Source organism: Pelodiscus sinensis, chromosome 6 (genome assembly GCF_049634645.1).
Source record: "Pelodiscus sinensis isolate JC-2024 chromosome 6, ASM4963464v1, whole genome shotgun sequence".
NCBI lineage: Eukaryota > Metazoa > Chordata > Testudines > Trionychidae > Pelodiscus > Pelodiscus sinensis.
In genome coordinates this window covers 74,770,971-74,843,059 of record NC_134716.1, presented here as the reverse complement: position 1 = coordinate 74,843,059, position 72,089 = coordinate 74,770,971, and positions in this window count along the sequence as shown.

Below are 72,089 nucleotides of genomic sequence, written 5' to 3'. Positions count from 1 at the left end.
TTCTTGTGCAAAAAGGTGTGTGTGGTCGCTCAACAGGGGTTTCTTGCTCAAAAAGAGCCTATCAAAAAAGCACAGGTGCTCTGATGGCCATTCTGTTAATGGCCATCAGAGCTTTCTTGTGCTAGAGCGTCCATGCAGTGTGGATGCTCTCTTGCACAAAAGCGCATCGCTTTTGCGTTATGCTTTTGCAGTGTGGACGCATGTTTGCACAAGAAGTTATTGAGGAAGATCTCTTCCACAAAAAGCTTCTTGCGGAAAAAGCCTGTAGTGTAGGTGTACCCTGTACACTTAGAAACCACTATCAAGAAGAGAAGGTTGTGATGGTTCAGTCATGTCAGGAAAACAGTAGCCCACCTCTCCAAGCATATTGTGTACAGCAAGGTTTGGGGTAGTACTAGAAAATGGTATCCCCCTTAGTGGCAGTGTAGCCAGACACAAAACCCCATCTTGTTTTCCCACGAGCCCCATCTTGTTTCCCCCCCCCCCCCCCCCAGAGAACAAGAGAAAGGCAGTCAGCCTTTGATGCCCTGGGAACACAGGTTTGCTGCCTGTCCCTGACTCTACCATAAACAGAAACCAGACAGTAAATGGGCTAGCTGACGACCCGGGGCCTCCCGTCGCCCTGATGGCTAGTACCAGTAATTGACACGCCTGCACTGTCCCAGGAGAGGAATCTTCGCCCATCACATACCAGAGGTGCCCATTGTCTGCATTTTCCCAGGTGTAAATTATGCTTTGCACCCTTCGTGGGAAACTTGGCATTCAAAGCCATTTTTCCTAATTGGCCACTTGAGCCCAGGAAGAAGCCTAAATGACCCAAGGGGTATAAAAGAGGTTCAGCAGCCCACCCTATTTGAGCTCCAATCATCTATACCTGCTGGCAGGTATTGATTGTCTCCCGAAGTCTGTGGGACGCCCAACCTCGCCCTACTTCTTCCCGAGGGATTGAGAGAAAGACGCTGGCCACGCCAAGTCTGGAACGCAGGGGTGAGAATATATACCTGCTATGTGTCTATTTTGCATGCATTTAATAAGAGCTCAGAGAACCAAAGGGTTTCATGGTACCTGTAAGTGACTTATTAGTGTAATTTCTGTCCTGTCCTTTGTAGTGTCTGTGTTATCTGTAACACAGTAGTAGCATTTAACAACTAAGTTTACCCTGTAACAATAAATAGTAACTGTTTAAGCTTTAACCTGACTCCTTCAGTTGCTGTAACAGAACCAAGCACAATTTAAAAGAACTTCAGCCGGTCATAAGGGACTCACTGCCCTGACCGTCGGCTGACAGGCAGTACCAAGATGCATGCAAAAATTATATGAAATCATTCTACATCAATGTAGAAAATAAGGAGGAGCATGCAAAATCTCAGCCAATTTGGAGGAAATATTTGGCACTAGGAGCAGCACAAGTGAAGCAGCTTTGATCCAGGAGATGGAAGCCTGCTGTGATCTTGGACTCCAATTCACACAAAACATAGATCCATGAAATTTGTAACTATTTGTGTTGCTCTTGAATTGGTATGGTCAGCCATAAGTGGATCACACCAGGCACCTAGTTTGACATGTGTATACCATGATCCTATTTGGACAGATGGTTGTACTCTTTGTATCCATCATCACTGGCAATCAAACAATAAATATTCATGTGTAAATAGTTAACAGATGCAACAAAAAGGGATTTAAAACTCCATCAACACACAGATAAAATTTTCTCTTTCAGATTCATCATCTTTGGGCTACCTGTATGGTACAAAAAAAAGTCATAATCTGGCCACAGCTGTTTTATTGAGAAAGGAGTTTTCTGATGGATGAAAATTGACAAAACCAGCTCCTAGGACATCTATGACTCTTCACTCCAGCAAACAGAGTATGTTGGGGGTGGGAAGTGGGAAAATCTCAGCTGGTGTATGGATGTTAGGGATTACAGCTGGTTGTCACAATTTAGAAGAGCCACAAAGCTGTCCTAACTTGCATTTCGGCTAGGGCAGTTTCACCCTGACAATCAAGGCACTCTAACCAGATTCGTGATAGAGATGTAGCCGTGTTAGTCTTGTCTAGCTGAAACAAAAAACAGGACTATGTAGCACTTTAAAGACTAACAAGATTGTTTATTAGGTGATGGCTTTCGTGGGCCAGACCCACTTCCTCAGATCAAATTGTGGAAGAAAATAGGCATGACCATATATACCAAATTAAGATAGCTTCCTCAATTATCACCTCTAATATCATTAGCTCACAGACATTTACCTCCCCTCCCCCCCACCCCCCCATCATCCTCCCTCTGTTCTGAAATTTGATTTGTCCTTTTTATATGGCTGTGTCTAGACTGGCCAGTTTTTCCAGAAAATCAGCCACTTTTCCGGAAAAACTTACCAGCTGTCTACACTGGCCACTTGAATTTCCGCAAAAGCACTGATGATCTCATGTAAGATTATCAGTGTTCTTGCGGAAATACTATGCTGCTCCCATTTGGGCAAAAGTCCTTTTGCGCAAAACTTTTGTGCAAAAGGGCCAGTGTAGACAGCCCAGATTTGTTTTACGCAAAAAAGCCCCGATCGCGAAAATGGAGATCGGGGCTTTTTTGCGGAAAAGCGCGTCTAGATTGGCATGGATGCTTTTCCGCAAAAAGTGCTTTTGCAGAAAAGAGTCCATGCCAATCTAGACGCTCTGTTCTGAAAATGCTTTTAACAGAAAACTTTTCCGTTAAAAGCATTTCCAGAAAATCATGCCAGTCTAGACATGGCCTATGTGTTCACTTTTTTTGATTGTATCCCTTTGGTATATATGGTCATGCCTATTTTCTTCCACAATTTGATCTGAGGAAGTGGGTCTGGCCCACGAAAGCCATCACCTAATAAACAATCTTGTTAGTCTTTAAAGTGCTACATAGTCCTGTTTTTTGTTTCAGATTTCTAATATCCTCCTTCAGCTGGATTTCCACATAGGCAAACATCTGGCCCTAGATCCATGCAGATCCTCAGCTCCCTAACGTGAAGGAAGACTTGCTTCTACCTCAGAAATTTTTATAAAGGGCCAGCTGCAACCCTTATTTGAAGGATTTTTTTTCTGCAGAAGGGATATTATCTACAAATATCCTTGTCACAGTTCATACCAACTGCACCTATATTACCTAATCATGATTCAGCAAGCACCCTGGCCAGGTGCTAGGCTCTGGTGGCTGTCAGCTCTAGTGGAAACACACCTCTCACTCTCTTCTGACTGGAATACTTCCAGGTGGCACAGTCCCCTATTTCGACAAGAGACTCAGCCTAAACTGTCTCTTGCTTTCTCTCAAGAAACAAATAACAGAGTAATTGCTCATTCATATATGATAGCACACAGCACTTCCTATGCAAGCCTATTTTATACATAAGGTAAAAACACTGCAGAGAAAACATAATAAAACAATAAAAGAATGCTACATGCATGCTAATAAGATTATCAGACATCATCCCAACATTAACATGAACTCTGGTAGGAGCAGTCATGCAAAACCCCACCCAAGGTGTTCCTTGTAGTTTCAAGATCGTCACAGCTTCAGTTCAAAACAAGCATTCTCATGACATGCTTAGTCCGCCCTTTATACAGCTCATGAGTCTTTGATTTGGAGTTTCCAGGAACAGGTAATCGTTTCTCTCCCCAGGGTGTAGTTTCAAAAAAATGGATTTGAAGTTGATCATTTGCATTTCCCTCTCCTCCAAAACTTAGAGAGGTAGTTGTGTTATTCTGTAACTTTAAAAAAATGAGTAGCCTGTAGCATCTAAGAGACTAATAAAAATATATATAGTATCATGAGCTTTTATGGGCACAACCCACTTCCTCAGATGAGCAGAATCCATTTTACTCACATTATCCTAAAAAGTCCTTAGTCAATCCCCTAGAAGTTACATATAATTGTACAGTGAAACATACACAAGTGAATTTTTTATTACAATGGGTTTCAAAGGTATCAAGCCTAATTCAATAAGGGTTTAACATAATTCAGTAAAATGTATCTTAGTTCCATAAAGTTTGTCAAAGATACTGCAGAATGTTGTCAGTCTGTCACAACAGTAGCCTCCATTTTTGTTAATGCTTTTGTAAAAAGCAAAAACAAAAAACCACACACACAATAACATTTCTGCTGCAGAAAAATAGACATCAACTAATCAAATGGGAACTGGAAATTAAAGGGAAAAAAAGTAAATGGAAGAGAGAGATGGGAAATGGTGGAACACAGGGGAACCCTATTGCTTCAGCGGCTGTCTCAGATTAGAAAAGTCAGAGAAAAAGAAAAGGGGAGGTAAAGAAAAAAATATATTCCTGGAGAGCTTCCTGGCATTCCAGGCCCCCATGTGAGAGATACTGTATCTTAAAAGGGCTACATCAGAGGGTTTTTTTAGACACACCACATGGAAAGTGATATTTGTATGTATCTAATGAAAAACTGTTTGAATTTGGTTCTCAGAAAAAGGAATAATTAATAGCACTAAACATTTGCATGAACTGCACAAGATCAGGCTTTCCCACTATACAGCAATATATGATGGCCCCACTCCTGCAGGCTCATGCTCTATGAATGGTACTAAGTCACATGAGTAGTTCTATTAAGTTCTTAGGGACTACTTGTGTGAGAAGGCGCTAGTGGTTTGCAGGACTAAACCCCGGAGTACCAATACACCTTTCCCTGAAAAAGCAACACCTCCATTATTCCACACCTAAGTCAGAAATTCAGTAGTACCAAGTCACATGGTGGTTTTTGATGTAGCAAGTGTTAGCAAGGGACAGCACATCCCCTGTAGGGGGATATTTTATTTTGGCAAGGGGAGTAGACATGAACTAATAAGACTTTTCCATCTCAATCATCCATGTTTCTACAAGGAGACAGAGACCAACAAACTTACCTATTTATGGTGTAAACTAAAACATGAACTCAGCTGTGAAACAGACTGTGCAAATAAATGGGTTTTTTTTTCTATCCTGAATCTGTCTGTTAAAGATTAATTCCTTTATTCCTACAGCATTAGAGTTACTATTCATCCTGATTTGTTCACAGAGCTATTGAATAAAAGAAACAGCCGATTTGAGTTGTAACAGGCTAATGAATATTCAGTCTATTTACCAATATCGTTGTCCATGCAGGACCAATGCTTTGTATGGTTTTGATAGATTTCCTAGAAAAAATATAGTAAAATGCAGCCACTAACAGAGAAGGTAAATGTTTATTATAAGAAGCTAACATGAGAATGTTTAGAAACCTCAGTTTGTGCTTCAGTGATCCCCAATAAGCACCAGAAATAGTTGGGTATTTACAGCTCACTGGTTCCTTTTACAGTCATAGCATGCTCAGGACTATAAAACCAAGCAGGATTTTTGTGATGACTTACACCATCATTCACTGTATGTAAAGGTGGAAAACTGAACCCATAATGAAGCAAAACCTTATATTTATTCTTCCCTTTGTGATCTCCAGACAGGGGGTGTGTCTAGACTACATGCCTCCTTCAACGGAGGCATGTAGATTAGCCAGATCGGAAGAGGGAAATGAAGCCGCGATTAAAATAATCGCGGCTTCATTTAAATTTAAATGGCTGCCCCGATCTGCCGATCAGCTGTTTGTCGGCAGATCGGGGGAGTCTGGACGCGATGCCCCGACAAAGAAGCCTTTCTTCATCGACACAGGTAAGCCTCGTGAAACCAGGTTTACCTGTGTCGATGAAGAAAGGCTTCTTTGTCGGGGCATCGCGTCCAGACTCCCCCGATCTGCCGACAAACAGCTGATCGGCAGATCGGGGCAGCCATTTAAATTTAAATGAAGCCGCGATTATTTTAATCGCGGCTTCATTTCCCTCTTCCGATCTGGCTAATCTACATGCCTCCGTCGAAGGAGGCATGTAGTCTAGACACACCCAGGATTACAACCACGTGCTCTATACTGAGCACTCTTTGAAGGAAGCTACAGCAGGAGTAAAATGCAGCTGGATGCTAGTTTGGCAACATTAGCCACATGCTCCACCCATTCTTTAACAACTGTGCTGGCTTCTTACTTGCTTCTGTGTGCAATACAAGCTGATAATGCTAATCAATGACATTCTTAGGTAGTTTGAGCTATGGAGAGGCTATGACCCGAGTCTCAGATCAGTTTTACACCAGTGTAGTATTAATATGTTCAGCTGAGTTACTTGTGATTAACACTGGTTTAAAGAAGAGAAGCAGGCCTTTATCCTCCTCCAAAGTTGAACGTTGGGGGACTGGAAGCAGAGAGCCATCCCTGAGAGACTCTTGGCTCAGGTATTTACTTCTCTCATTAATTTAGCCTATCCAGATGCAGATGATTTTCAGAATGATCTGTCATTTCTTGATAGAGGTGTCTGTCAGGAAGAAATATAACTTAATTTATGGGGTGGGAGTATAATTTTTACTGGTCAATGAATTATGTGTATTGTTTATAATCATTTTCATAGGGGCCTAAGATTTATGGCTAGGTGCATTTAAAAAGCAGATCCAAAGATAAATTGTAAACTGTGACTGAGCACAATAATTGTATTTTTTGCTTAGCTATGTGACCTAAATATAATTTAATCTATGGTTTAAAACATTTTCTGAATCAGAAAATGGGCCATCTCACAAACAAGCCTTCAAAAAAAATAAGCATAAATCTTAGGTGATGGTGGTTCTTAGCAGGCCAAATTTAGTTATTCAGTGTATAATTAACATAAAAGGCTTCAATCTGCTATAGATAAATATCTGTTAGATGGAACCTGCAACAGCTATTTACTCTCCTTACAGAATGAATTCTAGTCTAGCTTTCCAAGTGAGATTATAGTTCTGCAAGTGGCTAGTACTTTACTGAGAAGGAATATATTGCCACAAGTACAAGTAGTGAGAATATCATGTCAACTTCCCGTTTTTCAATCTGTTACTTATGCTCATTCGAATAATCTGCTTCATGTATGTAAGCTTCATAAAACCAAACCTAAGATAAATAATTAGGAAAAACACATAATGCAGCTAGATACATCATTAAGAAATGGTGAAAGGTACAAACTACATTTGTTGTAGTAGCTCTAAACCTTTTAAAGACCAGATCCAAACCCTTAGGCTATATCTATACTGACAGCTTCTTGCACAAGAACTCTTTTGCAGAAGAGTTCTTGTGCAAAAAAGTCTTCCACAAGAGCGTGTCTATACTGGCATGTGCTTTTGCACAAGATATGTGTTTTTGTGCAAGAGCATCTATGGCAGTGTGGACACTCTCTTGAGCAAGAAAGCTCTGATGGCCATTTTAACCATAGGGGCTTCTTGCACAAAAAATTCATGTAGCCTGTCTACATTGCCCTCTTGTGGAAGAGCTCTTGTGCAAAAGGGTTTATTCCTCGTGGGGAGAGGAATAACTCTTCCAGAAGGAGCCCTGTTTTACAACGCTGTACTGTAAATTTACTTGCGCAAGAACACACGTGCAGTGTAGACACCTGGCAAGTTTTTGTGCAAGAACAATTGTTCTTGTGCAAGAAGCCGCCAGTGTAGACTTAGCCTTAGTGTATGTCTACACTGCAGTAAAACACGCATGGTGGTTTCATGTCAGCTAACCAGCTCACAGGCCTCAGGCTGCAAGGGCTATAAAATTGGAGTGTAAATGTTCAGGCTCAAGCGAGAGCCTGGGATTGGGACTCCACAAGGCAGAAGGGTCCCACAGTCTGGGCTCTAGCCTGAACTTAAAAGTCTGCACTGCATTCCTGTAGCACTTCAGTCTGACCCTCACAAACCTGAGTCAGCCAGCATAGGGCAGCTGTGGATGTTCTATTTCTGTGTATACATAACCTTAGAATCTTTCCATTGATTTCAATGAGCTTCAGACCCTATAAGCTGTCTTGTAATGATATCTACTATTAATTAGATTATATTAAGATTAGTGAATAACCCTGGCTTACAACAATAGGCTTTACTGATCTGAGTTAATGATGCAAAAATCAAGCCTGACATGATCTTCAGCTCTCTGGGGTAGTATCCTGTACCATAAAATAAAGGCAATTAAAACTAAATTAAATTTGTCAAACTAAAGGAACCATGTAGATTTTTATGCCTTTTCATTTTTTTCCTACCATGTTTGATTATTTACCTATTAATTTACAAAATTTGGGAATTCACAGCACATCCCTTCATAGAAAGGTCCAGAACAAATCTTGCTACTGAATGACCAGACAGTGATGTGGCAGTCATGTGCGTTGCTCTTAACAAGGTGCCCCAGTGTTATGAGTCCTAGGGTATGTCTACACTACCCCGCTAGTTCGAACTAGGGGGGTAATGTAGGCATACCGCACTTGCAAATGAAGGTGTACCGGTAGTTCGGAATAGGAATCCTAGTCCAAACTACCTAGTTCGAGCCCCGTGTAGCCACGCTGCACGGGGTTCGAACCAGTGGGGTTTTAAAAATGGCGGCTCCCCGCTTATGCAAATGAAGCCCGGGAAATTCAAATCCCGGGCTTCATTTGCAAGTGCGGTATGCCTACATTACCCTCCTAGTTCGAACTAGCGGGGTAGTGTAGACATACCCCTAGTGTGTAGACTGCCCTTATACACATGCATGTACATAGTTGACATAAACAGTAAAGATCTTGTTGTTCTGAAATCATGCAATTTTATTTAGGAAACACAGGGAAACAAGGACAGAAAAGGAGTTCAGGGTGTGAGCCCTGATGTGGGGGGGGGCAGCATGCACAAAGGCAAGTGGCTTATTACAGTCCCCCGTGTAGCAGTAAGAGCTGAGGAAATGACAGCCTTCCATTCCAGGAGACATTCCTGGGAGATGAGTGAAAAGCTGTCCTTGACTTCTCTTCTTCCCCTGTCTCCCTCACATTCTAGGGTGCCTGGACAAGGAGTCTATGGAACGTGATGAGAAGGCCAGATGGTTCAGCATAAGGCCCTGGTACACCTGCCTGAATTCCTTTATTTTCATGCAGCATTACTGGGCATCCCTGGCATATTATTTTTTTTCACCATGGCCTGTGTGATCTTGGTATAGATATCTGTGCTTCTTTTTCTGCTTTGCAGTTCTGACTACACAGATTCCCCTCCCCACACAGCAATCAGATCCAGGATCTCCTGCATACTCCATCATGCGGGAACTTATTTATGACTCTAGGCATTCAAGGTCAAGTGTACTGCTGAACTTGCTCCTGTGGTTGCCACAATGGCCAAACAGAAAATGAAATTCAAAATTTCTCTGTGGCTTTTCCTGTATGCCTGGGAGAGCAGTAGAGTTGAAAATGCTGGCCAGAGCGGTCACATTGGGGCACTGTGGGACACCTTCTGGAGTCCAAGAATATTGACTTTAACAGCACTGTGTCTGCACTAACCCAACGTTGACCATGCAAGGTCAAATTTAGCATTATTCTCTCATCAAGAGGGAGTACAGAAATCCACTTTAACTGCCCTTAAAATTAGTAGAACAGGCTTGGTAGTATAGACCCATTTTTTATAAAAATGACCTAATATGGCTAACTTCAACCTAACCTCCTAGAGTAGACCAGGCCTAACATACATTAGTGGCAAAGGGCAGGTAATCAACCCTACACCAGCAGAAGACTGGCATAATGGAACTACACTCTGCCACCCCCCTTCTCCCAGTACTCTCCATACATTAGGGACATGGAAGGTGAGAAGACACAGGGCTATGGTGTGGCATTCTTTAGCCTGCAGAGAGTTCTACACTAGCCCAGATTATACCCATAATCAGATTCTACAAAATGAAGCTAATCAAGTTCAGTATTGTAAGGAAGGCTTCATACCTTATACAATTGCTCCACTAATTTAATGGCCAGATGAATCAAACAAATATAGAAGCTAGTGAAGAGATTTGTGTGGAGAAGTGAGAGAGCTAGTATAATTCTGCCAAGCTTCATCTGCCAAAACCATTAGGAGGCTTCTCTGTATCTAATATTAGAGATAGATAGAACTGAACCTCTAGCTACTGTCTCCAGAAACACACTCAATGGGAGCAAATCTATCAGACACACTCAGTGGGAACCAATCTATCCCCATGTGACATGACATGACAGTATATGTGACATCTTAAGCTATCACCACACTTTTCTGGTGGGTTATTAGTGATGATGCAAAAGATCAGATCCTGCCAACAGTCGTGTGTTTCAGAAGCAGTGTTGTATAGGCACATCCTAAAATACCTGATTGTGATTCTAAAAGAGTTGCATTACTGTTACCAAAGATGAATATAAGATAATGGCTTATTAAATAATTTGGTGTTTTTATAAGAGAAAAATAATTCTAAATTAAAACTGATGCAAATGACTGCAAGGAGAGAATGAGCTGAAAATACAAATCTTATTTCTTCCTTGTAATTCCCTCTCCCTACTCTCTTAAAAAAACCACACAAGTTTCTTGGCTTTTGGAGACATCTCCATACACCTCTATCTGCTTCCACCTCTCACCTCCTCCCCCTCCAATCTGGCTTCCCCGCCTCCCTTAGCAGGTTTTTTAGCTTTAATTCAATAGTTGAAAAGCGATATCAAAAGTTTATAATCCTTTTAAAACAACTTTTATTGCAAATAAGAATAAGAGCAAAGATGAAGGCAACCATGCTTCAGTTTAGAGCCACCAAGAGCTACCGCACTGAGCTGTCACTGCTTTCCTTTTGCCATGCCCACTTATTATTTACCTCCGAAGAGGCAATATCCACTCAGCATGTTAACAGCTAGAAGCCCAGTCACAAGAAGAGAGTCCCGCCTCTCTGACACAATTTTAATCCAAAATACTTGACAACTTCTGGTTCATGCTTTTGTTATTATCCCATTAAATCTAGAAACCCTTTTGGACAGAAACGGGAGCCAGTTTTGAAGCAATGACAGCAGAAAGCAGAAGAAAGAAGGGGGGGTATAGGAAAGGTAGAACAGAGATGATTCAGAGGAATGGAAAATGAGCAGTGGAATCAGAAAGGATCTCAATAAGTTCTACAAACATTCATGATTCAAGGCTGTTAGTGTCCCATTTGTATCTTCAGCATAAAGAATTGGTTAATCTTGCTGATCCCTGCAGCAGTGTGTTGAGACAGTAACTCTTTCGAGTAGGGCCCCTAATTTGCTATGTTTCAATATAGCGTCTAGCACATATCGGTGCCCTGTCCTGATTGAAGCCACTAAGTGCTACCACAATACAAGAGTTAAATAATAATATTGATAAATGCTAATAGTTGCAAATTAATCCTGAGGCTATCTGATATTGAGCTTCTTTCCACATTTGTGACTGTGCTTTCATTTCACTCAGGACACCTTTGCTTGCTATTATTTATACAACAGGACCATGAAGATTTTTGTTCCATAACAGTCTTGCTTTCTTGTGGTACCATCTTGTGGTACCATAATAACCTTTCAACAGATACAAGAATAAAAATTATACAAAGCAGTGAGGAGAAATTATTGTCTTCCAAAGCTAGATCATATTAGTTCCATTTTACTTAGCGAATCTTCCCTCCCACACCCATAAAAATTTACATTTGTGAGATTTCATTTCAGAAATCATCCATTAAGATCATCTCCATTTTTCTATGGTACATTAAAAACTTAAAAACTAAAATTTATTAGGGCATAAGCTTTTGTGGACTGCAGCTCACAAAAACTTATGCCCTAATAAATGTGTTAATATTTAAGGTGCCACAGGACTCTTCATTGGTTTTTGCTGAAACAGAGCTATCTCTCTGAAACATGTCAATCAAGTTCCTTAAAAAATAAGTGATGAAAAGGTGGTACACCTCCCTAAGCAGGCATTATTTTTCCTTTGATGCTAAGACTAAGGCTACACTAAAGAGTTTTTTCAGAAAAACAGCCATTTTTCTGAGAAAACTTCACTTATGTCCACACTGCAATCACGTTCTTTCGACAAAAAAATCTGAAGAATAGAGGCTTTTTTTCTGACATTGATAAATCTCTTTCTATGAGAAAGAAGCTTTTTTCCGAAAGAGCTCTTCCAGAAAAAGTGTGTGTGGACGGAGAAGAGGGAATTATTTTGAAAGTAGAGGAAAAAGGAAAAAGCACAGGTGCCCTGGTGGCCACTCTGGGTACGTCTACACTAGCCCCCTAGTTCAAACTAGGGAGGCTAATGAGGGTGATCGAAATTCCATGAGGAGCAACAGCTAATTCGAGTTAGGGGTTTACTTCGAACTCCCGTTTGACTGCCACGTGTAGACACGGGCAGTTATTTCAGGCTAGTCAGTTTCCAAAATGGCAACTGCCCGGGAACATGCTAACGAAGCACGGGATGTTTAAATCCCACGCTTCATTTGCAATCAAATGTTTGTTGGCACAAAGCGGCAGACAAGACGGGGATCGGTCGGCAAGGAAAGCCTTTGCCAACCGATCCTGTAAACCTCGTTGCACGAGGCATTTCCTTACCGACCGATCCCCGTCTTGACTGCTGGTTCATGCCAACAAACAGCTGAGCCGGCACAATGCGGTGGCCATTTTTATTGTAATGAAGTGGGGATATTTAAATCCCCACTTCATTGACTATGTCAGTATGCCTAATTTACATGTCTCAGTCAGCAGAGGCATGTAGTCTAGACATACCCTAAGAGTATGTCTACGCTTGTGACGGGGCAGATAGGTCCCACACTGAAGAGCAGGGAGTAGCCCACGCCTAGCTGACTGAGAAGGCCCTGCCCATCCAGCCCTGCTGGGCATGCTCCCAGCAGAGCCCAAGTATAAGAGAAGAGAAAGCCCTGCATTTGGGGAGGCAACAGGAGGGTGGAAGGGAGCAGGCAGCAACCCTGGTGTTTCTGCAGCAGCTGAGGCCAGAGACAGAGCCCGCAACGGACCCTGGGAGTAAAAGCAGCAGCCGCACCTGCCTGGGAGACCAGAGCGCCTGCAGCCCCAGCACCAGCCCCGGCAAGTACTGACTCCGAGGCAAACAGACTACCGGGGAACCAGGGCATGGTAGGAAGCAGCCCAGGGCAAAGGACTGATAGAGCAGCTCAGCGTGTACCAGCCAGATTCCCCACCGAGCGGGCAGGAGCCATAGTCCCTGCCTAAAGGGCCCTGGGCTGGGACCTGGTGGGGGGGGGCGGGTTCCCCTACCACCCTCCTCCCTACCCTGGACAATCAACCCCTGATCCAGGAAAGGCTTCTCCGGGCGGCTAGGCCTCAAAAGCAATATTTACCCTGCTAGAGGGGCATTGACTTGGTGGCAAAACTGAGAGGGGGGACAAGCCCCCCAACAACGCTGCACCATTATTTTAAAATAACAGTAGTTATCTAAAAGTAACAATACTTTTGAAATGATTTTGAAATAACGGACAGCTTATTCTGACTTCTGTAAATCTCATTCTATGAGGAATAACACCTATTCCAAAATAGCTATTTTGAAATACGGAGTGTGTAGATGCTACACTGCTGCTATTTCAACATAGCCCCTCACCAGGGCCATTCTGAGTTATTCCTCCCCAGTGCCTTCTGGGCCTCTAAATTGAGATAGCATGTTTACAATAGGGAAGCCTACCTTGGACTAATTTTGAGGCTTCCCTGCAGTGTGGACATGCTATTTTGAAATAAGCTATTTTGGAATAACTATTCTAGAATAGCTTATTTGGAAATAAGTGTGCAGTGTCGACGTATCCTAAGTGTCATGATATGAATTACCACAGTTATACACAGAGGGAAGTACTTCAAAAGCTCAAGTTTCTTTTTAACAGTAACCACTGTATAATGAAGTAATCATTTGACTTGCTTTTAGGATAATTGTTTAGAACAATCATTTCCTATTTCATATCATTCCAACTGCTTGTCTTTTTTCATGAAAAAAACCACCTTTTTCAGAGCTCCATTTTTAGATTTTTAATTAATTAGTCATTTTAACAAAAAAAGAATCTTGTAAGACCTCAATTATACTCTGTTATTACATGTTTTCTATTGCAAGAAATAGAAGTGAAAAATTACATTGATTTCATCTCCTACAGTTTCCTCTCACACATTGTCAACTCCCCTCATGCACACACTCACCCCCCACACAGACAGAGACCGCATATGGGACACTGGAATGGCTGTGGGATAAGTGACACTATTAGCACAGTGTGATGGCTTTGCTATGTGAATCTCCACATGGCTGTCAGCAGGATGACAGACTCCTTACTCCTTAATGCACAGACTATTCCTCAGCTATTGAGTTCATTTCTAATATTCTTATGCTAGAAGACTGACCTACAAGATGGTGAGCCCCATTCCCAGATCACCACTCCCTTGGTGGTGCAACTGCTCCCAGTGGTGACTGTGATGATAGGATCCCTCCACTCACCCCCCCTCCCTTTCCATTTTTTGCAAAAGAGTCAAATTCCAGGCACGTCCTGTTTTCCTGGCGCAACCAGGAAACCTTGCTTTAAATTAGGATAAGAGAAAGCTGCATACCCAATTTGGTGGTCATAGCTCTTATAGTTTAGGAAAAGTTCTTAAACAAATGAACTCTCAGGCAGAGAGAAAGACAGGTACAGCATCAGACACACAAATATATATATATTATATTTAGTAGGCTACAGCAGATTGTACGCAATGACTGAAAGTCTTTCATCCTGAAAAATTAGTTCTTGGTTTTTAGTGTTAGTTCTCAGAAATTCATCAGACCTGTATCAAATGATAAGCGAAGGGGGGAGAAAACAAAATGCATAAGTAAATAAGAAAATAAACAAAAAATTGTGTCATATTAGGGGTGGATCAATAAATTGTTATATTTTCTGTGAAGTGAACTATTTTCCATATCATGGTTCAGGACATTCATTATCTTTAAATATGAAAAAGTATATTAGTTAACATATTTCCTCAGATCCTGAAGTCCTGATTACAATGTATTCTTCCCAGGACAGATTTCATGTATACAAATCTATAAATAAATTATACTGAATATAGGGATCAGACGGGTATGCAAGCAAAATAGCACAATAACATAGATACAGAGCTCATACCATTACTCATATACAGGCTACGTCTAGACTGGCATGATTTTCCGCAAATGCTTTTAACAGAAAAGCATTTGTGGAAAAGAGCGTCTAGATTGGCACGGATGCTTTTCCGCAAAAGCACTTTTTGCCGAAAAGCATCTGTGCCAATCTAGACATGGTTTTGAGCAAGAAAGCCCCAAACGCCATTTTCGCGACTGGGGCTTTTTTGCGCAAAACAATACCGCATTGTCTACACGGGTCCTCTTGCGCAAAAGAATTTGCGCAAGAGGGCTTTTGCCCGAACAGGAGCAGCATAGCATTTCCTCAAGAACACTGACAATCTTACATGAGATCATCAGTGTTCTTGCGGAAATTCAAGCAGCCAGTGTAGACAGCTGGCAAGTTTTTCCGCAAAAGCATGTGCTTTTGCGGAAAAACTTGCCAGTCTAGACACAGCCATAGTGAATAGTACTTCCATGTGTGGATGGGCTCGCTGATAAAGTACCATTCAACATGAGAGGGTAACAACCACACAGGACAGAGCTCCATTGTATGGGACATTGTATAGAGTACAATATGTCCCCTGCCCTGAGGAGCATACTGTCCAAATAGGCCAATGGGGAAAGATAGGAGTGACTCACTTAAAACCACATACCAGATCACAGTCAGAACAAAGAACAGAACCTAGGTTGCCTGCATACATTGACTTATTCACTGAGCCAAACTTCTGCCCTTTAGCAAGAGAACCAGGGATTAATTCTTTTTGAAAATGGGCCTGTACGTAAATGTAGAAACATTTTGTGCGGGAGAGAGCTGGTTAAATGGAGTTAAAAGAACAAAATATACCATATGTTTCTCTGATTAATTCTGAAGATTTATTAAGGTCAACATAAGAGCTAAGACACACTTGTGATTGGTGTGTACTTTGACTTGATCAGTGAGATGGTATTTTTGAAAGCAAAGTTGCTAATTTAACCCAGCCCAAAATAAACCGCTCTGTAAATATCTCACAACATAATAATGTTGCACCTTGGGAGCAAAAACTCTGTCTGGTATATGCTGCCTCTTGAGGTTACTAATTCTGGCCATTGATGGCAGTCAATTCAAAGATGCAACAGAGGAGAAAGAACTTTTTTCTTTTTTTTTAATCTAATCTTCTCAACACAGTCATCTTCTTAACGAACACAGTTTGCTTTGTGAATTGATTATTGAAGCTAAAATGGATGTAATTGGGGCTTCAAAACAGCAATGAAGTTGTAAGGCAATAGAAATCTAGATAGCAATGGTACATCATTATCGAACAAGACTTGCATTCAGAATCTACTGCAGTTTGATATCTAGGATTATTGCTAGTAAATGGGGGGATGGCAATAAAGGACTTGTGTGTTCTGTACTTAAACAAGCCACGCTATGATCACACTCTACTATAAGGATGAAATAGAGGCTATGTCTACACTGCAGATCTTTTCCGGGATAAAAGCTATGCCGCGTCCAAGGAATGTGTCCCTTTTTTTGGAACAATTTCCAAAAAAGCAGACACGTTCTTTCGGCATCCCTGTATTCTTCACTGTATGAGGAATAAGGGATGTTCCTCGGGAGGAGGTTTTTCCAAAATTTGGCCCGTGTTGACGTGCTAAATTTTTGAAAAGCCTTTTCCGAAAAAAAGGCAGAAAAAGATACGCAAATTGTGGTTCTCAATTTGCATATCTTTTTATGATATAACTCTGCAGTCTAGACATACCCTAAGATGAAAATAGGAAAAACAGGAGAATTACCAAAATTAGAAAGATTATAGAATTGTAACTCCCTTAACCTGCACTTCTATTCTGAAAACTGACTCAAGTATGATATAATAGTGTTCTATGTTTGGCTTACTGACTCCATACTAAATTCACTAGTTTATAGATAAAAAAATCAATTTGTCAGCTTTTTAATAGGCAGTCCTACAAACTCAGCCTTGACACTTAAAGCCTCATTTGCTTCTTTAAGTCTAATCAATCAGCAGCAGAGACATAGAGCTCAGGTAGGGCCCAGTGGGTGAGCAGGCCAGATGGTCTCCCCAGCCTCCCCAGGAGGGAGGCATGGCTGCCCCACCATACGAGGGACAACTGAGTTGGGCACCCAGGATGACTGCCTGACCCCAGGGATGGGCCAAGGCCACCCCAAACAGCACCAGAACCTGAAGACAGCCAGAGTCCATACCAGGCCCCACAGACTGGACTGTGCCACCAGGACCAGTGAGTAACCCAGACCTGGAGCCTATGAACACCCTGCCAGCACCGTCGCCTGCAGAGGACCCCAAGTATCAGCAGGCACATCAGGTAGGCTCACAGGGGAAATTGGGAAGCAGCCCGGGGAAAGCCAGCCGTGGGCTGGTTAACAAAATGGAGGTCGGGTGGGCAGCATGTTGCAGCCTGGACCCCACTAACTTACTGACCTGGTCAGCGTGTTGCGGGAAGAATCCACACTGCCACTGTTAGGGCCCTGGGCTGGGATGCAGTGGAGCAGGTAGTCCTGCATCCCTCCACCCAAAGTGGCAAGTTCCCCCTGTAGGGAGAAAAACCCCTGCACTTGTCAGCTCTCCACCAGAGCAAGGAGACCCAACCACTGCTCAGCCTGCAGACAGGCCTGAGCATTAAACTGTTTGAACTGCTTCTTCGGTGCAATGCCCTGACTCAACTGTAGCCTCACAAACTGCTGATCAGCTGGTAGCTTTGCCTAAGCTATTAACTGCATATTTGGTTGCTGCTCTGCCCTGAATCAGGTTGTCACGTTACTGGAATTTGAGGGAAGCAGCCAGATCATGGCTGCACCCATAGGTGGGGGTGCTGGCCCCAACAATGGTATAAAAGGGGGGCATGTGGAGTATTGAATGGGAGCTTATTGTTTGCTTATCCTGTGTACGCTGTTTATGTGAGTGTATAATGTCTGTGTGTGTAGGTAGAAATCTGTAATCTGTGTGAAAGCTGAATATTTCTCTGAATGTGGTTGAGCATTGCTATGGACAGGCTGATTAGCGAGGCCCTGTGGGACAATGGCACTCGATGGGCCAAGGACACACCTAAAGCATGAGGGCGGAGACCTAAGAGCTGCCAGCAGAGAGAGGCTGAGGACCAGGTGACTGGCTGCATACAAGAAAAGGCCAGGAAGGAGGGATAAATAGGCCATGTGATCGATGCCATTTTGTTCTCAGCTCAGCACTTCATCCCAGAGGCAGCATTGCAGGGATCGAAGAGCCCGGAAGACCTGTGAACCCATCCTGATGCTAGGATGTGCAACAAGGACTTTTAAACCAGCAGCTGTAACATCTCTGCTAGAGCCTGCATCGAGGACTGGGAGATTCGGTGCATGTAACGTACTATTCTTTAACAACCTTACTCTCATGCTTTTCTTTACTGTAATAATAAACCTTTAGATATAGATTCTAAAGGATTGGCCCAGCATGATTTGTGGGTAAGATCCAGAGGATAAATTGACCAGGGATCTGTGGCTGGTTTCTTGGAACCAGACAGAACTTGTTCGGGGTAGGTGGGATAGGGTGCTAGGGCCCCCCCCCCCACCTGTGTATGAGGCCTGGGGCCATCTGAGGCACGGATATTGCTGGGGTATCAGAGGGGTTTTGCTCGTGAGGCTTCAGGCAGGCAGCTGAAGCGCTCTGTGGGACTGGTTTGTGGCCTGTTCGGAGAGGTCACCAGTCTGGGGGCTGTAAGGAGCCCCGGATTTGAGCAATTCGCCCTGAACGGACGCCCTCAGCTGTGCCCAGACACGGCCCAGTCTGTCACACAGGTCCAAGGCTACTGTACCCTGAGGCTGTTTGTTTGTTGCCTCACCTGGACCAAGGGCGCAGACTCTGTGAACTGCAGCCCAGCCTGCATTCTTTCTTCAGCATCAGTGAAAGTCAAGCTGTTTGGCTAGTTCACTGAATTAGAAAGCTCATAGACTCATAGACTCATAGACTTTAAGGTCAAAAGGGACCATTATGATCATCTAGTCTGACCCCCTGCACAGTGCAGGCCACAGAATCTCACCCACCCCTCCTAGAATAATCCTCTCACCTATGTCTCAGATATTGAAGCCTTCAAATACTCCAGCTGTGATCTGTGCCCCATGCTACAGAGGAAGGCGAAAAACCTCCAGGATCTCTGCCAATCTACCCTGGAGGAAAATTCCTTCCCGACCCCAAATATGACGATCAGCTAAACCCTGAGCATGTGGGCAAGACTCACCAGCCAGACACCCAGAAAGTTCTCTATAGTAACTCCATTGATCTATTGCCCACTGATAATGAATGGTCAATTAGTTACCAAGATCATGTTCTCAAACCATCCCCTTATCATAGAACTGGAAGAGACATCAGAAGGTCATCAAGTCCAGCCCCCTGCTCTAGGCAGGACCAATCCCATCTAAATCAACCCTGCCAGGGCTTTGTCAAGCCGGGACTTAAACACCTCTAGGGATGGAGACTCCACTACTTCCCTAGGTAACCCATTCCAGTGCTTCACTACCCTCCTAGGCTATGTCTACACTGGCCCCTACTCCGGAAGAGGCATGCTAATTTCAAACTTTGGAATAGGGAAATCCACGGGGGATTTAAATATCCCCCGCGGGATTTAAATAAACATGGCCGCCGCTTTTTTTCCGGCTTGGGGAAAAGCCAGAAAAGAGCGTCTAGACTGGTGCGATCCTCCGGAATAAAGCCCTTTTCTGGAGGAATAAGTAGGAATAAGAGATCCTTCGGAAAAGGGCTTTATTCCGGAGGATCGCGCCAGTCTAGACGCTCTTTTCCGGCTTTTCCCCAAGCCAGAAAAAAAGCGGTGGCCATGTTTATTTAAATCCTACGGAGGATATTTAAATCCCCTGCGGATTTCCCTATTCCAAAGTTCGAAATTAGCATACCTCTTCCGGAGAAGGGGCCAGTGTAGACGTAGCCCTAGTGAAATAGTTTTTCCTAATATCCAACCTGGATATCTCCCACCATAACTTGAGACCATTGCTCCTTGTTCTGCCATCTGTCACTACTGAGAACAGCCTCTCTCCATCCTCTTTGGAACCTCCGTTCAGGAAGTTGAAGGCTGCTATCATATCCCCCCTCACTCTTCGCTTCTCCAGACTAAACAGACCCAACTCCCTCAGCCTCTCCTCATAGGTTGTATGCTCCAGCCCCCTAATCATTTTGGTTGCCCTCCGCTGGACCCTCTCCTCTGAAAAGCTGGGTCCAGACCATTCTGTTCTGCAGTAAAACCCATGAAAGTGGACTAAGAGGAATGATGAGGAAATGGGGCAGGTCAGTACAGATGTACGATAAAAAGGTATTTTAATCCAATAAAGATATTGCTAATAGGGCTAGGTTTGGAGGGGAAGAGGAATTTGGTTTTCAGGGGATGGACTACTGAGCACCATTCCATTCTCTGTGCAGTTTCAAATTGGAGTGGAGGGAAACAGAAAGAGTTAGCAACTTCTTCATTCAGTTCCTGTCACACTGAACCCTCTGAAAAGAAGACGCTGATATAAGAAATGTATGTGTAACTACATGGAAATGAAAGACAAAACTGAGCAGGTGGGTTTAGAATGGAGCATGTTCTAATAACTGTACAACAAACTATAAGTGAGAAGAGATTGGCAGGGGGGAAGGAGAGATTATTAGACAATTTAAATGCCATACATCAAGGCAGAAAGGCAGAAAACACTATCACAGCATGAGTAGGCAATGCCCCACAGGAATGCATATTTTTCTATATTTATGCACCATATTATTCACCTGTGTTGGAAAAAGGAACAATAATTCAGCATTAATAACAAAAGGGGGGAAAGAAAGAGAAAGTGCACTACACAACATGTTGCAAGAAGCCACTGACCCTATCAGCCAGTGTAGCAGCAAAGAAGGTATTAATTACCCGCCACCAGAAACAATTCTGCAAACATTATGAGCACACAAAGACAAATTTTATTTTTAAATTCAATGGCTAATTGCACACCACTTCCAAATTTTGATGACTTTGTTTTTAGAAGTCAACTTGGAGCTAATATGGGCCCAAATTCTGAGTGGCTAATCCAAGTGAGTGACTCCCTATGCCTGCATGGAGTCATGGGAATTAGGGGGTTCCATATGAGTGCAGGAGTCCATCTGCCAGGATCACACTGTAAGAGCAGGGGCAGAATTTGTACATGACAATAAGTATATCATGACGTTGTACTATAACCCTTTTCCCCAGAGCCCTGGAGTTCTCCCTCCCCCATCCCTTGCCTCCCCCATCCCTTGCCGAGTTAAGACTATTTTACATTTATAAGACTCCCTGGGGCACAGATCTGTCTATATTTGTCAGTGAAAACCCTTGAACATCTGTAGGACTGTATGAATAATTGATGGCAATTCATTATACCATTTTGAAAAGGAAGATCCTGATCTGTTGTCACACTGGAAAAATACCAATGGCTGTACATCAACTAAACTGTCTTAGGAGATAGTCAACTTGCACTTTTTTCTGCTCGCATGTACCACAAACTAATATGTACCAAACACTAAAGCTATGTTACAGACCTTACAACAGCACAGGTTTATCACTGCACCTGTAAGGTTTTCTGCATGGCTGTTCTATGCCCACATAATTAAACCTTCCCCCCAAATGGTGGATAAATGTCTCTGATGGACATAACTCTGTCCACACTGGTACTTTTGTTGGTGAATTTTGTGTAGGTCAGGAGTGTGTGTTTTTTTTCCACATCTTTGACCAACAAAAGTGCTAGTATGGACGTAGCCTAAATCAAGGACTTCAAGGGAGATTTTTGAAGGGTCAAATGGGAATTAGGCCATTGTAGTCAATTTACAGAAATTGAGGCAATAGCCTCTTTCTTATTTTTAATTTTGGAATAAGCTCAGACACCATATTCTGATGCTATATAAAGGCCTCCATTACTATAGCATCTGAGTTCCTCACAGCAATACTATGAGGCAGAGAAATGCTATTAATACCCATATTATGGAAGGGGAAATGAAGCACTGTGGGTGCATCTATACTACACCCGTAGCTCAAAATAAGGAATAAAACTGGAGCTAAGAAAATTGCATAGCTTATTTCAAGTTAGTTTCAAAATACCTTATTTCAAAATTTGGCACAGTCTACACAGCACTTATTTCAAAATAAATCGCTATTCCAAAACTTCCCTTACTCCTTGTGGAATGAGGTTTACATGGACGTTGTAGAATGAAGTTTACATGGAGGTTAGTGAACCCGTTATATTTCAAAATAATGGGAGCCGTTCAAAGACATGGAATAGCTATTTCAGGATACCTCCAGTTTGCCAAAATAACAGTGCAGTGTAGACATAGCCTGAGAGACTAAATGACTTGATCAAAGTCTTACAGGAAGTCTGGGGTAAGGAAGTAATTGAACCCAGGTAGGGTGCCCAGATGGCCCAATTTCATAGAGACAGATTTGATATTTGGGGCTTTGTCTTACATAAATACCTTTTACCCCACACCACCATGTTCTGATTTTTCACACTTGCTGTCTGATCACCCTTAACCCAGGTCTCCCAAGTAGGAGGCTAGACCTTCCTCTCCATATAAATAAAAGGTACTTCAATAGAATAGATTAGAAATATGAATATCACCTGAATACTGGCATATCTGTCCATCCATGACTTTCATTTTTTTGCTCATAGTCCCTCTCAGCATTGGGCATCCACAAAAATTGTGTACACACACACACACAATGTATTGTAATTATTATGACTGTAGAAAAAAACCCAACACTCCTCTTTGCGATTAAAACCCCAACAATCCTCTTTGCGATTTCTTTGAGATACATTTTTTAACAAAATTTCTGCGTTGGTGTTAGGCAGATTTTTCAGTCTTCAGCAAACCAGATGGCCATCCAAAAATGCAATATGAAATTTTTATAGGAGGCTCAGAGCTGAATCCATCAAAGGGATAACAAGCAGAGATTTTTTTTCAGAGATTTCAAACTTTTAAAAATAAATGTATTTCAGTCTTGTGGTATCTACATTTGAACTATAATAAATAGCCCATGATAATTACCTAATTTCTATATTTAGAGAAAACAGAACGTGTGTGTAATAAACAATAGCACATTGCAATACTAATGAAGCTATTGCTTTCTCTAAATGTAGAAATTCAGCAATTAGCACTAGAATGTACAAGTATAGATGTTCTGGTGACAGATTGCTTATTTGATAGACCATAATGCAGGGTGGGCAATAAAATGGCCACGGTTGTTCTGGATTAGCCCCCCTAGTGGGCCACACCTGCTATATTTACCTGTGCCTCTGCAAGTACCAGTGATTGCAGCCCCTGTTGGCTGGAGATTGCTATTCCCAGGCAATGGGAGCCATGAGAAGCGGCATAGACCAGGACACTGCTTCCCTCGGCTCCTATTGGCTGGAACAGTGATCTGTGGCCAATGGGAGCTGGAATCTCCCATGCCTACAAAGGCACGGGTAAATATAGAGGTGACAGCCCATCAGGTGATAACCCTGGTGGACAAGATCTGGCCCAAGAGCCAATATTTGCCCATCTCTGCCATAATGCATGCTTTGGATTCATTGTGTTCTTTTGTGAAGCTCTATAACTAAGGGAGTCTTCAGTTAGGCATCAGCACAGCAAAGGTAGGGAGAGATGAGCTGGGTATAAGTCCTTTTTATGCCTTCCCCACATCAGAGCTGGCCAACAGCAAAAATTAGAGCTGACATAAGGCAGCTCTATCTTAAGTCAGTACTGTAGTAAGTCATCCGTTAGCAGAGGGAGCTGAACTCTAGCCCTGCCCCCTCCAGCCACTATCACATTCTTTCCCTATCTAGAGTTCCCCTGCTTCTCACAACCTTAGCCAACTCTAATTCACCCCTTGCATTGGCAGGAATCAGAAGGGGATGATATAAAACTGATTACACCAGCCTGAGATTGTCCTGTGTTGTGAGATTCCTCAGTTTCCCTTTTAGGGCAGCTTGAAGGTCAGTCTGAAGCATTTTGGCACCACATATTTTGAGCATCTGTTCGCTGGTATTTTATAATTAAGTAGCTATTTGCACCAATAGGTGGAGGGTAGAGGGACAAAGCTTTTCCCACAGTGTGTGTCGGGGAGTCACAGTAATTATAAACTGATGTCCTTGTCCTGCTCCAACTGAAGGCAATGGAAGTGTTGCCATTCATTCCAGTGGGAATAGGATAGATGCTGAGCTGCTAAGTCACATCACACACTGACTACTTATACACAATTCTTTGTCCTATGTTTCCTTTTGGGGCAAAACACTCCAGAATTTCTACTTTTCAGTGGGCATATCTCATGTGCAGTTCAGTTTCCCATTACCCTGTTCAAATTTACTAACAAAAAGCAACTTCAAGCAGAAACGAATTTAGCACAGCTCAGGCAGGTGGCAGCTTACTACCAAGCTGCCTATGGGTATGTCTACACTACAAAGTTAATTCGAACTAACGGACATTAGTTCGAATTAACTTTGATAGGCGCTACACTAGCGCTCCGCTAGTTCGAACTTAATTCGGACTAGCGGAGCGCTTAGTTCGAACTAGGTAAACCTCATTCCACGAGGACTAAGCCTAGTTCGAACTTACTAGTTCAAATTAAGGGGTGTGTAGCCCCTTAATTCGAACTAGTGGGAGGCTAGCCCTCCCCAGCTTTCCCTGGTGGCCACTCTGGCCAACACCAGGGAAACTCTATTGCCCCCCTCCCGGCACCAGACCCCTTAAAGGGGCACGGGCTGGCTACGATGCCCGTGCCAGGTGCTAGCCTGCCAGCACCCAGCCAGCATACCCTGCACCTGGCACGGCTCGAGCCAGCCACCCAATGCCCCCCAGCCCTCCCCCTCTTCCCGGGACCAGGCTGACGGCTCCCAGGAGCTTGCCCAGGACCGCAAGAGGTGGGCACCCGCCTGGTCCAGTGCAGACATCGTGGACCTCATCCATGACCTCCGCACTAGGCACAGGAAAGCGGCCGTCTAGGGCAGGAGAGCTGCCAGCCTGGCCACCCAGGAGCAGGTTTGCATGAAAATCAAGGGGATCCACTGAGACCCCCAACCCTGAGCCCTGAGCTTAGAATGGCCGTACTGGGTCAGACCAAAGGTCCATCTAGCCCAGTAAACCTCTCTGCCAACAGCAGCCAACCCTAGGGACGCTGGAGGGGATGGACCAAAGACAGTGACCAAGCCATTTGTCTCGTGCCATCCCTTTCCAGCCTTCCACAAACTTCGGGCAGGGACACCACTCCTACCCCCTGGCTAATACCACTCCATGGACCCAACCTCTATTAATTGATCTCACTTCTCTTTAAACTCTGTTCTAGTTCTAGCCTTCACAGCCTCCTGCAGCAAGGAGTTCCACAGGTTGACTCTTTGCTTTGTGAAGAAGAACTTTCTGTTATTAGTTTGAAGCCTGCTACCCATTCCTTTCCTTTGGTGTCCTCTAGTCCATCTATTATGGGAACTAATGAAGAATTTTTCTGTATGCACCCTCTCCACCCCACTCGTGCTTTTATAGACCTCTATCATATCCCCCCTCCATCTCCTCTTTTCTAAGCTGAAAAGTCCCAGTCTCTTTAGCCTCTCTTCATATGGGACCTGTTCCAAACCCCTCATCATTGTAGTTGCCCTCCCCTCTCCCACCCTCTCTCTTCCCCTCTCCCACCTCCTTTTCCCAGTCTCCCCCAGTTTTGTTCAATAAAGAGAGATTCTATTTTTGAACACAATTGTCCTTTATTTTGTATATCAGGAAGGGGGGCTAGGGAGGGGTAAGTGGAAGGAGGTGAGGGAGGAATGGGGTACGAGCCCCCGATGGGGAGGACTGGGCTGGCTCTGCGGGCTTCTGGGGGTGGAACCTCTCCTGCAGCCCCCCAATTGCCCCCTCTCCCCAGATGGCAGCCTGCGGCAAGTGCAGCCAGTCTGATGGCCGAGTGGTATGATGTGCCCAGTGTGGGTCCTCCGGGCAATCCAAGCCAGGAGTGCTTTGCAAGCAGGGCACCCCTGAGAACTGTCTGTCCGGGGTGGGGGTCGGGTCCCTTTAAGCACAGCCCTCGGCTAGCCTGAGACAGCATCTCCACGCTCTACGTCCTCATCTGATGCCCTGCAGGCACTGCTTCCGGCCATCCTTAACCCCGGTTCAGGGTCCACTCTGTGTGGACATGCTAGTTCGAATTAGCAAAACGTTAATTCGAACTAGTTTTTTAGTCTGGATCTGTTAGTTCGAATTAGCTTAGTTCGAATTAACTAATTCGAACTAAGTTAGTTAGAATTAGCGCTGTAGTGTAGACATACCCTGAGTTATTGATTAGGAACAGTACCATCCTGTAGTGAGTTTCTCTATGAAAGGCAGTGACTAGAACTTAGGAATTACTGCAAAAATTGTACAAATACACACTAACAAGAGCGAAAACACAAAGACAGACACATGAATATTTGGTGTAAAAGAGAATTACAGGTTCATCCCACACGCAGTTTGGACCATGTTAAAATAGGATATGGGAAAAATACCCATATCTACCTTGGCAATATATTGGTTTTGTTATGATCAGTCCATATAGAAATAACAATCTGGATGATTGCAGATGTGTTCACATTATTAAAAAGCGATAAGAAACAGACAGAAATCACTGCGTAGTACTGAGCTTGTAGGAACCTCAGCGCTGATCTACACTAGGGAGTTATTTCAAAATAATCCTCCTATTATTTCGAAATAATAGGTGAGCGTCCACACTACTGAGCCAGTTATTTTGAAACAACAAGCTGGTTATTTTCAAAATCTGTACTCTTGCTTTCCTTGGGGAATAAGATTATTTCAAAATAGTTATTTCTGGACTTATTATTTTGAATTTATTTTGAAATAATTTCCTAGTGTAGACATGCCCTTACTGAGCACTTGTATTTGTTACAAGTCCAAGGACTTTAAAGATTATGTGGGGGTTTTTTCCCACGTTTTTCCTAGTATCACCTGTCTCTGCCCTTGGTCTTCATCCTCTAAAAGTCCAGTCTTAAAGGCATGCACCATGGGACAATGGTGAGTCTAGTCCCCATTAAACTTAAGAGGACTGTTACCCTATTACAGTCCTGTACAAAACAGAATGTAATTATCAGACCTAGTCAATTCTATGTTACCATGTTGCTCTCTAATGTCTGCAGATTTCAGAAAGAAAGGAAAGGGATAATAGAAAAAGAAAAAGTGTGTAATGAAATGGGAGAGGAATGGTAGCATAGGACAATGAATAGTGAATGATGTAGGGGAGAAGTGGAAGAAAAGAAATAGATGATAGGAAAGAAGAGGGGAGGAAATGTGGGGAGAAGACAGGAAGGGAGGAGGGAAAGAGAAAATAGAAAGGCAAAGGAGATGGCTGGAGGCAGAGCTACCTCTGATGCTCCTGTCCCACCAACCTGAATACTTTTCACAGGAGCCATTTAGTAATAAGTAATACACTGAGTTTGTCTATTTGTCCTCCGACAATATGAATGAGCACCACTGCTCTCTCCTGGTTGGAATGTCAGAGCAAGTGGTATGCCACAATTTCACAAGTTATGGTACTGAAATCTCTAAAGTTGATCTGCCCCAAGTTACCCTCTGCTACCTACAGAAGATGATGAAACTTTGAAGCATTACTACATAGATGGGAATGTTTGCAGGACAGTCACCATTGTAACTATAATATAATTACTGATTTATGTATAGCTTTCTATAAAAAAAAAAACCTGGAGGACAGAGCACATGTTGAAAGCTGGACTGGGCAGTTTACACTTCTCTCATTATTTTCAAGGTATTTTCCTTTGTGGATGTTTTCTTTAAGCAAAATCCATTTTTAGCCTATGTAAACAAAATCTTTTTGCCTTTTTGTTCCGGGGAAGCAAGGTTACCATGGGGTAGTGGTAACTTAGAGAGCAGCTGAGGTGAGTATGACTGCCTGTCTCTTCTGTGGTGGCATTGTGGTTTTGCTATGGGGTGCAGCCAAATGAAAGAACTTTATAAATACTGTTCTGTGTAATTCTCACTGTGAACATGTGTAAAATCCTTATGCATTAGTATAAGAGATGTAGCCTACCCATGGCCATAATTGATTTTCTTGTGCAGTTGTCCACTCCCCTGTACCCTAACCACATACCCTTCTACACCAAACTTATGTCATGTACTGTTTAACATGTGGAATCAGCAAGACCATAACAGTCTAACTCTTGTACAAAACTTGATTTATGGCCACAAAATCATTTTTAATGAACTGTTTCCCAAAATATCACCAGCATGTGTTGATTCCCAAGAGTAGTTTAATATTAAAAACAGAATAAAATACCCTTCTTGCTCCTTTACTTCGGAATACCACAGAGACTATCTTCTCACCTCTCACTGGATGGAGAAGGTACACCATTTTGCACCTGATAGTCCCTAAACACTCTGACTCTAGCCTCAAAAGAAGTTGTCCATCCTAGGGATATATTTCTGCCATAAATATCACATCTGTAATATTTCCTGATTTACTACTGTTGACTGTTATACTGTTGTGTGTGTATGTCTCTCTCTCTCTCTCTCTCTCTCTTTCATTAAATTTTCAAAAAGGCTCACTTTCATTCAGCAGCTAATGAAACCAAATGTGGAAACTTCAGACATTTTCATGAAATGGAATTCTAGTTTACTGGCCAGACCTAGTTGAAATATAGAATTTTCCTATGGGATGGAAATTCTGTTTTTTGTCAGCTATACTGAAACGTAAATCACATTGCTTTTTATTTTGTTTTCCTTGGTTTTATTTTGAAAAGTAGCCTAAATCAGAAAGCATAGTTCCAAATCATGTCCAGGATAATTTAGTCCAGCCTATTTATTATAGGGATAAAAGCTAGTTGTAGTATTCAGACATAAGTCCAAAATCATATCATCTGTTTTAAATCCCCATTAAAACCAATGAGAAATTCTGCTAAAATGTATCAGTATAATATAGCACCAAGAAATGATCTTCAGAAAAATTTTTGTGCATTTTAATCTGTAACCCTAAAACCTGTCCCTGTTTTTATTAAGATAGTTTAGAGAATGGCAGAGAGAACAAAAGTGATGTATGTACCTAGACATCTTAATTCCATTGATTTTTCAATTAAATTTAAGATTATAAATACTTAGTCACTTTTGAAAGTTTTACACATGAGCTCATAATGTACATCCATAAAGATTATTCAATCCCAGATTTACAAATCTGGCAAATTGTTATAATCAGATGCCTAGAGAAGCATGCTCATCCATTCCATTAGTTTTTTAAGAGAGTTTGAATTTAGGGCTGGGTAAAATGTTCCTATCATATGTTTGAGGGATTTCTTATTTTGTTTTGGTTTTGCTTTTACCAAAAACAGTGCCTATTTGGTAACCCAAAAACATTTTGTACATTCATGTTAATTTCACTTAATACTTTCAGTTACAAAAAAAGCTTAGAATGAACTGAAATAATTTTTCTAAAATGAGTTTTCAATTGGAAATTTCCTTTATTTAATTTTTTAAAAATAAAATGAATGTTAAAAATGCTCAATATCTAAAAGAAACACTTCATTATTTTGACTCAGCTGTACTTGAATTCTGCCGTGAGCACCATTTCTACATCTTTATAAAACAACTAAAAAAGACACAACAAAAAGGAGAACCATCAAGTGAAAAACACTAATATTTTCTGAATTTCCATCTTACACAGAGACTCATATCTTTTCTTCTGAGACTATTTAATGATTCTGAACTCTCTCCTTCAGAGAGTCCCTAATACTTTTCCCCTCTCCTTCCCTCTTTTTTTTCTTAAAATATTAACAGTTATATGTCTCCTCCAAAACTGATAGCAATCCCAATGTCTCTTACTTTTTCTATAGGGACAACTGTGCATTACCACAGATTCTCTTTCTGCTGGGATAATAGCAAAAATCAATCACTGAGATGGTTTATCTCTATGTCCCGCTTAGACCAACAAAATGCTCTGGAATCACATAATTAACTCTGTCACAAGAAAATGCTGCACATTCTAAAGTAGCACTTTTGTCCCAGTACTTGATGAACCTATCTCAGTTAATAGTAGCCCTGCTGACTTTGTTTTGAGGTGCGATTACAATCAAACCTGTAAAGATTATCATCAAAATCATCCATTACGCTAGGGTGAGGTATATTTTAGTGTCACTCAACAAAGTATACAGTCAAAATATCAGTGATATCAAACACAGAGTTAGAAATGATATGGGTAGAAGATCTGTCACATATTGCTTTCCTATTGCTATATTCGAGCCAGTTAATTCTTGTCCCTTGCCTACTTTGCCTCTACCTCATTTCTGAAGAAAGAAAATAGTTCATATTGCAGGGAAGACAGATTTATTTTTAAGTGATTTGACTGCAAAAACATGTATATAACAAAAATAATGTTAAATATATATAATGACTATTTCCATATATTATGGAATTATTGCATACCCACTGGTGTTGTGTAAAAATTAGATAAACATGCAAATTCTCATCATTTATTATTTCCTGGGGCTTTTGTAAATCACCTTTTTAACTTTAATTCCTCTGAAAAGCAAAGAGCACCTACTTATATTTGCAAGACACATTTGTTTTGGAGGGGAGAGCATAACCTGCTGATGAACTACTAGCAATCTCTCAGCTTTGAGATGGAAGATCTGCACAAACTGTGGTGTCACCTCCCAAAGTGCCCCACTGTGAAGCTCAAGTTCATGGGAATGACCAATACTAATGATCCCTGAACTGTTTCCCACAGCCAAGTGACAGCTGTGATTCTTTAGCCCCAGCTCTCCTCCTTAAAGCTGATTCAGCAATAAATTTATGGCACTTCCTCCACAGTGTCCCATGCTGGCTTAGGACATTTATCTCACAGGCCTATCACTGAAAGATATGTCTGCCCCCTCATTCACTATTAGGCTCTTAAATGGCAAATTCCTAGCCGTCAAAAAAGAGCAGGTGGAGGTTTGGGTGCTGGAAGAACTCCAGCCAATATGACATCTAAATTTTGTTGTTGTCATCTTTTTTTAGGCCAACTTCATATAACAATGGAGTAACTGTGTGCAATGTAAGAGGTCACTGTGTTTCTATCTGTAAGCAATTTACATAAAGGTAGGTGTTTATAAGAAGGTGAAGAATGCTCAGAAAATATATATAAATAAACAAAAGAACTGATTCTTTGAACCCATTGTAGTGTCCAAGGTTTTAAACTAACTCTTTCATAGGCGTTAATTGGTATCTGGCCCACGAAAGCTCATCATCTAATAAACCATCTTCTTAGTCTTTAAAGTGCTACATTGTCCTGTATTTTCTTTCATAGGCCATAGGCAGCATTTAGGAAAATGTCCAACAGAAGTCTCTCAGCGCAATAGAAGGTAGTCCAATAAAAGATATTGCCCTTGTTACGTTATTTAGCTATAGGAGGGGTGAGGAACGTTTTTTGTGTAGGGGGGTGCTGATACACAGAAAAATCAATCAGGGGTCAGGGACTGAGAGGAGGTGTTGGGGGGGGGGGTCTGAAGTACCAGCATGGCCTCCCCAATACCAGGGGAGACCCTAAGCCTTGGGGGCCAGATCCAGGCAACCCAGGGTCCAGATCCAGGCAACCCATGGGCCACATCTGGCCCCTGGGCTTTATGTTCTCAAATCCTGAGCTATAGAATTTACAGGCATGAAATCTACAGAATTACACAGAAATGAAATAGGATCCTACAGAAGTTACCCTTCAAATTTATAGATGTTAAAAGACAATTCTATAGGCTGGTTTAAAAAGTCAATTGAAACTTTTGCATTTTCTATTAGTCCATAGTACTTCTCCAGAAGAGAAATAACTATAAGTTCTACGTCTCAATTTCCCCCTCTGTGAAATGGAGATAATTGGTTCCTCAAAGCAGAACAGTGCTTTTGATCTTGGAATTTAATGTATTATAGACAATATGACACAATGCATCAGCCTCATTTGCTAGACTGCAGTTCCTTGGTTATAAAATGAACAAGATAAATTTATTGGGAATATCTGAAAATTAATCTCCAGTATTTCAGTATAGGCACCTTGCTGACATGAGAGTCCTCTGTCAAATTAGGATCCACAATTTGATCTTGTTTTTAGATATATCATCCACAGTTTGTAGGGCGGTTCGATTTATGCATCCTCTATATCTCATTATGAAGATAGGCTCTAATAGAAGAATTTATTCCAGATTCAGATTTTAATTTCAAGTTCCATTTTTCCACACCACATTAATATAATTGAAAATGTGCACAAAGAACATTATTTTTAATTTCAGAACTTTTTATTCAGAAACTACAGCAGTCTATGATGGGCTGGTTAAGTATTGTTTATCCTGCAGCCATGCCAACAGAGCAATGCACTCTTGATCTTCCATACAAGATGTTATACAGAGAGCAAGTTTTGGAGCAGGTTCTGGGACCCAAATATATTGTGATGCAAAAATTATACTTTAAACAGCTACACAGATTCTCACTTCTACAATTGTCTTAGCAAAAAGAATGTAAAACTAAGTCGAGTAGCTAAAAACACCCAGATCTGTTTGGTTTTTTTTTAAAAGAAAGTAAAACACTTAACACAAGATTCCGAATCCTGTTACACAAGTGCCTATCTTAAGTACCTCCAGTGATTTCAGTGGAACTATTCTAGCTTCTGATAAGAATTTACTACTTATTTTGGAAAAAGTATCAGCATATTCTGCACAGAACAGTCCAAAACACAAAACTAGCCCTTCATCCAGCAATAGACAAGGACAGGTTTTCTCAAAATAAGGCTACCAGAGTCAAAGCTTTTTCAGTATTTTGTATGTTACATATTCAACCCTTAATTTAGATTTTGCTAATGCAAACACATTTCTCAAGTTATGAAATATCACCAATATCACATTCAAAATATTGATATTTCATCAGGGTAATTAGAATTAGCGAAGTAAATCTTCAACTTCTCTTAAACAAATCAGACTTTTGCATTTTACGATGCAAGAAAAAGTATTAAAGTTGCATACAGTGCATAAATAGAAACATTTTAGAATGCAAATTAACAGTTGCCAGTGATACAAGGCCAAGCCAATAAGCACTCTCATTTACTATCTACAGAGAGGCCATAGATTTAATTATGAGACACTTGTGCTATGACCTACCAGTAATGTATTTCATTTGCACATGTGGGTATTTAATGTTGTATCTTTGCTCTGCCTGTCTATTCTATTCTTATGAACAGACAGATTACTGAAATGTACAAGAATTCTATTCAGCAAAGCTTCATCCTTTCTTGTCAGTCTTGATTACAGCATGCTTTCCACTGGAAATATAGTGGAGAGTATTTTCAATGCTGTGGAGAGTCCATATGTTCTATTCCTCACTAATTATTATTAAATAGTTGCTGAAGTGAATACAGCCTGTATTTCCTGTTCCTTTTCTATTATCTGCAGTAACAGGCCAACAGACTTGCACCTTGGTCAGTGCGGACATGTGGTATGGACACAACAGGAGAGGAAAGAGGAAGTGGCAGGCTCAGTTGGCTTGCTAAATAAGAGACATTGAACGGAACACAAGCTATTTTTAGTGTACTTGACTTTTCCTGTTCACTCACCAGACAATAATAATGTTTGGGGCCTGCTGAAAGACATCCAGCATCTAAAATCATGTCACAGTTTCATTCAAAGGAAAGCACAACACGTGTGAGTTTAAATTGCTTTTACAGGCAGAGGGAAAATAATATTATCTGTTTCAGCTTGCTGAAAAATGCACAAAATTAGGCCATGGAATTTGTGCAGTATTTTAATAGAAAACACCCAAATTATTATTGTTTATTGTTATGTGGAAACTGTTGGATGGACTTCAATAATAAAGTATGTGTCATCTGTGCTTGCACTCATCTCCCTCCACTCCTATCATTCTGATTATTCCTTTGGGTAACCAGCTTTCTGTAACTTATATTTCCATTCCTAAACCAAATCAATGTATTCCAAGATTAGATTACCCTTTAATTCAATGTAATTATTGCCTTTCACATTTTGAGTCACTGTCAAAAAAAATGTTCATACCATATCTCTGGCCAAGAGGTCCCGGTCCCTTCATTATCTGAACTGCCACAAGACCTTACACTTGAATCTCAAATATACGTATCTACACTTCTGCCTCTGGTGTCTTCTCTAGACTATAGGACCATGGAAAACATGCTGCCTAAAGAAAAGTTCTCAGTGACTGGCTGAAAATATCTCTACAGATGGCAAATGCATAGGCCCATTTAGGACTGGATTCAGGAATATTTAACAGGGCCAGTTTCTAGATGGTGACCATGTACTCTTTCAGTCTATTATATGTTGTCTAATTGTGGCTATGACCAAAGAGTTCTGCTTTCTCTCTGGATTGATAGCTTTTTTTTTTTTTAACCTATGCCACACAAAAAGTCAGGGTATAATTTACAGTAAGAATTTCCTGAAAGCAAGTTATGCAAGTTAGGCTTTAAAAAAAAAACTTAGATTGACCTCCATGCTCACAGTAGACACATGATCACAGTGAGTCTATTTTGCTCATATCTCAGGGCTAATGTTACATTTATCTTTGGGGCACCATGACTGCATTTTGCCTACACTGGTCCATGGTGCCAACCTGCCATGGTTTGCCTAATTTCAAATTCTGGCTACATTCACTGTGCTAATCTTTATATTACATACACTTTTTGTCGCCCCATGTGTTTTTAATTGGTTTCTCAAGCACCCGCAGCAATACAGCTGCTCTATTTGGCAGCTGCAAAAACCCACAAACCCCTGTGTCTTCCTTTACTCCAGAGCTTAGCTATTCTCTTTGGCACCAAAGTAAAAACAGTTGTAATCAGATGTAAAATGTAAAAAAGCATATGGAAATCTTGTGGTTTTGATGTTGCAAGAAGATTAACTTCCTCCAGAAGAAAAGATTAGAAAATCTTGCTGCATTGTATGTTCTGCACATGTGACACTGGCATCTCTCTGTGGGATCTAGAGCAATGTCATTGTAATAAATTAAAAGAATACTAAGCATAATTATCAGGAATTAGTATGTTCCAGGTGCTAGAGCAGGGAGATACGGTAATTCTGTTCCCAAATCAAAATTGTGAATTCACAAATCAAAATTCTGAATCAGGAGACTGGGTAATTCTATTTCCAAATCGAAGTTATTTACTGTGTGATATTGACCTTCCCTGTTTGTAAAATAGGAGTGCTAATGCAATCTTGTAGGGATTTCACTCTTTTCAATGTTAAATTTATATGTAGTCCTTTTTATCTGGAGACATCCCAAAATATTTTATACAAATCACCATGGACATGCAGCTGCCTCTGAAGAGGAACATTACAGCCAGCTCACCATAAGCAGGAAACCTCCTAGGAAAAGTGTCATGGTATCTTTCATGTCCACATATGGGAGATATGCTATCATCTGAAAGTCAGACACACAATGTGAAATGTAGGCATGCCCTTATGCAGGGAGGATTGCAAAAGATTTTAGTGCAGTCTCTATGGTCCCCCAAGTAAGCACAGTCCAGTGGCTGGGGGGAAGACAGGAGTGGCACCCTGCCCAAACCTCCCTCACCCATGCTCTAGGAGGTAGGGGAGAAATCAGCCCCAGCCTTCCCTGGGCTGGCTGGAGTATAGGGGAGGGAGGCTTGGGCAGTGCACCAATCCTGCCTGTCCCCGGCTGACCAGAACACACTTATTTGGGAGATTGTGAGAGGTGTGTGCTTGCACCTTTGGGCTTTGTCTAGACTGCAAGCCTCTTTCGAAAAAGCCTTTTTTGAAAGATACTTTCGAAAAAGCCTCTTTCGAAAAAGAGCGTCTAGACTGCAAGCGGAACTTTCGAAAAAGCAAGCCGCTTTTTCGAAAGAGAGCACCCAGGCAGTCTGGATGCTCTCTTTCGAAAAACCCCTGTTTGCATTCAAGAACGCCTTTTTTCGAAAGAGCACTTTCGAAAAAAGGCGTTCTTCTTCGTTAAATTAGGTTTACCGCCATCAAAAGACAAGCCGCGTTCTTTCGATTTAATTTCGGCTGCAGTCTAGACTCAGGTGAAGTTTTTTCGAAAAAAGACTACTTTTTTTGAAAAAACCCCTGAGTCTGGACACAGCCTCGCAGTCCACATTTACAAAAAAAGCATACGCGCGCGCGCACACACACACAGAGAAATTCCTGTGTACGGGCCTGACAGGGTACTCATTTTAACGACTACAAAACAATGAAGGGTTGAGCCAATCTTGCCAATATTTGAACCTGTGGTTCCAGAAAGTCTAGTTATTTCAATCCCAATATTTAAACCATTAACCCTCCTGGATACAGGCATACAAAATCATGTGTGTGCTTCTGTTGTGAACTGAATTCCAAATGGAGAACAACAACAAAGATGTTCATCTTGCATTAGATTTGAATACCATGTTCAGGCTTTTCAGTAAGCATGTATAGTGAGGTTTTATGAATCAGAATTGGTAGGCAGGAAGAGTGTAAAGTATATTGTATGATAATGAAGTGTCAAGCCTCATTTGGGTTCCTCATAGCAAATTCCAATGGAATGAGCTGAAAATCATTCCTTAGGACAGCTGAATTTCTATTTAATAAGTCTAAAGTTTGAGGATGTCCCATCCGGCCATGCAAAATTTGTACCACATTTCTTCTGAATTGTGCTTGCATAGGGGTAGGAAAGAACTCCTACAAAATATGCTGTTCCATTAATTATAAGTTTTTCATCTGACAGTTTAATTAAGAAAAGGAGAGTTAGTGTAGGGCTTGCAGAATTCATGATGAATCACACATTCTTACAGACTTCATTTTCATGTTTCAATTATACACATTTCTAACTGATGAACAGCAACATAGCATTTTCTGTTTAATAAATGTGATATCTGTTGGAATTGATAACATTAGTTCAGTAATTACTGAGCCATTATTGTCAGGCATTGGGAAAAAATGTGGAAAAATGCCCCAGTTATTAAAGTTTACTATCAGCAATAAAAAAAATGAAATACAAATAAAAATGAGGTTTTGCTGATACACTTTTAAAAGCATTTATGCAAGTTTCACCCAGAAGTATAACACTTAATAGAAATCACTGGTGCAAAATGCCCATTATTCTAATTAAACCTAAATAATTCTAAATTCTAAATAACCCAGAGAAGCAATAGCATGGGTTTGCAGTGGATTAGGATTCAGCAGATCTAGGTTCGAGTCTTGTATTTGTTACAGATTTCCTGTGATCAAATCACTTAATTTCAGTGTGCTTCTCCTCCCCATCTGTAATATGGAGATAATAATATCCCTTTCACTCTCTTTGTCTTGTTTATTTTGATTACAACCTTTTCAGCATAGGCTGTGTATATAATGGCCTGTCATAACAGAACCCTGATTATAGTGTGTGACACCAAGATACAAATAATAATGGTAGATATTTCTTAATCCATAAGAAATCCCCACACTTATTCATACCTTAAGAACATGGCATAAAGAGGAGGATATAAGCTTTAGGAACTCATTAAGAATGGCAGAATTGATAAAAAAAAAAAGTATGTGAAATAGGCTCACAAACACTCCAGCGAGATTTTCCTTTTTCTTTTATCCAAATATGGCAAAAAGTAAACAAAAGCTAATGGTGGGAAATGCCTTACACAGCTCCACTTGCAAAGCAGACAGTGAAGGACTCTTCAATTGCAGCCAAACCTTTCCATTTGTTCCCAAAGCAGGGCCACTTTCTGAGCTCTGGGAAACAAAAAATTTGCAAGGTCTGGGCATGCGCGTGGATGTCAGTGTTCTTTTCTAATTGCTTTTTTTCCCCTTTTACAATAACATCAGCCAAATCAAGTGCAGATGCTTGTTTCCTCAGTGACCGACGCAATGAGAGTCTCTTAAACTATTATAAACATAACTGCTTATGCTTGAAGAGAAGGTTTCTGCTATAATTACATTTGAATTTATTCATAATTATCTTTCAGGAAATTACTGATCTTAAGTTCTGCCAAAGAGAACAACTGGAAATGGCTCTTTGTTCACATTTCTAAGGAACTACGGCTGCTTTTATTTTACATGCTGATAGTTGGATCAGAAATAAACTAGGCACTTGACTCCCATTCCAGACAAAAAATTAAATGTACAGCATAGTTTTTACCAGATGAACAGTTCTGTTTTGATCAGGTGAAAACACAAGAGCAACAACTGTGTGGAGAAACACTTATGCTTTTTTATAGGTTTCTTCATGGATGCTGAAGAATGTCTTGGCTGATGTTTGTGTGGATCAACAAATGCCAACTGGGAGTTTGGAATGAGAAAGTTTATACCTGGGAAATTTAAGACATTATAAAGATATGAATACATTGCAAAAACAAGGGAATTTCAGGGGACTCAGACTTATTTTGTACACCATTTCATAGCAGCATTGAATATCCTCACTGCCTTGGAGTCTTCTGGTTAAACAACAAAACATGAGTTCCAACATGGGATTCCCTGACTTTACAAGCTCTCCAAATTGTCCAACTCCATGCTTAGCAGACAGCGAGGGTGCCTAAGAAACATTTTTTAAAAGTCATAAATATTTTATTTTGTTTTGTTTTATTCAAAACGAATTTTGGAATGTATATTCTGTGGGAAAATTCTAAATTTCATTCTCTGTTCAGTTTTGGAACAATTTTGGTTTTTATTTTGGAATTTTTCACTAAGCAGGAATAATAGGTTTTGGGTATTAACAATGTGCCTTCTAACTTTTTCCATCCATGTGGGGATTTTTTCCATTTATGTGCAGAATAAATGTTTTAAAGTGCACCAAAGCATGTGTAAATGTGTATCACCAGTAGCAACAAAACCTACCTGTGGGCTCTCTACTAATCAAGTAGGCAGCATTTGAATCTCTCGTAGGCAGTTGCACAAGCACATAGCTTACAGGGAACACTGGTTAGTGCTGATTATTACAATATAGTTTATTGCAATTAAACATTTTTCTCAGCAATTAATAATCAGCTCAGGATGTTGAATATCAGCAAAATTTTGAGGAATCAGTCAGTTATGCTAATTTAGGTGAAACAGTAAAACCCAATAATGCAATCATATTTCTTCATTTTGCCATTCCAGCTGAGGCCTGTGATTTTCTGTTATTTGTTTCATTTTCAGTAAAGCTCAAATAAGCATTTTAGAAAATGCTTGAATTACAAAGACATTAGACAGATTAATATGCTAAAGTCCACTGACCCTCAAGGTGGCCATTTTAATTTCAATTGGTTTAAGATAGAGAACCATGTTTTTATGCAGTGGCCAATCCCATGGTTTTTGAGCAATCAATCATTTTCCTCATGATATTTATAAATTCCAAGATGGCATCTCTCACTACTTTTTAGTAAGGATGTCCATGTGTGGTCAATGAACCAACAAGCCTGGGCTCATTGGCTAATCCTGTATCAGAGGCAGCAAGGGCAGGGGAGGCAGGAGCCGGTGCCCATGGGGAGCCAGCTTTTAAGCCAGCTCCCCACAAACACCAGCTCCCGTGGAGCAACCTGCCCTCCCACTCCCACACTGCTGCCTTTGATAGAGAGTTTTCAAGCCAGCTACCCACGCATATTGGCTCCCACAGAGCCACTTGCCCATCCCCCCCCTTACCTCACTGCTTTTCTACCAGAGGCAGCAGAGAGGGGGTAGGGGCAAAGGAGGCTGCCATGGAGCAGCCTCTGTCTGTGGCAGGTCCAGGATCACTGCAGACAGAGGCTGTTCTGTGAGAGTCTGGCTCAGCCTCTGTCTGCTTAGTTCTCCACACACAGGGGCTGCTTCTGCGGACCTGCCTCTGTCTATGGCAGGCCCAGGTTCACCACAGGCAAAGGCAGCTCCATGGGATGAAATGCATCACAGTGTGGCAAGGGGCCCCCCAAAGTGTGGCCAGGAGCACACTGACTGCCAGCTCCGCCCTCAGGGTCTATCAAATAATTGTATAATTGCTAAAACTTGATGTGGTTACACAGTTATTCAAATAATCGACATTTAAAATCCCTACTTTTAAGGTCTCAGGAAAGAGAAGTAAATCTAAACAGGTTGAGAAGTTGTTACATTTTCCCCAAGCTGAACAAACAAAATCCTTTTCTATTTTTCTGTTGTTTTTACAGTATTGTTCTGGAAGTTCTTTGTTGCCCATTTATCTTCCCTTCCCAGCTTTACACAGATGAATGTTATGAGAGACACACAGGTTGGAGGTAGGGATGTTTTGTCTCAGCTAATCCCTGTGGACTGTCTCCAGTTAGCCTTCACTATTTCCAGTCTTGTCTTGAGCTAGGAGAGTGAACAATGATGATAAGCTACTCTGGAGCTCAGTTAGGCTATGTCTAGACTGCATTCCTCTCTCGAAAGAGGAATGCAAATGAAACAGATCAAAAATTCAAATGAAGTGCAGATTTGCAAATCTCGTGCTTCATTTGCATAATCATGTGAGAGCACTTTTTCAAAAAAAGGTTTTTCTTAAAAAAACCTTTTTGAAAGAACCCATACTCCTGAAAAAATGAGGAGTATGGGTTCTTTCAAAAAAGGGGTTTTTTTTTTTTTTTCAAAAGAACCCCGTCTAGACTGTGGGGGAAGAGGGGAAGGTTTCAAAAAACCCTTTTTTGAAAAAGTGCTCTCACATGATTATGCAAATGAAGCGCAAGACTTGCAAATCTGTGCTTCATTTGAATTTTCGATCTGCTTCATTTGCATTCCTCTTTCAAGAGAGGAATGCAGTCTAGACAAGCCCTTACTGATAGCCACCTTATGAGTCCATCAGCATATGGTGATCTTAGACCTGAATATTACAGATCATGGTCCCTATTCCATCACCTTCATATCTCCGCTTTGTGTGTGAAATAAGTGTTCATAACCTCTAACAAACACGGGCTTCTCTCCATGAAGAAATGGGTTGTGCCCACGAAAACTCTGATGCCATCTATATATTTTGTGAGTCTCCAAAGTGCTGCTCGACTGTTATTTTTGAAGTTTTTTCAGTTATAGACTAACACAGCTACCCCTCTGAAATTTCATATGCCAGCATGAGAAGACATGCAGAGATGCCTCCAGATCCAGGAGAAAACTAATTAAACCTAGCTAATTCTATCAGGCATGTCTTGCTACCATTCTGCCAGGTCTCCTGTTTTACAATAGAAGTCGAATTTAAAACTAAAGGAAGTACTTCACGCAACCCATAGTCAACCTGTGAAATTCCTTGCTGGAGGATGTTGCGAAGGCCAGGACTTTAACAGGGTTCAAAAAAAAAGCTAGATACATTCATGGAGGATAAGCCCATCAATGGCTATTAGCCAGGATAGGCAGGAATGGTGTCCCTAGTTTCTATTTGTTAGAAGCTGGGAATGGGTGACAGGAGTGGGATCACTTAATGATTATCTGTTCTCTTCATTCCCTCTGGGGTTATTTAGCATTGGCCACTGTCAGAAACCAGGATACTGGGCTAGATAGACCTTTAGTCTGACACAGTATGACCATTCTTATGTTCTAATAAAACAATCTTGGTTAGCAATTATTAACTCAAAGATCTTTAGATACCTTGGGTACCTTAAAACATGGGAAATTTTTCTTTACATTTCCAAATTATTTAGAACCCACAAGGAGGAAAGACTGGTTTTATAGGCACAGAAAATCTCTGTCAGATTTTGGTGTTCTTTGAAACTTGAAAGTTAAGGATCAATTGCCAGGATAAACCACTAATCAGTTTACAGAGGTGTTAATTGTTTGTCAGAACACAATGCCAGCCAGCCAGTTTTGTTTAGCAACAATCCTAACAGCAAGAGTCCCTGGGGCAGGAAATAAGTAATCAAGCAACCAGGATTGAAAGTTTGCAAAGCTAGGCAAAATTTTATTTAGAACACAGTCTCACATTGATTGAGCTCTTGCACAAAGGAGAGGTAAAAGAGAGGGAGTTAAGTCTTGATACTTTTTTGATATCTTTAGTCACACAAGTACTCCCATAGGGTGTGTCTAGACTACATGGCTCTGTCGACGGAGCGATATAGATGAGTGTACTCGGCAAAGGGAAATGAAGCGGTGATTTAAATAATCGCCGCTTCATTTACATCAAAATGGCTGCCATGCTGTGCCAATCAGCTGATTGTCGGCACAGCGCGGTAGTCTAGACTGGAATCAGCCAACACCAGATCCCTTTGTCGTCAGATCCTTTATGCCTCGTTTATTGCAATATAACAGGTTCGCTATTCTGACGTCCCTGTAAACATTATTGGATGAGGGATAAGGGCCATTTCGGAATAGTGCCAAATTTCAAAATAAGCTATTTTTAAACAGCATCAAAATAAGTTACTCAATTTGTGAGGCGCAAATTGCATAGCTTATTTTGAGGTAAGGGTGCTGTGTAGACACACTGCTAGAGTACTAATCCTTACTCATGCTGAGCAGTGCATTAAAGTTCTATCAGTGTAAGAGTGGGCACATCAGACTCTAAACAATTTTCTCTTTTAATATACTATTGAATATTGTGGTTTGTGTTATATGCACATTGTGATCACCTAGTTCCATATCACCACTTACTATCCTGAAGACTAATCCTATCTCACTACATTGAAATTGAAAGATTGAACTGCAGCTCTCACCAGAACTGGAATAGCCTTTTTTCACTTTCATGTTTGAGAGAGGGAGAGACTACTGAACTTTAAACTTCCTGATAAGCTGTAATGTGGGAAAGTGCCATTTTTAGGTTTACATGAAGGAGCTACCTCTGAGAATGGCCTTTTGGCCTGTGAAAAAAACTAGAAACATCCCAGGAAGTCACTGATACATCATAGTACTGTGAGAAATTGTATAAAAATAAACACTGAATTATTTCAGGCCTACTCCCTTGAGAAAATGGGACTGAATTACTCAGATCACTAGCGTAATCTTGTCCAAGCAAGGAAAATTAGGAACTGATGCCAGGTTTGATTTTGTTCTCCTCCCTCTCTTTTTTTTAATGTAATGACTGTATGCAATATTTGGAAGAAGAGAAAAGGCAAGTTAACCATGTGATACAAACAGACCCAGATATGAGATCAGGAAACTGAGTTCTTCATGAGAAAATGCAGAGTCAGGAGAATGAAAGGTGCAAAGAAGAATTCATCAGAGCTTGGAAAGCATACACTGACAGACAAGATCCAATTGCAGACAAACCATAGTCTCTAGGGGTTGCCTGGGTTTTTGGAGGGGTTATTTATGTTTGTTTTGTTTTTTAAAGCTTTTGCTCAAGCATTTTTCACAGGAGAAATAAAGATTTGGAAGAACGAAGGAATCAAACAGGGTCCCATGTCACTGTGAAAGTTACTCCCAAGCATTGCCAGGAAAGCCCTTCCTTTCATGGAAAATTGATTCCACATTTAAACTTCTTCCCATCACAAAAGGCTCAAAATACCACAGGGGTATAAACCCTTAATCATTTTATTTATCATTAATAAATAGTGACAAAGAATAACAGGATGATCAGGGTGCAATAAGTGAATTGTGTTAGTAAGTTTGCTTTAAACAAAGGATAAGGCTGTGGAAACTGCAGAGAGCAAGGAGCAGAAAACCTACGCAAATTCTAATATACAGCCTTTTATACAAAGTAGACAAAAGCCTATTTTATATAATAGGTCAAACACTGGAATAAATTGCCCAGGGAGGTTGTGGGATCTCCATCTCTGGAGATATTTAAGAGTAGGTTAGATAACAGTCTATCAGGAATGGTCTAGTCAGTACTTGTTTCTGCCATGAGGGCAGGGGACTGGACTTGATGACCTCTCTAGGTCCCTTCCAGTTCTAGTATTCTATGATAAAGCCCTAGACATTGTGCACATATACAACAGAGTGAAGTGATGGGCAGAAGAAGCCTTCCCCACTTGCACCTATGGGGCCAGCTACATTTACTCTCTCTTCATATTCCCGGGCATTGGAACTTCTTCCCGATAGCAACCCTACTCCACAACAGCCAGCAGAGCTTGGCACCCATGTGAGGGAGAATGCTTTTTACCCCTATGGTGCATCAGACTGTAAGGAGACACATGGGAGGGGCAACATGGTCATATGCCTCTACCCAGACATCTGGGGGTGCTACTTCAACAGGGAACCACAGCATCAAAAGGAGCAGAATGTGGGGCCACCAGATGGCGCCATGTTGGCAGCTCCTCCAGTGCAGTTGTATCATTCCCAGCCTTTCCATGCAGCTGCATCTCCTGTGGTCTGTATTGCCTGGCCGGAGGACAGGCCTCCACAGGAAGCACCAGCAACAAAAGGAGCAGAATGTGGGGCCACTGCTCCCAGGAGCCAGCACTCTGTGCCAGCAACTTCTCCACCATTCCAGTACCAATCTCAGCCCCAGTCCTCTGGCAGGGCTGTGCAGTCTCCAGGAGATGCAACTGCATAGAAAGACTGGGGGGCTGTACAACCACACTGGAGGTTCTACTGGTGTGGAGCCATTGGGCAGCCCCACATTCTGCTATTTTCACTGTTGTGATTTCAGAGAGCTCTGCAGCTCAGAAAACTGTATCCAAAGCAAAAAACATGGGTTGGGATGGAATGGAAAGGGGGGTCCCAGGATGGAGGTGGGGCAAGGAGGAGTCATGGTGTTGTGTGGGTAGGTCACATGTCCCCTTTTATGTCCCTCCCATTACTCACCTATCCAGGGAACTTTGGGACAGCACAGCTTCACAGTGTTCCCAATTTAGAGTTGCAGCTAAAGCCAAGTAGAGGTCAGCCTGGCAGTCATATATTAGCGCAACATTCTAGCACAAGGAACTTCAGTTCAAGTCTCAAGTATGGTTCCTGTCTCCCTGGCTTGCCAGAGTTGGAAGTGGTAGAGAGGCAACATGTTCAGCCAAAAAAAGGAAGAGGTTAGAGGATCTGTGATGGATGCCATCTTGGCTGATATGAGGGATTGAAACAAGGATCTCAAGAGCTAAGACATTTAAGAGTCAGGTCTGAATTAAAGAACCAGCCTTTGTAGTTGCTGCTATGTGTGAGTCACATCCTCTGTGGAGCAAGCACAGAAGGAAACACATGACACACACTGTGTTATACAAAGCACACAAGATCTTTTATAGGGGAAAAGGCAGTATGCCACAGTTATTGAGAATAGAACAGTTAGCATATGCTTTTCAGTCACACACACACAGTCCCACCAGTCGATGTTATAGTTACCAGTCCAAAGTCTGGATCAATCTAGTGGCCAGCCAAATTGATTGCAGAGGGGAGCCGGGCTTTGTCAGTTGGAATCTGATGCTCCTGGAGTTGGTGGCAAGAAGAAACCAAACTTCCATGGCAAAGCACCTTGATTTTATAATCCTCTTTCCATGTTGAAGTCTATGGATTCTGCTGTGTCAGTTTGTGACCGGTTACTCCTTAATCGGTGTTATCTTTTGATGTTAATATTCCAAAACACCTCCAAGAGGGTCATCCTGTCCTGGTTTGTTAATCAGTTGTCTTTAGGGGTACCAGCCTTCACCTTTAGAGCCATCAATCTGCCCCTTCCTTAATCATGGATGTGCGCTGATGATTTTCTGATGCCAATAAGTCTATCTTCACCCCACATTTTCCCCTTTCTCTCTTGACCATCTGGCTTTAACGACGGCCTTCACACCTTATCTCTTCCTGTTGCATACATCTCTCATTCACACAAACAACCTTTCACAGACACCTTCAAAGGTATTCAAACAGCAGTGTTTTAATTGAGAGAAAGCAAAAAGCATTGTAAATTAAACTTTACTTAATCTTGTAATAAAAACAGTTCACATTGAGGCCCGGGCCTTCAACAGTCTTCTAATCACATTAGCATAGACACAATACAAGATCCTGTCTCTTACTTATTAAACCTTAAAACAAAGAAATGTATACTTAATTATACATTACTACATTACTAAACATCAAACCTGAAATTCAGATATAAATTCTACTCCTACAACTAAACAGGGATTACAGCTCTGCACCAAATTTATAGCCAATTCAGAAGCAACATCGCATAGGCTAGGATGCAGGTCTAGCGCTCTTTTTCTGGCAAGATGGTCAACTGGTCAGTGTGCCTAGACAATGTGAAGGAAGATAGGAGAGTCCTTTGGGACTTACTTACAAAAAGTAAACCCTTGTATATATGCACAGACAGAAATCAATATATCCATTTTTAGATCAAGTTAATCAAGTTAATCTAAACCTCAAAAAAGTAATAAAAATCATTGTAAAACAGTATAACATCTACAGTGAAAATTCAATATCTGCTGCCATTAACAATATCATTAATAACAAATGTCTGTTTAATTACTCTTGCTAAGATTAAAAAGGCCATTATTCTTGTAACTTGAGAAATTCATTAGCTGGAAAAGTCGGTTTAATGCCAGATGCATTCTCCTTAAAAATGCAGGCTCTAATTTTTAAAGGTATTTCTGACATTAAGACAGTTGCATTGCTTGAAAAGATATCACCCACTGCTGAAAAGCATGCTGAAGCAAAAAGCAAGCATTATTATATTTCTACATCTAAGGTGAGGAAACAGGACATTTCACAAATCAGTGCTGAGATTGTTCTTTGGAACAAGTTGAATTTACCTACCCAGGGGAAATTTTTCAAAAGCACCTCACTCACTTAAGAGTCTGTCCCCCAATAAAACTGACTTGGGTGTTTTGAAAAATTAGACAAAGGGTCATTTTTTAAAAAATTTTAGGCACCTCATTTCCATTGTAATTAATTGGAGTTAGGTATCCAGTGCCAGTGAGGCTGCGAAACTTGGGTTTCCAAGCCACTTAGGCACTTTTGACTATGTTATCCATAAGCTATTCTTCATCATTCTCTTTCTCTAATTCTGTGCTCAAAAGGGTCTTGCACCAACAAAGTGCAAATCCTAAGTCACAGAACATAAACTGTGCACCATTGAATTCTTGGTAAGTACTTTTATCTTGATACCTGCAATATTTCCCAAGAAATGTAGGAAATACAGAAAATTTAAATACAGTTTGGTACATATTCATTTTTAATTGGGGGCCAACTATAGGGACAAGTTCTTTCATCAAAACTGAATCTAGAGGCACAAATTGAGCAAATGCCACTGTTTAGAACAGGAGTATGGAACCTAAGGCTTGGAGGCCGGATGCGGCCCTGGCTTCTTTAGATCCAGCCTCCAAGGCTCAGGCCTCCAAGGCAATGCCAGCACTTGAGACCTCCTGCCACTCCACCATAAGGCTGGATCACATAAAATCTACTAGCCTGGTTCTCCCTAGGCCCTGGTATGTGAGGGGCTTGTGTGGAGTGTCTTTCTCCTTCTCAATAAAGCCTTTTCTGAAAGATCCCTTATCCCTTATTTCAATAAGGCTTTATTTTCCGAAAGATCAGCGTCTAGACTGGCGCTTTTCTCCGGCAAAGCTCTGTGCCAAAAAAAAGCGGCAGCCATTTTTATGCTAATGAAGCGCGGGAGATTTAAATCCCCGCTTCATTAGCAATTGCAATACGTCTAATTTACATCCCTTTTCCGAAAAAGGGATGTAGTCTAGATGTAGCCATGGAGAAACTCCATGGGCCTAGAACTTAGTTACAAAGAAAAGCCAAATTTTTAAACAGTGCCAGACATCAAATCCCATACCCAAACCTTAAAACAATAAAACCTAACGGATTTATCTAAACTTTACCCTGCTTTCAGAAAGTGAAGAATTGTTTCTTGGAGGGAGAGAGAGAGAGACATGTTTGTCCCTCTCTGTAGCTGCAGAGGAACTCACACCAGAGACAAAGGAGGAAAAAACAAAATTCCTTTGTACCAGTTGAAAGTCCTATTTGCCACTCCAGTTGGCTAGGTGTACTTAACCCCTTAGTCCCCTGGCTGCTGGCCCTCTCTCATAATCATGACATGCCTCCCAAATCACAGATGGTGCTGGACAGCCTCTGGCCACACTGGCTGTGATTTCTTCCTTGGGGTCTGAGATAAAACATAGTAAATAAGTATATGCACACCTTACTAGACCCCAGAAATACATGAAAAGTAAATAAACCCCCTCCACATCTGTGAAGCACCCTGACATATATACAGAGAGCATCCTAAGTAAGGGTATGTCTACACTACCACCCTAGTTCGAACTAGGGTGGTTAATGTAGTCAATCAAAGTTGCAAATGAAGCCCAAGATCTAAATATCCACGAGGTGTAATGGTTGTTCGAATTAGAAAGCCTAATTCGAACTACCTACTCTGTGCCGCGTGTAGCCGCAGGCACGGAGTCCGAACTACCGGGGATTTAAAAATGGCGGCGCCCGGCAAGATGCAAATGAAGCCCGGGATATTTAAATCCAGGGCTTCATTTGCAACTTTGGATGACTACATTAACCACCCTAGTTCGAACTAGGGTGGTAGAGTATATATACCCTAATTGAGTTTAGAAACGCCTCTCTGGAGACAGCATCGGCCACCTTGTTAGAGGCTCCTGAAATGTGCTGTACCTCAAAGTCAAAGTCTTGGCGTGCCAGACTCCACCAAAGGAGTTTCTTGTTGGTTGCTTTGACCGAACGAAGCCACTGGAGAGCAGAGTGGTCAGTCTGTAGATGGAAGCATCACCCCCACATATTCGGTCTTAGCTTCTCTAGAGCATACACAATCGCATAGCACTCCTTCTCGGAGACAGACCAGTGACTTTTTCTTTCAGATGACTTTTTGCTGAGAAACACGATAGGGTGAAGTTGTTGATCTGGTCCTTCCTGCATCAGAACTGCCCCCACACCCCCTCTCAGATGCATCTGTGGTGACAACGAAAGGCTTGTGATAGTCTGGGGCCCTCAGTACAGGGTCAGACATTAAGGGCTGCCTTGAGCTGGTTAAAAGCTTCCTGGCACTGGTCAGTCCACTTGACCCCGTTAGGTTGGTTTTCTTAGTCCCCCAGCTGCTGGCCCTCACTCATAATCATGACAGAAGGCAATTGACCTGACAGTGCAATGGCAGAGGTATCTCTTTCAAGTTCTGGCAGCACTGCTCACAAGAATGCATAAAGCAATTATTGCTGTTTTCATTAGTGGTTGCTTTGGGATGCATTTAGCACAGAAAGTTACACTTCCCAGAGGGGAGAATATCACGTGTACAGGAGCTGCTTCCCAACTCTTTTTCCTTTCCAACTGGGCAGGCTCCATACCATGTGAACCTCAGTTTGCACACTGCTGCCATTCTAGAGAACTGATGTTTCCTAATTTATGGATAGGGTACCTGGTTGATACAGGAAGGCAGGAGAAATTTCTAGACTGAAGAAAATTAAGGTCAGGTTGCCCCCCAATATGACTAGGCTTATCTGGAGACAAGATGGCAATACCCCCAAAAAGGATCAAAGAGTCAGCAGATTTTGTCTCCCCATGCCTATGTGATAGCCTATCTGAGCTGGACTAATAGGGAAAATACATTATAACTGGTAAGGGCCGCAGCAAATTATTCTCGCACACATAAAGTTACTTGACAGTGCTCCTCCTGGGATGACACGTTAACATGCTACTCTATACTTGGGGCATTGAGCAAATGCGTAGTCTAACCCTTAGAAATGCTTTGACACAGCATTTGTATTTTTTTAAACTCACAGCATGAGTCCAGTGCATTTCATTGAAATTTAATTCACTGTTTCAGACCAATGCATTTTTAATTTTGTGCTGCTGGGAAACTGAGAAAATTACTAAAATTATGAGATTTTAGTAACATAATGGTATGGTCTCTTTCATGGGGTTGCTTATATAGATTACAGTCCCACAAGAATTTACAGTAACCAGTTACTTTTTAACTTATGCAGAGACAAGATAGGGAGAGCTGCACTGACACAGGACATGACAAATGTCCAAGACTGGTAGCTGCATTCTAAAAAAAATCACTAACAACATCTGAGATCCTGCTTGTTCCTTGGAGATTCCTCTTGGTCTGAAGTCTATCAGTCACCCTCTTCCAAGTAGGGACTTTTTTTTTATGCACTGAAGCCCTGCTCTTTTCTTTCCCCCACCATTTTCCCCTTCTCTTGTGTTGGGAATTCCTATACTTATTTTGATAAATCACTTTTGTTCCTTCTGGCATTTCTGCCTCCCATCTTCTAGGAACTTTTTCTGTGAAGGAAGCCAGTAACTTTTCACTGAGATAGCATTGCAGCAAATTTCCATATGAACAGAATATATAGAAAATGAATTTTTTTCAGGAATATCTGTCTATTCCTGGGTTGGTGCAGACACTTTTACAGGGTCATAAAAACCATACCAAGTCATTAAGGCCAGAATTCTCAAACTTCTACCTGAACTCTAACAGCAATTCAGAAAGAAAAAACACAGTTCTCATTTACATATCTAAATATGAATGTCACCCAAGTTTGAAAGCATTGGTCAAACTTTCTAGGTTAGACTCAACTAACATGTAAATGTCTTCTTCGCATTGTTCTTTAATAGAATTAACTTCCATCAGATCATCACAAATATTTGTTCGATGTTTCAAAGAACTCTAGGAGCATTTCTCCTCCAACGAAAGGTCATGTAAAAAGGTATATTGATTTAGCATTAGTTACAGTGGTATTGGGGCCAGTAATTGTATTAATATGCACAGTGATATGTGTCTGAGTTACAAAAATTCTTGCAGTTGATGTTATACTTAAACAGTTGCATTGCTCTTTTTGGTTTTACATAAAAGAAGAAGAAAGATCGAGGAGTTTCAGACACAAGTGCTGTTCTCATCCATCCTCTCTGTTGAAGGAAAAGGTCCATGTAGGGATCATCAAATTTGGGGAGAAATGCATGTTTGCACAGGCAGGGTCAGAGAGAGGGCTTTGGATTCTTCAACTATGGGATGCTGTTCCGGGCACAAGAACTGGTAGGGAAGAGATGGTATATACCTAATAAAGAGAGGGAAGAGCATCTTCACAAGCAGGCTTGCAAACCTAGTAAGGAGGGTTTTAAACTAGGTTCATTGGGAGATGGTGACCTAAGCCCTGAGGTAAGTGGGGAAGTGGGATACCAGGAAGAAACACAATGATGAAGGTGCAACAGAGAAGAACCCCTGAGCTGTTTGGAGAAGGTAGGGCAATCAGCTAGTTATCTAAGGTGTCTGTACACAAATGCAAGAAGCCTGGGAAATAAGCAGGAAGGATTAGAAGTCCTGGCACAAAGAACTATGATTTGATTAGAATAATGGAGACTTGGTGGGATGACTTACATGATTGGAGAACGGTCATGGAAGGGTATAAACAGTTTAGGAAGGACAAGTGGGGGAGAAAAGGTAGAAGAGTTGCATTGTATGTAAGGGTATGTCTACACTACAGTTTTATTTCGAAATTTATTTTGAAATAGTTAATTTGAAATAAGTTATTTTGAAATAACGTGTCTATACACAAAATGCATTTCAAAATAGCGTTTTGCTATTTTGAAATAGTGCGTCCACACCAAGTGGACTGTGAATCGCATTTAAGGCTGGCTGGAATCAGTTCTGGCAGGGCACCAGGTCAGGATTTACCTTGTGGGGCTGCTGCCTGAGGCTAATTGAGATCTATGCTTAAAGGCTCCCCCCCCCCACCCCACCCCGTGCTGTGTATAGTGTGGCTGAGGTGAGGGGGAGATGTCCCCTGCCTCTGTATAGAATGGCCTTGTGGAGGGAGGGCATCCTGCTGTGTCCCACTCCAGGGCCAGGAGCATGTCATGTCTCTTCACACATACATGTGGCTAATAGGCCAAGGCCCCTGTGTGGCAGCCAGCTGGGGCCATGTGCCCAAGGGTGGCATGGCACATGCTTGCATGTGCACAGGTTGCTGCTTGATCTGTGGTCAGCAAGGCCCACGGACGCGGTCCCTGGTCTCCCTCCCTACCCCCCCCCCCCAATAAGGGGACAGTGATGGCACTCACATGTTGTTGCCTCCCCAGATGACACTGGTGATAGGTCTGCTGGGACAGCTCGGGGGTCCTGGCTGTGTGGCACGCTCCCTCTGGGCTCCTGCGGCTCCTGGTGCTCCTCCTCTTTGCCCTGGTCAGGGCCCTTTGCTCCAGGATCGATGATCCCGGGGTAGCACAAACTCTCCCACCCCCCAGGATGCGGTCTAGGGTGTCAAAGTAGGGGCCGGTGTCTGCCCCTGTGTGGGAGCTGCCCTGTGTGGCCCTGGCATAGGCCTGCTGCACCTCCTTCAGTTTCATGCACATCTGCTCCTGGGTGTCCATGTGGCCTTTGGTGTCCAGGCTGTCAGCCATCTGCCTGTAGACAGCCACATTCCTCTGTCTAGCGTAGAGATGATGGACATTGGAGGCATCCCCCCAAACCTCAATCAGGACCATGATCTCTGCACTGGACCAGGAAGGCGCCCGCCTTCTCTGACCCCTGGCAGGCTCCTGGGAGCTGGGGGACTGGGCCTGGGGAGCAGTGGAGGACTGGCTGGCACTGGCTGCCTGGCTCATGGTGGGACCACTGGGTCAGGGGCAGTGACTGCTGTCTCTGTGCTGGCAGGCTTTCAGCTGGAACAGGCATTGTGGCCAGAGTCTACCTCTTTAAGGGCTTTGGGGCTAGGGGAGAGAAGAGGTGTTTTCCTGGTTTGGCCAGAGTGGCCATCAGGGCACACTGGGAAGAGCTTGAGGACCCCTATTTCTAAATAAGCGTCTACACTGAGTTTATTTCTAAATAGCTATTTTGAATTTGGCGTTATTCCTCGTACTATGGGGTTTACCTAATTCGAAATAAGTGCTCTGCTATTTCAAATTTATTTCAGAATAGCGGATTGGCTGTGTACACACTAGGAAAGTTATTTCAAAATAATGGCTGTTATTTCGAAATAACTTTACTGTGTAGACATACCCTAAGAGAGCAGTATGATTACTCAGAGCTGCAGTATAAAGTGGTAGAAAAGCCTATTGGAGAGTCTTTGGGTTACGTTTAGAGGCAGAAGCAACAGGGGTGATGTTGTGGTCAGTGTCTGCTATAGATCAGGTGGATGAGGTAGAAAAGGCTTTCTTCAGACAACTAAGAGAAGCTTCCAGATTACTGGTCCTGGTTCTCATGGGGGAATCACCCTGACATCTGTTAGGAGACCAATACAGTGGTACACAGACAATCCAGGATATTTTTGGAGAATGTTGGGGAAAACTTCCTGGTATGAGTGCTGAAGATACCAACTAGGGGCCATGCACAGCTTGACCTGCTACACACAAACAGGGAGAAATTAGTAGGGAAAGTAGATGTGGGTAGCAACCTGGGAAGCAGTGATCATGAGATGGTGGATTTCAGAATCCTGCCTAAAGGAAGAAAAGAGAGCAACAAAATATAGATCCTGGACTTTAGAAAAGCAGATTGACTCCCTCAGGGAACTCTGGGATGCTAACATGAAGGGTAAAGGAATCTAGGAGAGCTGGCTGTATTTTAAAGAAGCCTTATTGAAGGCAAAGGAAGAAACCATTCTGATGCGCAGTAAGAAAAGAAAATGTGGTAGGCAACCAGCTTGGCTTAGCAGTGAAATCCTTTGTGAGCTTAAACACAAAAAGGAAGATTACAAGAAGTAGAAACTTGCACAGATAAGTGGGGAGGAATATAAATATATTGCTTGAGGATGCAGGAGTGTAATCAGGAAGGCCAAAGCACAATTGGAATTGTAGCTAGTAAGGGATGTGAAGAATAACAAGAAGGATTTCTACAGTCATGTTATCAATATAAAGTTTCCAGATGATACCAAGCTGGGAGGGGTTGCGACTAATCTGGAGGATAGGGTCATAATTCAAAATGGTCTGGACAAATTGGAGAAATAGTCTGAGGTAAACAGGATGAAGTTTAATAAAGACAAATGCAAAGTGCTCCACTTAGGAAGGAACAATCAGTTTCACACATACGGAATGGAAAGCAACTGTCTAGGAAGGAGTACAGTAGAAAGAGATCTAGGGGTTATAGTGGACCACAAGTTGAATATGAGTTAGCAGTGTGATGCTGTTGCAAAAAAAGCAAACATGATTCTGGGATGCATTAACAGGTGTGTTGTGAGCAAGACACGAGAAGTCATTCTTCCGTTCTACTCTGGGCTGGTTAGGCCTCAGTTGGAGTATTGTGTCCAGTTCTGGGCACCGCATTTCAAGAAAGATGTGGAGAAACTGGAGAGGGTCCAGAGAAGAGCAACAAGAATGATTAAAGGTCTAGAGAACATAACCTATGAAGGAAGGCTGAAAGAATTGAGTTTGTTTAGTTTAGAAAAGAGAAGATTGAGGGGGGCATGATAGCAGTTTTCAGGTATCTAAAAGGGTGTCAGAAGGAGGAAGGAGAAAACTTGTTCAACTTGGCCTCTGAGGACAGAACAAGAAACAATGGGCTTGAACTTCAACAAGGGAGGCTTAGGTTGGGCATTAGGAAAAAGTTCCTAACTGTCAGGGTAGTCAAAATACTGGAATAAATTGTCCAGGGAGGTTGTGGAATCTGCATCTGTGGAGATATTTAAGAGTAGGTTAGATAAATGTCTATCAGGGATGGTCTAGACAGTATTTGGTCCTACCATGAGGGCAGGGGACTGGACTCGATGACCTCTCGAGGTCCCTTCCAGTCCTAGTATTTTATGATTCTATGAATAGGAGGGTGGCCAGAGAAAGGTATGAGACCATTACTGGATGAAGGAGGTAACCTACTGATAGACGACGTGGGAAAAGTTAAAGTACTCAATATTTTTTTTGCCTCTGTCTTCATCAGCTCCCAGACTACTGCACTAAGCAACAAAGTATGGGAAGGAGGTGGGCAGCCCACTGTAGAGAAAGAACAGGATAAGAACTATTTAGAAAAGTTGGACATACACAGATCCATGGGACCGGATCTAATGCATCGAAGGGTGCTGAGGAAGTTGGCAGATGTCATTGCAGAGCCATTGGCCATCATCTTTGAAAACTTGTAGTGATCGGGGGAGGTTCCAGACAATTGGAAAAAGGCAAATAAAGTGACCACCTTTAAAAAAGGGAAGAAGGACAATGCAGAGAACAACAGACTAGTCAGTCTCACCTTAGTCCCCAGAAAAATCATGGAGGGGGTTCTCAAGGATTCCATTTTGAAACACTTGGAAGAGAGGAAAGTGATTGGAAATAGTCAATATGGATTCACCAAAGGCAAGTCATGCCTGACCAACCTGATTGTCTTCTCTGACAAGGTTACTGGCTCTGTGGACGTGGGGAAGGCAGTGGACATGATATACCTTGACTTTAGCAAAGCTTTTGATACGGTCTCTCACAGTATTCTTGCCAGCAAGTTAAGGAAGTATGGATTGGATAAATGGACTGTAAGGAGGATAAAAAGCTGGCTAGATTGTCAGGCTCAACAGGTAGTGACCAATGGCTCGATGTATGGCTGGCAGTCTGTATCAAGCGGAGTGCCACAAAAATCTATTCTAGGTTTTGGTCAACATCTTTATTAATGACCTGGATGAGGGGATTGATTGCACCCTCAGCAAATTTGCAGATGACACTAAACTAGGGAGAGAGGTAGATACGTTAGAGGGTAGGGTCAGCGTCTAGTGTGACCTAGACTGATTAGAGAATTGGGCCAAAAGAAATCTGATGAGGTTCAACAAGGAGAAGTGCAGAGTCCTGCACTTGGGATGGAAGAATCCCAAGCACTACTATAGGCTGGAGACCAACTGGCAAAGCAGCAATTCAGTAGAAAAGGACCTGGGGATTACAGTGGGTGAAAAGGTGGATATAAATCATCAGTGTGCCCTTGTAGCCAAGAAAGCTGATGGCATATCTAGAGAAGCGATTATTCCCCTTTATTCAGCGCTTGTGAGGCCACATCTGGAGTATTGTGTCCAATTCTGTGCCCCCCGCTACAGAAACGATGTAGACCCATTGGAGAAAATCCAGTGGAAGGCAATAAAAATGATTAGGGAACTGGAGCACAAGACTTTCAAGGAGAGGCTGAGGGATTTGGGATTGTTTAGAAGATAAGAATGAGGGGGGATTTGATAGCAGCCTTTAACTACCTGAAGGGAGGTTCCAAAGAAGATGGAGAGATACTGTTCTCAGTAGTGACAGATGACAGAATGAGGACAAATGGTCTCAAGTTGCAGTGGGGGAGGTCTAGATTGGATATTAGGGAAACCTTTTTCACTAAGAGGGTGGTGAAGCACTGGAATGGGTTACCGAGGGAGGTGGTGGAATCTCTATCCCTAGAGGTTTTTAAGTCCCAGCTTGACAAAGCCCTAGATAGGATGATTTAGTTCCTGCTTTGGGCAGAGGATTGGACTCGATGACCTCCTGAGATTTCCTCCAACTCTATAATTCTATGATTTGGTTAGTATGTGAAGTGAAATTACAGCCATACTTTCGTTCCCTGTTGAGTTCCACATTGGAGAAGTAAAGTTTTCTATGAATATGTGGCTCTAAACAATTTTATTTTCAGTTCTACTCTGAGTACAAACTCTGATATTTTATCTTCAATTTGTTGACTCCGTTCATGCAAAGAGCAGAGCAAAATAAGGCAACAAACACACTATCTACAGCTTAACTTGTCTTGCTTCCTTTTTACCACACTCAAAAAGGTGAAATATGCACAAACATTAAAATGGCCCTCTCAGGCAAGGAAATGTGTACTGACACATGGCTTGGGTCTAGGTGAGGGGATAAGAAGCCATATGGTACCTTTAAAAATGAATATACTGTATAGCTGGTTGTGTGGGATTTAATAAATGAGGAATCTGCGCCACCATTGCTCCTGAACAATTGATCAGCTGTTATATCTAAAATGTGCAAGTCGGGTTGTCTAGGATTTATTTTTAACCTGCAAACTGGAATATCATTAGCAAACGCTAAACTAAACTGAATTTAAAAAATTATTCTCAGTTATTGGAGACAAGAGTGTGGTAAGAAAAAGCATTATATAGTGGAGATAGAATTAAGCAGAAGTGAACAAATAGTGTATTTACATCTCACTTGCCACATGCATTTTCCAGAAAGTAGTATTACTGTGCATATCCATCTGTCATATATAGTGAGTTAAATTTATCCCCAGTACAGCACCAGTAGTTTCCCAAGGATCAGTTTGGCCCATCACATACTAATAACATCCCTGATAAGTCATACTTAATCTATTTTAAAAGGTAAAAAGTCTTTCTAAAATTATTTTAATATGGAAAACAGGTTTGTTTGTTTTTTCAAGAAAATTATGTATTCCAGAGTGCCTGGACTTTCAATGCTGTTACAAGCTGTATCTGACTTCCTTCAGTAAAGTTATTCAAGCCCGAAACTTTAAAGGTAAAGCTGAGCCAGATCAAGCCAAGGATCTGGCTTAACTCTATACGCCAAGAACAGGCCAAGCCACAGAGACTATTTAGGCATTATACTTCTGGCTACAGCACAGGGCTGCAATCTTGTGGAATGCACCATGATTGTCTTACAACTTTGAAAAGTCTGGTGACAGCTGCAGAACCTTGGCAGTAACCTAAAATGCTTAAACATTCTTTCTAGCTTGGTTTTTTCCTGCCTCAATGTTAATCATAAACAGAGAACTGGAGCTAGGATCAAGTGCTGGATGTGAGCCAAAGCTGAGCTGTCAGTGGTTCACCTGCCACCAATATCAGTCTCACTGAAAACATCAGTTCATCATAGGATGAGCTTGCAAGTAGGGATAGATAAACTTCGTGGAGTTCAAGGCTTTACAAACACTGACTCTTTCCTGGGGTCACATAAGTAATCTGATTTTACACACCCTTTTTTAATAAAAAAAATTAATGCACGTTTTTTCAAGGACCAAGAACTTTAAAATGGCATGGGGGTTTTTTCCAGTTAAAAGAAAGACTGAGCTATGCACTAGCAGCTCCTAAAACCTAGGCTGGCACAAGTAGGTGGCTTCTATTCGATACACTGATATTAGAGTCATTTTTTCATTAGAATTTTTCTCTTGCCTTACTCTCTACCCCTTTATTACACAGTCTAAGTGTAATGCAAGCCTCACAATGCTTCAATTCACATTGATTTTTCCTAAACCACAAGGTGAAATCCTGGCCCCAAAAAGGAAATTTTGCCTTTGACTTCAGAAGAGCCAGGATTTCACTCAGTGTTAGAATAGCTCAAAATCCAACACTAGTTTTCCCATTGCTAATCAGAAGTGATTTTTAAGTATATCAGGTTTGACTATCACTGGCATCGTTACAGATTGTAACTAAGGGCACAGAAATACCTGCCCTTGTCATATCTATGGGGCAGAATTTCAATGCATATAAAATCCTATTTTTCTCACTATAACCACCACAGGCTGAAGGTAACTGAATGTGCAATATAAATATTTACAATTCTCTCTAGTCTCATTGTGATACTGCCTAGTATGGGACACAGCTAAGAGCCCTAATCTCAGATCAGACTGCCAGAATTCAGGGTATATACCCAGTGTCACATTACCGGAGTTTAAGGGAAGCAGCCAGGTCACTGCTGCACCCATGGGGGTTGTTTGTCCCAAAAGTTGGTACAAAGGGGGCCATGTGAGGTGTCAACCAAAAGCTTATTGTCTACGGATTCTGTATATGCTCTTCATATATCTGTATAAAGTCTGTGTGTGGAGTTATGAATATGTACTCTGTGTTTATATTGGAAGTTTCTCTGTATGGGACTGAGCAAGAGACACAGAATGCTCAGCCTATGGACATGCTAATGAGCAAGTCTCCATGGAACAATAGTCCTCTATAGGCCAAGGACACACCTCAAGAATGGTGACTGATAGCTAAGGGCTACCAGCAGGGGACGCAGTGATAGGCCACGGGCCAGGTGACCTGCTGCAGCCAAGAAGAGAGCAGGAAGGACGTATAAAGATGCCATGTGGCAGCCTCCATAGGTCTTCAGATCTGCTCATGACCCCAGATGCGGCCTCGCAGGGAATCACGAGCCGGGTAGAACTGTGGACCCATCTGGATATAGGATGTACACCAAGGACTTTTAAGCCAGCAGTTATAACATCTCTGCTGCAAGCCTGTATCAAGAACTGGGAGATTCGATGCATGTAATGTATGATACTTTAACAACCTTATTCTCATGCTTTTCCTTCTTTTAGTAATAAACCTTTAGATTTTAGATTCTAAAGGATTGGCTCAGCATGATTTGTGGGTAAGATCCAGAGGGTAAATTGACCTAGGATCTGTGGCTGGTTTCTTAGAACCGGACAGAACTTGTTTGGGGAAGGTGAGACTGGGCTTTAAAACCTCTCACCTGTGTATGAGGCCTGGGGCCATCTGGGGCATGGATATTACTGGGGTTTCAGAGGGGTTTTGCTCATGAGGCTTCAGGCAGGCAGCTGAAGCGCTCTGTGGGACTGGTTTGTGGCCTAGTTGGGAAGGCCTCCAGTCTACGGGCTATAAGGAGCCCCGAATTTGAGCAATTCACCCTGAGCAGACGCCCTCAGCTGTGCCCAGACCTGGCCCAGTCCGTCACACCCAGACTACTGGTGTATTCTACCATAAAGACTTTGCCTAGCTCTTATGCACCAGCCAGACAAACCAGACTTATGTGAGAAATTATTATTAGGATAAATTATTATAACACCAGAAATCATGCCTATTAGGTTCTTCCAGTTGCAAAAAACCGGACACCCACCACAGGTCAATATATACTTCAGCATCTTACTAAATGCCATGCTTCAGTCAATCTTTAGTAAACTAACTAAAGATTTATTTTTTAAAAAAGAAAAGAAGAGTGATTCAAAGGTTAAAATGGATCATATATTACAGTTAATTTCAGAGTCTGTATATCACGATAATAGCATTGTTCAGTCTACCAGTTTGTAATGTCTCTTTGTACTGCCAAAAGATTGGAGTCTTTCTTCAGACCATTGAGTAAAGCTCACTTTGTTAACAAAAAATGGCTCCCAGACATGTGGACCAAGAAAGAGGCAAACAGATGATTTCACAGTTTCCGTTCATATCTTCAACCCATGTACATGGAAAGTTACTATCTCAAATATGGAGTGAAGGATCACATGTTATTCGTGCCCTGCTAAGGCACTGGTCCTCCAATGTCCATATATTCTGTGAGGTATCCTTGGGAGGGACCCATTGGAAGAGATGATTCTCCGTAATGGTCCATTAACCTTGACTGGCTGGTCTTCACGCAAATCTCTCCCTAGGGTGTTCCCCAGGAACACAACATATTTAACATACAAACACATAGCAAAGTTTCATAATTTTCTATGCAATGATAATACATGGATTTCAAAAAAACAAATTGTTCAAGAGATCACAACTTTTGCAATGATAGCTTACAAGACACCTTTTGTATAAAAATTATCATAACTGTGCAATAGCAATGATACATAAACGGTGTCAACAGTGATGATACAGTAGTGGTAGCTTAATGCAAGCATGGTCACCTTTCTTTATCTACAGCACCACACTCTCTATAGTTGTAGGATCTGAGTGTACAGGTTTCTTGATTCTCTTCAAAAGGCAGAGCATATGAAGGGAGAACCACTGTAAAGTTTCAATGATGACTGAGGCAGTTTTTCAGAGACTGTATTGAACAGCAAATAGTAACTTATTTAAAAAAGTACTAATGTTGCTGTTGGCCATCTCCGCAAATGGTCTCTATGTATGTGAGAAAAAAGAAAAATCAACAGGCAAAGTGGCACTTGAAAGTATCTATAAGGTACAGCACAGTATCTTGTAATTTGTGAGGCAATTTTAAACTTCATGTTGAAACTTAATCCTTTATATTGTGCTTTCTCTTTCCATATTTTCCTTGAACATGGTCCAGCAAATAGTGAAAAGGTATGTCATTATTACAGCATCATTTTCAAGATCCACTGTAAAGCAAAGGTTCAGTAGGTATGTCTGTGACTTTGAACACTGTTGAATCACTTTCACATAGTCCAAAATGAAGTCAAATCTAGGAAACTTTTTGTTCTTCCCATGTACCTCCCTTCTCTCTTCACTTCTCTCTGTTAAATGTTTGTTTCCCTTGCATTCATAGTACTTCAGCAGATGTTTTTAATTCTTCCCTCAAATGTTTTCACTTTCTCTGATCTTTGAATAGAAATTAAGTAACATTCTTTTAATCATTGTAGCTTGTTCTAGACAGTCACCCTCTTGTCAAACTCTACCAAAGTGCTTGGATCTGGGCTGTAGCCAAGGAGCGCAGAGGGCACTTTTCAAAGCACATGTGCAAAGACTATGTTCGGCCTTTTCACTCTGCTGATATTGGGATTCTGTATTCTATGACACTGGAACAATTTTTAGGGTGGGGCTGCTGAGTTACATGCCCCTCTCCGTTACACCTGTTTGTGCCCCTCCAATGGTTGCCAGCTCTCTCAAACTAGACTGACTGGATGCCATAGCATCCAGACTGTCAGGTCCAGGAGAGCTGGAAACCTTAGACCCTTGCCGCCCCTATCTGAGGCCACAGCTGAAAGAAGCTGCTGAGCCCCGGGATGGCAGCCGGACCCCACATAGCAATGGGGTCTGCAGGGCTAGTGGCCTAGGCCCCATGGCCAGCAGACCCACAGACTGTGAAGCCCACTGGAGATGGAATCCTGAGGGCCAGAAGAGCCTGCGACGCCAGCGGGCGGTGGGACTCCAGGGGCGGGAGAAGCCAGTGAGACCATAAAGGCCCAGTGGGTCCCTGTGAGGGTTGCAATTGGAGCCTGGCGATGCCAGTGGGTAGAACAGTGTGAAGATTGCTGCAGCGCCACCACACCTCTATTTCCTGAACCTATGCCTGTATTCCAAGCCAATGCTGTAGTATAAGTTACAAGTCCTTCTCCCAGTTGTTGATCTTAAGGGTAGAGGAGCAAAGTTCCTTAGCTTAAAGGGAGACAGAAACAGAGAAGCTGGCATGCTCTTTAAGTATTTGGAACTGGAAGTCCCTTTTCATTATGCTAAATAGTGGAGTCACTCTGTTCTTTTCCTTCCGTTTTCCTCCTTGTTGTCTGTTTGCCACATCTTCTCTCAATGGCCTTCCTGTCAGCATCTGTTTTCTCTCTGTTCTCACCTATTCACTGCCTTCTTAGCTGCCTTTCAGTTCACTGACAGATAGTGTTATTGATTTTATAAAAGCCTCATCTCTTGATGAATGGATTTTCTTCAAGTACCTATTTTCTTGTGGCTCTTTTGAATTTGGTATGGCTTTTTCACTTCCTTGAGTACTAGTTCCTAGTCCCTTCCCACCCCCCCTTCCCTGAGATCCACTCCAGCTTTATCTACTTTTTAAGTGCCTATCACAGATCTACCTCCATTTCCCCCTTTGTCCACCCCTTCTCTTCACTTCCTTTATTTGTCATACATGCTTTTCATTTCTTGTCCATCCAATAGTTGCTTTGTGCAGGTAACTTTGTTAGTGGATATCACCTTTGTTTAAATTACACAGACGAGCCATGTTCCACAGCTCTCCCATATAATTCAAACAAATGGCATAGTCATCAGCAGTAAACAGGAGCACCATATCTTTTGAAAAAAAGGTTGAGTTAAAGCAGCATTTCTCCATATTTAATGGTAATATCAAAATTGAATATCTAGAACTTGTCTAGAAATCACTTTTCAAGCAGTTTGGAGAACTAAGTCGTGCTTCAAAGATGAACGGAAAACAATTTAGGATCTTCAGGAACATATTAGAAATGCCTCTTAGTTATTCAGCATTTAAATATCTAACTTAAGTTTTAATATTCTGCTTTTAATACTAAGCTTTCATAACCTTTTAAAATAAAGATTATTTAAAACAGCATCAATAATTTAAAATTAAACCTACATTTTTTAAATACTTTATGCTTCTTGCTTTTCCATTTTTTATTAATAAAGGAGAGTCTAGCAGTCATTTCTGACTTCTGTGGCATCTTTCTGCAAATCCTTTCTGCAGCTCAGCTACACTAAGGTTCATTTGTGTCATTCAAATCTTTGCTCTTTAAATATCCCCTTATAAATGTATTATGGAAATACAGTCATATCTTTAAGTCTAATCTGAAACTCCAATAACAAGCAGGAGATGGAATAAATTAGTAGCAGGGAGACCAGATAAAAATTAAAATACTGTTCTGTCATTGCCCACAAACTATTAGAGACACTGTCAGAATGGTATTTTAATTTTGTCATGTTCTCCCGCCCTTCTCCACTCTTCCATCTTCAGCTTGTTACCAATCCTCCTGATTAAAGCTATGAACAATGCCACACACACAACCCTAAGAGGATATTTAAAAAGCTAAGAATCTACATGTTAAGTTTTGCATCCAGGTATGGCTATTTCCTCTTTTCTTCAGTTAGAGAACAAGAAAACAAGTTTATTTTCAGTGTCTTATTTGTTGGGTATCCAGGTAACTAACTACTTAAAATCAAGCAAACAAAACTTGATAATTGCCCCCTATCCGCATCTGAGCCACAGAAGAATGTAACCATGGCAACCCGTAGTTTCGAGTAGACCATCTCATGTACCTTTCAAAATTTAAACTTGTGAGTGTATATCTATTCTTAAGTAAAATTATCATTCAGGGGACAATGTGTTCTTTATTTTAAAGGATGGATGGAGCCAGACCCATAAAATGTCTCTGACAAGGTGATCAGGTGAAAAAGATTGATGCAAAGATACACATAACAATACCCCACAAGCAAAAGTTCTCTGTGCTGAGGAACAAATAAGAATGGGTGTTGCAGAAAGACAATAATTAAGGATAAGGTAACTCAGGCACTGCATATTGTCACAAAGTTCAGTTATAAATGTGACTTCTTCACTCAATCTGAAAGGCCAGGAACAGGGTGAGTCATTTTGCAGCCATAGGTCTAATGGTGTCCAACACACTAGCCACTAGCCATATGTGGTTATTTGGCCAGTTAAGCATGGCTATTTCACTATAGCAGTAGCCACTGTCGTGGCTTCTGCTTCCGAACTGGTTGGACACTGCAGGTCTAGCTTGTCTGTAAAGTAGGGGACACACCGAAGTTAAAAACAAAAAGAAACCTACGTCTATGAAAAAAAAAGGTAAACATTATTTGTAATTTGGCTACCTCTTTTCAATCATGCTGATTCAGATACTTATGCACCTCAGCCACCTAACTGATGTTTCTCATGCCTTACTGATCTATTACATTACACTGAATTGTAGAATATTTTCTCCAGCTGTGCAACTCAACTGTAATTCTTATATGATTACAGGTTGACCCTCTCTAGTATGACATTTCCTGGTCCGGCAACATCTGTGGTCTGGCATGATTTTAGTTAGCAGATGTTCACTTATCATGTATGTGGCCAAGTTTCCCATGGTCCCATAAAGATTGTTTAAAGCCACCAGTCCTGGCTCTCAATCCTTAGCTCAATCCTCTCGTCCTAATTTACTCCTCAGGGTACGTCTAAACTACATGCCTCCGTCGACGGAGGAATGTAGATTTGTGTATTTGAAAAAGGGAAATGAAGCCACGATTTAAATGATCGCAGCGTCATTTAAATTTACATGGCTGCCGCGCTGAGCCAACAAACAGCTGATCAGCTGTTTGTCGGCTCCGCGCGCTAGTCTGGACGCTCCCCTGTCAAAATGAAAGCCTTTTATCGACATCCCCTGTAAACCTCATCCTACGAGGCATAAGGGGGATGTCGATAAAAGGCTTTCATTTTGACAGGGGAGCGTCCAGACTAGCGCGCGGAGCCGACAAACAGCTGATCAGCTGTTTGTCGGCTCAGCGCGGCAGCCATGTAAATTTAAACGAAGCCGCGATTATTTAAATCGCGGCTTCATTTCCCTTTGCCTACAACCTTCATCTACATGCCTCCATCAATGGAGGCATGTAGTCTAGACACACCCTAAATGTTTTCTAAGAGCCCAGTAAGCAGTGGAAGAGTTGATAACACTGCTAGACAATATTGATGTCCTGTGGTTTGGCAAATACTCTGGTTCAGCACCAATCAAGTTCTGAGGGTACCAGACTAGAGAATTTCAACAACTTCTATAAGCAACAACTTCTCGATGTGTAGTGACTGTATTCATACAGCTATGCACTTTATTTTCTGGTCTATTCTTTCTAAAATGACATTTATTTTTAATTTGTTGTTAAAGTTTGGTTTGAGATTAAATCAATTGTATTAATATGGATAAGCGTTTTTAATTTCCCTTTTGAAACAGAAACCACCCTTGCGCCCATGGAACCACCCCCACTGCTCCCATTGGTTGCATTTCCCAACAAATGGGAGCCACAGAACTGGCACTAGGGGGCAGGGGCAACACACAGAGCCTCTCTGTGCTTAGGGGCCACAGGGATCCAGTGGCTGTTTCCAGAAGCTGCACAGAGCCAGGGCAGGTAGGGAGCCTGCCTTAGCCCCACGACCCTGCTGTACTGCTGACCGGAGCCCCAGGATCTCTTTTCGACCAGGATTTGATGGGGTGGGGGGAGAATAAATATGTGGCAACCCTACTTACATGGTGGTCGAGAGACAGACTGACTGTGCTAGAAAGGGTAGCATCATCTACAGTAAATGAATCTAGAAGAAACCATCCTAATATGAAAGCCAGCAGGAATGAGACAAACAGAGCAAGCCTAGATTAGGAAGACATTAGACATGAGTAAAAGAAGATGGCACACATTCCTGTAGAGTCTCAATTTACCAAATGGCTTTGCAACTCATCACATGCAATTCCCACTACACATAGCCATTATATCATGACTGGGTACCTTTCTAAACATTAAAGTCTAGTTTCATTGCAAGTTCTTGCACTTAATGCAAGAATTATTGGGTGAAAAATCTATTGCCTTTGCTATGAAAGAGGTCAGACTAGATGATAACAATGATTTCTTCTGAGCTTAACACTTATGTATGGATACTTTTCCATATATAATATTAGAAATGGTCCAAGATTTGGATTCTGCAAGACTTGATCAATAAGATTTTGTGTTTGAAAAACCAGAGATTCAATGGTGTTCATTTGGATAAAATATCCTGTCTTTCACCCATTAATAATAAAAAAACACATTTTTGTTCAAAGAAAAAAAAAACAGACTTTTATTTATCAGCAAGTAAAATTGCTTGCTATTCAACTTTATCCTCAGAGAATTTTACATCTTGTACATTTTGATAGAAAGATAAGCTCATTAACAGAATATATTTTAGCCAGACCATTACAACTTCATTTTGAATCACAGCTCATTAAAACAATTATAATCAAATGTTTCATTTTCTTTTTCCCTTGTGAGGAACAGCTGAAAAGGTTATGTTTGTTTTTCTTTATCTGAATCCCCAGGGCTATATAAAACAGACTACATGGACTTGTTTGTGCTGGTTTTCCTTTATATGTAAGTGTGTACTGGGTAATATACATTTGAGTTTCAGTACTGTTCTCAGTGTCACCTGTTAAGAGCTCTAGAGTGACAGAGTTAAATCCTGACCCCACTGATTTTGTATTCAATAGGGTCAGGATATCACCCAAGATCTGAAGAGCAGGGGTTCCCATATTCTACTCTTTATAACATATTCTGACTGGTGGCATGAGAGTGCACAAGGTGTGTCCATCACCTTACATCAACTGCAGGGACCAGTTGTAATCAAAGTCAGAAACACGCTGGAGAAATGACCAATGGCACTGAACTGGCATGAATACTGGAACACAGAGGGTGACAGACATCCTACTCTATTGTGCATTTTTATCATAGTCCCATGAGGAGTTCTGGCTGAGTCTGCTATTGCTGCACATCCATCTGCATTTACAAAAGCATGATTATGGCTTAAAAATAAGAAGACGGTTCATTTTTGTAGGGTGTTTGAATTATATCTATAATTGACATTGAATTAATTCCTTGAGAGAAACCAAGGTGAACACTAAGTTTGCAAAACACAAAAGGTTACCTTTTGGTGACAGAGACTGTTATTATTTTTTGGATACATCAAGCACATTGTCAACAGTTAATAACCTTAATTAGAAATTATTCCATGTGCTATGAAACATACAATCCACTATAGGATTTCCTGGGCAGCACAACCCAAAGCTCTCCACAATTCACAGAGAAAACATCCAAAATCAACTGAAACCAATTCTACCAAACCAAATAATTCAAAGTGCACATCACAAGAATTCATGCAAATCATCAGCATGCAGCATGCTAGAACTATGAATTTTTACCCTAGTTTGCCATGCAGTAAGTGTTTTTGTAGGCTTGCGCCAGGTTTTCAGGCTATGTCTAGACTGCAGGCTTCTTTCAAAAGAAGCTTTTCCAGAAGAAATCTTCTGAAAAACCTTCTTCCGAAAAAGAGCATCCACACTGCCAGAGCTCATCAAAAAAGCAATCTGAATGGATGCTCTCTCACATGTAAGCTGTGATTACTACAGGGAAAATGGCCACCAGGGTACCTGTGCTTTTTCCTCTTTCCTCTTCTATTGAAAGAACTCCCTCTTCCCCATCTACACATGCCTTTTTCCAAAAAAACTCTTTCGGAAAAGGTGTTCTTCCTCGTAGAAAGAGGTTTAACAATGTCGGAAAAAACCCTCTGTTCTTTCAAATTTTTTTCGAAAGAACGCAATTGCAGTGTGGACGTGAGGGATTTTTTTGAAAAACAGCCATTTTTCCAAAAAAACCCACTTGTAGTGTAGACATACCCTCAGAATCATAAGTCAGGTCCATAGAATCATAAGCCTCACTTACAAATCATGTTAATCTCTTTAATTTTTTATTTGATCATTTGTCTTCTGGTTTTTGAACCTTGAGGTCACATTTTTAATCGTCTCTCTGTAACCACTATGGTTAGAAACATACTTTTTTTTGTAATAAAAGATGAGATTTCAGATAATTAATACTATATCTGTGACTTCAATAAAAAGTATCAAATATCACCATAAAAATCATAAAAGTTATCCTCACTGATTTGCAGATCCTCAAATAGGAATCCAACCCCTCATAGTGATGTAAGTGTAATATAAATGTCCAGATAAATTATTAATATGACCTGAATCCAATCATCAATCTTTCCACCTAGCCATACCAGATGTATTTTTCTTATTCAGTTCATGGATCATTTTCTAAATTCAGAATCTTAGTGTAAACATGGAATTCAGGTTTTGTGTTCTTCTAGTAAGAAATAAGATGGCTCCTTTAAACTGGCCTTTCATGTCTGAAGTTAATAGTTGTTTATAGTGTGTGTGGACAACCCCCCATCTAGTTTCCTACATAGTCAGCCTGCTTTCATATACCTTTGTATCTGTGGGTATGTCTACACTATGGAGTTTTTCCGGGATGCCAGAGGTATCCCGGAAAAACTCCACCGTGTCCACTGAACCCATCTGCTCTTCCAAAAAAATTTTCTGAAGAGCAGATGCAATCTTTCAGAAGCCCTGTATTCCTCATCTTATGAGGAATAAGGACTCTTCTGAAAGAGGACGTTTTTCCAACATTTGGCCCTATGTATATGGGCCAAATGTCAGAAAAGCCTCTTCGAAAAAATTGAATCAGAAAAAGGTATGAAAATTGCAGTTCACAATTTGCATGTCTTCTTCCAAAAAAACCACAGCAGTGTGGACATAGCCTCAATGTAAAATATATTTTGAGCTTGATTAGGAAGATCACAGTCTTTTTTTCTCAATTTTAGGAGAATCAAGGGATCTCTGAAAGGGAACTCAATGGCTCATATAGTTGCCATTGAAACTAATGAAATTGGCAGTTCTATTCATTTTGGGTGGCAGGAAATCTGACTGGTTTTGTATATATATCTTTTACACTGCCAACAGGTAAAGGTCTGTTGGAAAAGTAACATATGTTAATGGGCAGCATCTAAACTTTAAAAATTGTACTCTAACAATAACCTAGCCAATTCATTATCATAAAAGCAAATACAAAATCCAAGTGTTAGGATTGCTGACACTAAAATGAATAGAAATGCTACTTAGCAATTAGAACAAATTTCCTCTGACACCTTCCAGCTGCAAACCTGTGAACTAGTGGACATTAAACTTATTTCAAATTTGAATTGGTTTAACTATCAGGGTAAAGCTGTCAGTTAAGTTGTCAGTCATCCTGACTAGGCTGTCAGGAGAGATATGAGAAACAACTACAGACAGGAGGAAGGAGAAGTGAAGCTCTGAGACATAGTACATTGGTTCTGCACAGTGAGCAAGTTGATTCCCCATGGTCTTAGGAATATGTGATACATATTCTGAAAAACACCATATTGTGTCGCGTGCTGTGCGGTATGTGTAGATTTCCTAGTATCCTTATCTAGAAGTGGTGACAGTTATTCCTTGTCCCAAGTTTCTTAAAGGGTGTTTAATAAAGAAAGCTAAAACACCTAAGGTGCACACCTCCTGTACAGCATTCTGCCCCTCATTCACACATGCATTTGGGGTCCTCCATGCCTGTAAGTGGTTGGGATTTACCTTAATACCTTCAGAATATTGGTCTTGCTCATCTTTTCTTGGTTTTGAGAAATGCAGCAGAGAGGAGCTGCATAGCATTCACAAACACTGAGATTATTTAAAAGCATAAAATGCAAGTATTACCAGCCTAAATGTTCAAAACTCAGGACTCAAACCTCACAAAATCATGAAAATGGCTTAAACATGATAAGATTCTTTTTTTCATGTAAAAATGTTGAGTTGTTTTTACTCACCTTCAGGTCAAGCTTGTATATTTCGATGCAATCTTGAAGCAAATGAGAGCTTGGTCTCTCAAAATGATGTGGTTCCACGAGCTTCAAGAAAAACACCACCTAACACCAAGTATAATTATAAAATTATAAGAGTTAGCCACACTGTGCAAGGTAATATCCATATATTGAAATATTTTGTTCTGTCTCAAAAACTCTAATGTATACACACACACATACAGAGTCAACCAAGGACCTCTGCACCCGTCTCAGTGACTGAGGGCAATAAGATGAGACCAAAATGATACTTGCACATTTCATATTTGATATGCACTTTAATTAAAAACAGCCATTTTCTTTTCTTTTTACTCCACATCTTGTGTTTGAAATAACACAAGCAATTCAACACTGAAAGTAAGAAAGCAAGCAAGTGACAAAGAGGTTTAGCTTTTTATTTGGCTGGCATGCAGTAATGGTGGGTATAAAATATATTAGAATCAATATTTATTTGTATAAACCATTTGAGTGGGAAAATGGGACGTCCGAAGTACGGATTCAATTAAGAGGCATACACTGTTTTGTTATCATTGTATTAGATCTGACTAGCATCTCTATACAATATTAGTCAAACATAACTATATCATAATCATAAATCATTTTCATTTCTCATGAATGGTTGACTCCAATCTAAGACATTGGATCGCTGTGGTTCTACTGTTTTTGCAACTGCTTGAAAGACAAAGAAGCAATAGTGTAGATTAAATTGCAGACAAATGCTAACTTATGAACTCTCTTCCTATTGCACTAGATTGTGTGGCATTTTTGCTTCTTATCTAGAAGCCTTAATAACTCATTAAATGACCAAAGTTTCAAAAGAATTTGTTTGAGCTTTCTTTGGCTTCATCTGTGGTTCCCAAAGAGCAATGTATCATCCAAACACATTATAGAAATTAGACCTTGCATTCCATTATGCATTCAGACATTTATAGTAGTATGATAAACCTGGCTGTACCCCCTGAGAGTTGGCTTTATAAATCAATGCTTTCTGTAAAAAGATTACATCTTGTACTATGTTTGAAGAAATAATGAGGAGAGGTGGGGAAAGGAAAAATTCAAATGTTTTGATTAAGACAAAATATGATTTTGAAAGAAAAGGGAAATTGGTGGATTTTATACTAAAATTTTTCTGTACTCTGGGGTATTTGACAGAATACTCGACTCTTCATAACCTTAGGTAGTACAATAATGGATAAGTATCTAAGCACTGCAGTGTCTTTAAAGTATTTATTCTCCAGACAACTCTATTATACCCATTTTACAGATTAGAAATTGAAGCATTTTTATCCAACACCATACCAAAAGTGTATGATAATGCAGGAAATTAGCCAGGCTCTAGCAGGGGGACTATTCATCCCTATGCCATCATCCTGGAGCAGGTAAAGAAACCCAGGCCCACTCACTGCAATGAGTTCCAGCTCAGGGCCCTTAATTCTCCTTAATTACTTCCAACTTCTCCTCCTTTGTAGGTCTTCCCGGCTTCTTGTCCTGCTTCTCTCTCTTTCCAATTTTGGTTTGTCTGGCAACTTCTCACCAGTTAGGTTTGCCAACTTTCCCGACCAGGCAGACCAGAAACCTCAGAATTCTTCATATGGTACAGCCACTTCAGTGGAGCATAGTGAGTTACCAGTCAGAAGGGGTTGCCTAATGAAAAGCAGTGTTGTGTCTTTATGATCCTTTTCATCACAAGAACCTCCTCAATTATCATGTAGGTTCTTTTGCCAGGAAGTAACGTGTGGATTAAGTATAAAACCAGATGCTCCTCTTTGTCATATTCTGTGGGAACATCTAAGGCATCATGTGGAGAATAAAGGACTTCTTGAAGTCTGGGTTGGTTAAAAGAGATTGACTGCATAGAATCTCATTACTTGTTTGGAATGCTTCCTGGGCATTTGGTGACTCATTGTATCTTTTGGAGTCCAGGTTTTACTTAGGTCTGTCTACACTGCACCATTTTCCCAGAAAAACTATAGTTACGTCCACACTGCTATTGTGTTCTTTCGACAGAAAGCTGAAAGAATGGAGGGGGTTTTCCAACAGATGCAAACTTCTTTCTATGAGAAAGAAGTCTTTCCCAAAAAGCTTTTTCGGAAAAAGGCATGTGTGGATGCAGAAGAGGGAGTTCTTTTGAAAGAAGAAGCCTCCAGGAAATAACGCAGATGCCCTGGTGGCCACTCTGTCCATACTAATCACAATTTAATATCGAGATAGTGTCCAATCAGTGTGGACGCTCTCTTTTGAAAAAGAATATCTCTTTTTCCTTGCGCTTTTGCTGTTTGGACACTCTCTTTCAAAATAAGCTTTTCCGGAAGATTTCTTCCAGATAAGCTTCTTCCAAAAGAAGCTTGCAGTCTAGACATAGCCTAAGAGGTGTCCCTAAACATAGCAAACACTTGTATGAATTTTCTATAATACCCACTGGGCCTAAAAGGGATCATACCTGTTTGTTTGGGGTTTTTTTTGTTTGTTTGTTCTGGGGAGTGCGACAGTATCTCAAGGCCTGCACTGTATCAGTTAAGAGTCTGATCATTCCATGTCCCAGGAAGTAGCCTACTTATCAATAGCACGTTTGGTTGGATTTGCCCTCAGCCCAACAACTGTTAGAGATGGCAGAACATCTGTCACTTTATTTTAGTGTGACTCAGTCATATCTGAAGATTACTGCATCTTCTGAATAGGTGGCCTGAGATTAAACCTGGTTTCATTTATAAAT